This window comes from Phalaenopsis equestris, unplaced genomic scaffold, assembly GCF_001263595.1.
Source record: "Phalaenopsis equestris unplaced genomic scaffold, ASM126359v1 Scaffold000002, whole genome shotgun sequence".
In the NCBI taxonomy this organism is placed as follows: Eukaryota; Viridiplantae; Streptophyta; class Magnoliopsida; order Asparagales; family Orchidaceae; genus Phalaenopsis; species Phalaenopsis equestris.
Window position 1 is genome coordinate 74,938,255 of NW_018164444.1, and position 60,294 is coordinate 74,998,548.

General features: G+C 35.9%; 4 protein-coding genes across 8 annotated transcripts in view; 2 read left to right on the plus strand and 2 right to left on the minus strand.

Annotated features, from left to right (window-relative positions):
* Positions 1 to 8,426, minus strand: part of LOC110035675 (heparan-alpha-glucosaminide N-acetyltransferase) — a 49,922-nt gene extending 41,496 nt beyond the window's left edge. Inside the window, exons 1-3 of the mRNA XM_020739952.1 lie at positions 8,160 to 8,426; positions 7,939 to 8,076; positions 7,736 to 7,817 (exon numbers count right to left, since the gene is read on the minus strand). Coding sequence (XP_020595611.1) covers positions 7,736 to 7,817; positions 7,939 to 8,076; positions 8,160 to 8,330 — 391 coding nt within the window. The 5' untranslated portion in view covers positions 8,331 to 8,426. The remainder of the gene's footprint in view (positions 1 to 7,735; positions 7,818 to 7,938; positions 8,077 to 8,159) is intronic.
* Positions 8,427 to 20,615: 12,189 nt separating this feature from the next.
* Positions 20,616 to 41,939, minus strand: LOC110026925 (F-actin-capping protein subunit alpha). 4 transcript variants are annotated; one of them, XM_020728141.1, is made up of 11 exons: positions 41,860 to 41,939; positions 41,510 to 41,688; positions 41,322 to 41,437; positions 36,822 to 36,911; positions 35,166 to 35,230; positions 34,748 to 34,918; positions 32,917 to 32,995; positions 32,702 to 32,779; positions 22,252 to 22,326; positions 21,889 to 21,924; positions 20,616 to 20,977 (listed from the first exon to the last, which is right to left on the minus strand). In XM_020728141.1, exons 2-11 carry the CDS (start codon positions 41,625 to 41,627, stop codon positions 20,870 to 20,872), a joined length of 936 nt encoding a protein of 311 aa, XP_020583800.1. In that variant the 5' UTR covers positions 41,628 to 41,688; positions 41,860 to 41,939; the 3' UTR covers positions 20,616 to 20,869. The 4 variants fall into 4 exon arrangements, with proteins under 4 accessions (XP_020583800.1, XP_020583809.1, XP_020583819.1 ...); XM_020728150.1 differs by lacking the exon at positions 41,860 to 41,939 and having other exon boundaries at positions 34,748 to 34,909; positions 41,510 to 41,853; XM_020728170.1 differs by lacking the exon at positions 41,860 to 41,939 and having other exon boundaries at positions 20,925 to 20,977; positions 32,725 to 32,779; positions 41,510 to 41,853.
* A 556-nt stretch (positions 41,940 to 42,495) lies between these two features.
* Positions 42,496 to 44,532, plus strand: LOC110032831 (pentatricopeptide repeat-containing protein At3g05340). Its single transcript, XM_020736596.1, has one exon. The coding sequence runs from the start codon at positions 42,548 to 42,550 to the stop codon at positions 44,441 to 44,443; it is 1,896 nt and encodes a 631-aa protein (XP_020592255.1). The 5' UTR covers positions 42,496 to 42,547; the 3' UTR covers positions 44,444 to 44,532.
* A 6,686-nt stretch (positions 44,533 to 51,218) lies between these two features.
* Positions 51,219 to 54,234, plus strand: LOC110032838 (pentatricopeptide repeat-containing protein At3g62890-like). Of its 2 annotated transcripts, none has more exons than XM_020736608.1 (2): positions 51,219 to 52,579; positions 53,697 to 54,234. In XM_020736608.1, exons 1-2 carry the CDS (start codon positions 51,428 to 51,430, stop codon positions 54,108 to 54,110), a joined length of 1,566 nt encoding a protein of 521 aa, XP_020592267.1. In that variant the 5' UTR covers positions 51,219 to 51,427; the 3' UTR covers positions 54,111 to 54,234. The 2 variants fall into 2 exon arrangements, with proteins under 2 accessions (XP_020592267.1, XP_020592275.1); XM_020736616.1 differs by lacking the exon at positions 53,697 to 54,234 and adding an exon at positions 53,052 to 53,124 and having other exon boundaries at positions 51,219 to 53,012.
* The last annotated feature ends 6,060 nt before the right edge of the window (positions 54,235 to 60,294 follow it).

Sequence of the window (60,294 nt, forward strand, 5' to 3'; positions counted from 1 at the left end):
TATATATATATAATTTGAATTTGAAAATGTCCTGGAAGCATACCCAAGGAATAGAGCGTCATAGAGAGAGAAGGGAAAGATAAAGACATTAATGAATAGTAAGAGCGTGTAACCATTAATAAAAAATTGACACCTATTTATAGACATAGGGTATGAGTTTTAGAATTACAAGTATGTCCTCTAATTATTAGTCTCTGAGAGTTTTTTTTTAGTACATTACATGTGTTAGATATATTAAATGGCAAGTGGACGTATCTGATCGATGTGTGTCCCGACGATCGATGGGTGCGTAGCCGATTGTTTTCCCTTAATCCACCGCGTCGGCTTTTAGTATATCATCAAGTCTTGGTTCGACCGGTTAGCCTAAGCCGATCATTAGGCTTTTTAGTGGCTCAATACTTAGGCTTGGCTTCAAGAGGCTCTTCTTGCTCCAGAGTTGTTGGTCGGTCAGCTGATTCCTCAACTCATTCATCATTTGACTTGACCGTTGAATTGCCTCGAGATTCATGTTGACATATTTTTCGTATATATATTTAGTTCACTGATTCCCTTACTTCTTGAAGGTCATGAGAGAGTAGCGGTTGTGCATGATCCTCCCTTCCTCTTGCACGATTTTTTCCTTCTTCTTGAGCCTGTGGTGAAGTCTGGTGAAGGAGCCTCTGTTGTTGATAGGGATGCGCTTTTCAGGGCCCTCGGCGATAGGCGAACTAGGGCCTGAAAGGTGGAAGTGAAGAGAAAGTCGGCGAAGGAAACACCTGTGAGGAAATAAGCAAGAAAAGAGTAATGAAGAAATCCAAAGTCAATAACCAAGGAAATCAGATAGGTCCTCTGACTCTCTTGTGGGTTTGAAGTAGAAGAGACTTTGTGACCAAACCGAGGGACGACCGGTCGACCCTCTGACAAGGCCAATTGTTTCTATAGATGACCATGCTTATATGGTGAAGCCATTTACTTAGCCTATCTCTGAGCCATCAAACCCTCAGGTTGTGGAGATCAAACAAGTGGTTGGAGGCGACCTCCCATTCAATTCATCAGGAGACGAATAATATCTGAGTTCTCTGTTTATAATACTTTTTGATGCATTCATAGAGATCCTGACGTAGATCTTGCGGATGATGTTGATGTCGTGGACCAGAAGTTGGGAGAAGGTGACCAGCCCCGCTATGCGAGATAAGGGTCGGAGCGCAAAGGCACCCCTAGTGCGGTTAGGAAGGAGGAGACCGAGGGACTCCAGTTGTCTTTTGATTCCTTTGCACACTGTCTTACAGAGATTGAGGAACATTTTTTTCGGGCTATCGGGCGGGAGATGATGACCAAGGAGTGGCAGAATTCATGATGAGAATGAACCGGATGGAAGGGGAGATTTCTGCCTTGCGTGAGGAGTTTTTCAGTTTTCCGGAGTGAGATGACTATTGTTCAGGAGGAGATGGCACGCCTATATTTGGAATTGATGGCCGCTAGGGGAACCACCTCAATTCAATTAGGGATCGGTCGAGCCGGGTGTTTTAGGCTAGAGGGTAAGTTCTTGTATGAGAGACTGTTCACCGATGATTTCTTTTGGGTGAAGCCGCGGACGATCGCCTAGTGCGGTTCTTTCTCTCGGAATACCTTTCCGAGGGATTTTATGTAATCGACATTCGAAAGTGAATAAATAAAAAAATTAATTTTCAATCATGATTAATTTTTTACCACGAGTATTGTGTTGATTTTTCACATCACATTACAACGTTCTATCAGTGGCGCTTCGTATTTCTTCCCTATATAAATAGACGGGTCATTGTCCCCTAATTACCTTTTCTCCTTTTCTTCTCCGAGATCCTTCGTCTCCTCTCCTCTTTCATCCTTACATGATGGCGAGAAAGTTTTTGCAGTAAACCTTGGCTCGATCCCTGCCGCGAAAATAACAGTTTTATCCGCGGCGGGGGTAATGAAGATCCATGATCTCTATGTTCTTAGCCCTTTGATCCAGCTTTGACCGACAACCAATCACGAACGAGCTACACAGATCAGTTTGGCGCGGAATTGGTCTTCAACAAAAACCAAAACAGGGTCTTCAATTGCCACTGTGGAGAGCTACAGTCGATTTTCAACCGATACGACATCATTCTGGCATAGGTTCTCCTGAATTTATTGACTGGGATTATGACTTTCATCCTTTTCTGCCGGAGGATGAAGATTCCATGGAAAATCAAGCTATTCAATCACTTCGTCTCATTCAAGATTGGTCGGGATGGTTACATCTAGTTCGCTGCAGGTTCCAAGGTTCAGTTGTTGAGACTCGAGAACAAAATAAATGATTGGAAGACTAAATTCCTTATTGCTTCCTGTACGAGTGATTGGGGGATTCAAGCTCTTCCAATGGAGCGCAACGTAAAAAAAGACCAAAATTTTGCCCGGACACCTCCGAACTTACGGATCACTGATCGTGGGCCATCACCTCTCTTTGTTCCAGTACCTCGATCCCAAGATTATCAGTCATATGATCTAATCGGATGGTGATGAAACTATGACTGAGGGATTGAGGGTTGCTTCTGACAGCCGCGAGGTGGTTCGAGAGAACGTTGCTGCAAAGTGAGTGTCTTTGAAGAAACCCCGGGGGAAGAGTGTCCTTTCTCAATTTGGAAGGGGCAAAGGACATTCGGGTTCACATGGATCCACCAAGGGGGATGCTAAAGGTAAGTAGCATTTTCCTTGTTCTCCCGTTAATTATTTGTTAGTCTTAGTTACTGATTTAGAAATAGTTCGCGGTGTTGTATTCAAGTTTCTTGAAGTGGATTGAGGAGGATCTTCTTCGGACTCCCAATATCCTGGCCTCTGGTGATATGGGGGGAGATCTAGCAGTCTGCGGAGTACGGTCTGCGACCTCTGGTTGACTTTCTTTATAGGCCCCCAAGAACAAGGGGAAGATAATCGCGTCTCCTACCCCATTTCAATCGGAATGGTCGGAGGGAGAGCATGGAGAGGACACTGCGGGAGCAGGGGAATCTCCCGTTGGGAAGGAAAGACTCCCACCCCGGACAGAGGTTTACGCTCTCTTCCTTCTCCCTCAAAGAAAGGGAAATGCGAACGAGCGACCACTACGCTTTTATTGACAAAAAGACGGAGTGGTTTCTCGGTACTCTCCTGTATGGGGATAATTCGTCTACCTTTTATCGGATCACTAACAGTACGGAGGGAAGCGCATCAATCCATTTTTCATTGGCTCCTTCTATCGATCGGCTAGATGATCCATCAGTGAACAACGTCCATGTATACCGGTCGGTTGCCAACTCCTTCACACCATCCATTGGTTCGAAGAAATTCCTCAAGAAGTCTGCAATGACTTACGCCTTAATCACTATTAGAAAAACGTGGGAGATGTCGAATTCACTGAGCTATACCGACCATTTAAGTAACCGACTGAAATGCTCTGGGTGAGTGAGAACGGATTTCAACGGATGGTCGGTAATGACTCAGATTGGGTGTACCTGAACATATGGTCGGAGCCTACGTATTGAAACGATCAATAAAAACGTTAGTTTTTTCATTATCGAGTACCTGAGTTCAACATCTCTAAGGATCAATCTGGTGTTGTATACCGGGTATTGTTTCTCGAGTTCCTCTATGACTAAGATTGAATTGACTGCCTCTGGTCCCACCTCTAGGTATAGAGAAAGTTTTTCCTTCGATTTTGGACTTTGAAGTAGAGGGGGAGAGGTGGGACATCGTTTGAGGCTTGCAAAGGCTTCTTCGCACCTGGGGTCCACTAAAAAAATTTGGCTTTTCTTAGTACATTGAAGAAAGCTTCACATTTATCCCCTGATTTAGATATGAACTGGCAGAGTCCAGTTATCTAACCCGTTAGTTCTTTAATTTCTTTAGTACTCTGGGGGGATGACATGTCAAATGAATGTCTGGATTTTTCGGTCAGAATATATCCCAGGAATTTGTCTGTCGAGGCTCAGAATGTGCATTTTAAAAAGTTTTACCTCATGTTAAATTTTTTAGGTAAAACTTTTTAAGTGTTTGAAAGTTTCCTTTAAATTTACTATATGTTGTATGGCTAACTGACTCTTAACTAACACATCATTAGCATACACTTCAATATTTTTCTCCTTTTGATTCGCAAAAATTACATCTACAAGATGTTGATAAGTGCCCCCAACATTCTTCAGCCCACAAGGCATTATATTATAATAATAAAATTCCCCACTAGTAATAAAAAAAAATTACCAGGTTTGTGGGGTACATCTTAATCAAGTGGTATCCGAAAAATGAATCCAAGAAGCTCAGGATTGAGTAACCGACCGTTGAATCTACTAGTGCATCAATCCTCAACAACGGGTACCATCCTTCGGGGACGCTGAATTTAACTAGGTGAAATAAACACATACCACCATCTGTCGTTAGATTTTTGTACCATCACGACATTGAAGATCCACAAGGGAAACTGTACCTCCAAAATATAGTCGGCATCTTTCAGTTTTTGTACCACTTCTCGGATAGGCCTTATCAACGTTGTTGTTGAGGTTCTGGTTTTTTTTCTTCAATGGTCGGGTGGGTGGATCAAAATTCAACCGATGATACGTCGCGTCGATCAATACGCAAGACACTTTTATCACTGACCAGGCAAAAACGTCTCGAATCCCCCGGAGAGTCTGGATCATCAACTCTCTATATCGTGCATAAAAAATCTCACTAACTAGGAAACATTTACCCAATTCTCCTTCGATGAAAAGGATCTCTAGGGTGCTCTCATTGGTCTTAAGACACCCTCCTCTCAAAATCTGGATATCAAGGGGGTCGTGTTCCACATTGCTGATGGCTTGAATATAACAAACTCGTGATTGTTCTAAGTTTCTTTTTATTTTAATGATTTGTCCATCTCATGGGAATTTCACTGCAAAAAGATAGGTAGAAGCTACAACCCTGAAGCTACTCAAGGGTGGGCAGCCAAAGTTGGCATTGTACATTGGGGGAGAATCAAAGACAACAAAATCCATCGTTGATGTGAAATATTTTTCCTTTTCTCCCTAGCTGACTGCATGTCCGATCATTCTGAGTGCTTTCCTCTCGCCTGAAAAACCATATAACTGATCGACCGACATGGTCATCCAGTCTACTGACAAGCTTAGCTTGTCAAACGCTGGTTTGAACAACACGTTGACAAAGCTCCCAGTGTCAATCAGAATGCTCCCAACCTGATAGTTATTAATTACGGTTGTCACCATAAGAGAATTATTGTACGGGTTTCCTCTCGGCGGCAGTCCTCGTCTGTGGAGAAAATGAGTGAATGGCTTTTAGTCTTTGAGGCAAAAGTAGCGACGCAAAGTTCCCCAGTTTATTGCCTCTTCCGGTTGGCTCGTCGGGATGATTTTGTTCCCTTACAGATGGCGGGTACTATCTCAACTATATGAATGACGCTGGTGCGGACTAGCCATCTAATACTTCTACAATTGGGGCTTTTCCTTGCCTCTGGGTCGCAGCTCCTAAAGTCACGAACTCCTTCAACTTTCTGGCCTTGATTAACTCTTTAACCAGACTTTGAAGATGTCTACACTCGTCTATGTCATGGTCATGATCTCTGTGGTATTTACAATAGTTCTTGGTGTCTCGAAGAAAAGCTCTGACCATCATCGACAGCGCTTTCCTGAAAATGTCCTTGTCCTGGATGGTGTCTACTATTTCTACCATTGATACCTTAAGAAGGGTCGTCTGAGGGCCTTCAAGATCGTATCGTGGTCGTTAAAGGTGTTGGGCTGGTCTTTCATGATATTGAATCATTCACTGTTTTGGGTTCTTATCCAACCCCTTTAGCCGTTGTGAAGGTCGGCTGCATTGTTGTTGTGCGGATGATTTTTGTAATGCGGGCGAACTGGTGGTTGCGCTTTCTCCTTCGGACTTTGCCCGCCACTCTGTAGTGGCCTCTTTTGGAGCCTTTGGTCTAAGAGCTTGGGCTTTAGAATGCTCTCATAAGAGTTGATGTACTTGTTGGTCATCTCCAGTAGTATGACAAAACTCTTGGGTTCTGCAAGGTTTAGGTCAAAGCAGAACCTCGCGAACTTTAATCATTGGGTCAGCGCTAGTTGGGTCGTATCAAGTTTCAAGTCTTTTACCTCCAACATTTCTCTCTGAAATAGTGCAACAAACGAGCGTAAACTCTCATTAGGTCCCTGCTTAAGTTGCCACAGGGATTGGGCACTCCTCTTAGGCCTTTAGGCACTAAAGAACTGTGCCAGAAAAAGTCTTCTGAATTTCGCGAAGCAGGCAATTATCCCAACCAGTTGTGCGTTGAATCATCTCAGAGCTTATGACCTCAACGTAGTGAAGAATTGTCAGCATTTGAATGCATCAGAGATCTTCAGCACACACATCGACGATTCGAAAGATGTTAGGCGATCGTTGGGATTCGGTCGTCCCTTATAGGAATTTAAAACTGGGAGTTTGAATTTCACTGAGGGTTCAGCTTCCGAGACTTGAAGGGAGAAGACATTCTCTGGTTGTCGCAACACCTTAGCTCGCCCAAATCATTGTCTCTCCGCCATCAGTACGGATTTGACATTGTCCTAGTACAACGCATCTTCAGCTCCCTCTGGGGCATGGTCGGTCTACTCCCATTGTGCGTCGATGCACCCTCTCAAGGAGGGTTTTGTGCTTCTTGCTGAACACATTCTCCTCCCAAAGCCATGACTGCTCCTAAAATTGTGACCGCTCTGAGGACCTCTTCATAATGTCCTGACATCTGGTTCGAGATTTGAGTTCTCAAATCCTACAGTCCTCATTGCACGAACTCTTCTACAAAGTCCCTCGTGCATCCTGGTTCTACTATGTTTCTCAGGATGGTTTCCTCATGTTGTTGTTATGCTCTTCTTATTGACGACATTGTTTCATATTCACCGCACCTAAAAGGATGTTGAATCCAAAAATACCCAGAAAGCACACCCAATGAATAGAGCATTACAGAGAGAAGAGAAAGAGAAAGACAGTAATGAACAGTAAGAACATGTAAATTTTATTGAAAAATTGACCCCCTATTTATAGAGATAGTGGTATGAATTGTAGAATTATAAGTATGTCCTCTAATCATTAAAATCTGAGAGGTTTCTTTTAGTACATTATATGTGTCAGTATATTAAATGACAAGTGAGCTTATTCGATCGGTGTGGGTCCAAACGATCTGTGGGTGTGCAATAAATTGTTTTCCCTTGACGTCGGTTTTTAGTCGAGTACCACACCTTGGTTCGACCAGCTAGTCTTAGGCGGATCGACGAACCTTTAGTGGCTTGATCCTTATGCTTGACTTGAAGATGCTCTTCTTGCTTCAAAGTTGTCGATCAGTTGGCAAATTCCTCTGTTTGTTCGTTCTTTGACTTGACCGATTCATTGCCTCAAGATTTGTGCTGACATACTTTTCATATATAATATACATGAATACAAGTATTTATTTATCTTTTCTGAATTAATATATACGCATAGAAATATGAATGATCGGATCAAATGATTTTGAGCCAATTTTGCGCTAAGGTAGAATCAGCCCAAGATTAGATCTTCCAGCCTCAATATATATTGCCAACACATTCGATTGATCTAAAACGACGCTGAATAAAATAATTGTTGTAGATAAGTCATTAGTATACCTAATAATTGTTGCAGACGCATTCAACTGACTAGAAGTTCACCGAATCATTCAATTCTTTACTCCAACCAAAACGATTTGATAATATAAAATCAATGCATTAGATCATTAGATCCAAACCTTGCAAGATGAGGCCCCAGAAGATGAGCTTAATCGTTCTGACAAGGACCCTCTTCATAGCGAGAACCCGGCTGGGCATCCTCTGCACCCAAATGTAGATGCCACCTCAGAAATTTAAAAAAATAAAAAGCTTCAACAATAGATTCCACCGCATCAATCAGCAAAAAGGGTACCAAAATTTCAATTAACAACCAGAATCAAACCTTTAGGGACAGAGGAATGGCCATCCCTACGATGAACAAGAAGAAAGGCATCACAAAGTCCGCTAGGTTACAGCCATTCCAGGGGGCGTGCCCTATCACTGGCCATTCGCCGCCAGCCCCGTCCACCAGGATCATCAGCTGCCATGGTAGCAAGAAGGCCACAGGTTTACCACCAAACAAAAGAAAGAGAGAGATATAGGGCTGGATGGAGAGAGCAGTACGGCAACGGTGAGTCCCCGGAAGATGTCGAGCGCAGCGACGCGCTTGGCCCTTCGAGGCTTCTCCTCCTGTAACTCCACCTCTTCCTCTTCCCTGTTGAGAGGAAGTCGAAGCTTTGCCGGATCCACTGCGGAAGCTGTCGCCCGGAGGATAGGATGCTGCGCAGTGGCCATTCTATCTGTAATGCATGCGAAAGAGAGCTACAAAGAGGATGGAAGACGAAAGAGGAAGTAGAGAAGGAGAGTGGCCGTGTGGGCTTCAAGTTCCTTTGAATGGGGGGATTATTGCGTGCGGACACCGCATGCATCTCTGCATGCGGTGTTCGATCCTGGCCGTAGATCACGGTGATCCACGGTCAGGATTATTTCTTTTAAACATCTAATATGTAAATTTTGGGGTTTTTACAAACACCACTAGGCACGAGGGAGTTCAGGCTTAGTTCATATAAGATTCATCAAAAAATATTACTGTTCGTATTCGACTCGTTTACCCACAAATATTTATATATTTAAACATCTAATATGTAAATTTTGGGGTTTTTACGAACACCACCAGGCACGAGGGAGTTCAGGCTTAGCTCATATAAGATTCATCAAAAAATATTACTGTTTGTATTCGACTGGTTTATGCTCGTTTACATTTCAAACACAAAAATATATGTTTGTGTTCCACTCGTTTACTTGACAAGCCTAACACGGATTTTTCACGAACAAAGTGTCATTTTGACAACCCTACAACAGTAAGATGTTAAGGATTGAGACAATATTTAAATCCTATTATTTATATAAAAATTTTATTTAAATATATTTTATTCTATTTTTTAATTAATAATTTTAATTGTTTAGCTTTGGAGTCAATTGATTTTTTTTTAAAAAAAAACTAGTCATATATATATAATTGATAAGTAGTATTTCTATAATCAAAACGAGTCATTTGTTCATGTTTGACTCGTTTATATATCGAGCACAAACAACAAGAGCTTCTTGATGAGCTGAACACAAGTTATTTGCGAACAACGAACCGTTTTGATAGCCCTAGACACAGCAATAATAAAATTTATAGCATATCCAATTTTTAATATTTACATATAAACTATATGAATATACAAAAATTACACTGCGTCGCCCTCCGTTAACATTTACCTGAAGGACGACTACTCGTAGCGCTGGCACAACCTCCTTGATGGCTATAGCGAATTCATGTGGCGGCTAACTCCTAATCTTAAATAATCATCTCTTTTTGGCTAACGGAAAAACACAGCTGTAAATATACAAAGAATTTTGTGATATTTAAGTAAATTTTTCTTATTCATACTATATATATATATATATATATATATCCAAATTTTTTAATGCAAAGATACACGACGCCTTCAATTGTTATATTATCATTATTTTTATGCGTGCTAATTTTTATACCATGTAGAAACGTTAAATTATTATGCGTGAATTTTATGGCACGGAGCAATCATATTTGATGAATTTTCAACATTATAAGACATATAATGTATGTTTTTTCATGATTATATATATATATATATATATATATATAATAACCAGAGGTTATCATATTAGTCTACGATCACATATAATGTGTCTAACAATTAAAGTACCTCATCCTTAAGGCTAACTGTGTCAAAGGAGAATCAAACCCCCGATCAGATGGGTCTTATATCGTGGATGTTAATCATCAGTCCGACGACATATATATATATATATATAAAAGATATAAAGAACAAAAAGGAAAAAAATACGACAAATGAAGGTCTGCCGGCAAAAAACTTGGAGACTCACTTATCTGATCAGATGCAGTCATCCAAGCTAAAGTCGAAGGCGACCTAGCCTGAAGAAGGACAAAAGAATGATTGATCATCTAAATTCAAACTAAGAGAACTAAAATAACATCAATAATCATCAGAGCAAACTACTATGAAAGAGCTGTTCAAATGCAGTAACATACCTTCCTTTAGATGCGATTTGAGGAAAGACCCAATTCTTCAGTATCAACAGCAGTCCCACGAATGCCCTCAAAGCTCCTCATCAGTGATCAAGAATCGATAATACAACGTCTTATAGTAATCTCATAGTTTTCCTTGTTGAGAAATGAGCTACATATCGGGTTACATTGATTCACCATCTGTTTAATTATTTAGTCTCGCTTCGTTGATAGGAACTCATCGTCCAAAGACCGAGGGTCGACACCCAGACTAGATCAACCAATCGACAAAGCCTAGACAATTTAATCTGTCTTGTCGATTCGAAGCCAATCAAGTTTACTCGATCGACAATGCCGACTCAACTTAGCCAATCGGTAGCGTTGAATCAGTGTAGCCAACCAGACCAACCTCACCGAATGAAAGCCATGCAATCTCATTAGACCAGCGACATCTCACCAAGCCAAAGCAACACTAGCTCAGCCGGCCAAGATAAAGAACACCCAAGCGATAGACTCCTGCATGTAAAATACTTAGAAAATCCTATATAACTTCCATTAAAGTAGGGGCACAACTCTCGGTGCCCTTTTGGTAAGAAAATTTTCCAAATTCAAATTTAAAATCAACCAAATTTCTATTTCATCAAATTTATAATCAAACTAAGCATCTCAGAAAAAAAAATCAAGGACTCTAAAATTTGTTCAATCTGAGTCTAATCAAGCCCATATAAAGTTGTTAAAGCATAAGTAGGCCTTTTGACAATCCATTGAATTGTCAAATGAAGTCAAACATTGACATATTTATAGTTGAATCAAGCTTCTCAACGAGAGAAATCTAGCAAGTCTAAGATCACTCAATTCTAAGGTCATTAACATACCTAAATTCTTTAAAAATCACATGTGATCAAGGGGGGCAGCATGGACTATTTGATCATAACAATTAAGGAAGTTATGTACCAAAAGACTAAAATTTCCCTCCCTACAAAGCTATAAATAGGCCATTATCTTCACTTGAAGGGAGGAGAATAAGAGAATGAGAAGTGAAATTCCAGAACCTATTCTGGAGAGAAGACTCAATGAGTAACCGTTTACCTCCATAGCAACCGACCACCATCAATCACGACCCACTGTCTCCACCTACCGCCACTGACCACCGCCTATTGGCAACTACTGTTTATAACTGTTGTAGTCTGGCTACGAATGTTTTTGAATTTTCTAAAACTTATATTCTTTGTAGTTTTCAATGTAAGATTGTAACCTCATTCTCCTAGTCATGAGAGAAGTGTGTAACCCTGTACTTATAAACACCTAGTTAATTACTTCGATTGAGACAGACCCATGATTTTTTTCCTTTTCGGGGGCTTTCCATGTGAAAAATCTTTGTTTCCCTTCTCGCTACTTTGTCTTCATTTGTGTGTGTGATGAATTTCGGTGCAATGCTAAGACGTTAAATTATTACTCCACCGTTGCAAATTTTCTTGCACATAAAAATTCTAATCAAATAAATTTAATAAGCATGAAATAAATTAAAAGAAACTTAACATAATAAGAATGAAGAATACTAAAATTTAAGAATGAAAAAAATATCATATTATTTATAGATTAATATAATATGTAAAGAAAAAAAAATAAATTATGAAAAAATATTAAATATAGTAAAATAAATTAAGGAAATGTTACCATCAATAGCTTTTTAAAATTCTTCATATAAAAATAAATATAAATAATCAAAATAATAATTTTATTAAATATGTTGATACATTTTATTAAATTTAAATTTTACTTTAGATATTAGCGTGTCGAAATTTTTATTTTTTTTAACATGAACATATGTCAAAACTACATAACTATTTATTATGTAGTATGAATACATCATGGCTACTTTTGGAATTTTCATCATTAGTCTTATATACCAATAAATGGACATCATGTGTGGTAAGAAAATGTGCTGGCAGACCCAACTGGGCTAGATAACATGTACCGACTATCAGGTTGACCAGCTAGATCAATGTAACAAACTGACCAATCAAGTACCAACTATTATGTATTAAATGTCGAGTGGACTAGCCAAGTTGACCTACCAAGTACCAAATGTACCAACTACCAGGTTAATTTATCGGATTAACCCTCTGAATTGATCTGACAAGTACTTGATATGTCTTTTTATGCTTAATTTCATGTACATTTATCACACGTTTTTGAATGAAATTGCACTTTTAAGAAATATTATTTTCATGTTTATTTTGTAGGTATAACACTTGAAGCAGATTTGAGCTACAAAGCGAAATAGAGGCAAACGAGAGCAAATGAGGGTGCTGCCAGCAAGATGGTGCTTATGCGCAAGACTCCGTCCATAAAACAGAGAAGACGACGCCGCAGACTGGCGCCTAGGAGCGCGAACTGTCCAGGGGCAGTTTCTACACGCCCCAAGGAGTTATTAGACGGATCTAGCCATTTGGAAAAAATATTTTTTGACATTTCTAAGTCCTTGAATCTTCTAGGAAAGCCGAGAGATCGTAGATAGGAGTAGGAAATGTAGATTTTTACCTTTTATGGAGAAATTAGTGAGGGGATTTTGAGATATATCTATAAGGGATTGTATTGACATTATATGGATCAACACGAGTCTTTTTTGGAGGGATTTTTATCTTTCTTTCAGAGGAAAAAAAAAAACAAAGTATTGTGTTCTTTGTTATCTTGTACTTGTTGTAAACACTTACCTAGTGAATTTATTTTGATTTAATGAAGCTTTCTGTTGTGTGTGCACCTACACTGTGAAGTAGAATTCTTGTACTTTTCTTTTGCAGTGAACTGGATGAATGTTTAAGATATTAGAATGCATGTTAGAATATGTTTTTCATATCATAGTGATAGTTCTTACTTCATGCTACATTTACTAATCAATCTAACCAATTAGTATGTTAAAATTTGTTGCAAATCCATAAGTTTCGGGAGGACTATGACTTTAACAACTAGGAAGAACTACATTGAACTTATGGGTGAAGGAAAAGAAGTCCTAAGATTCAATGCAATGTTAGAGAGATATTCGTTGATGGGTAAAAATTAGTGTTTTTAGGGTGACAGACTATATTTCTAACCAATTTAATCTAGGGCTTTGTATCTTAAATCTAAGATTAGGCCAATTAGAGGGCTATTAGGAGAATGAGACTCTAGGGTGATAAGCTAGAAGTTTTGTCATGATAATCTAGTTATTTTAAGGAATCGACCATAGGTTAACCGAGCTATGTTATACACTCGAAAGAGAGTAACCTAGATTTTTGTTTCTATTGCCACTGACTACATTAGATTCTAAGCATCCCATTCCTACAAATTATCTAGGTCACCACTAGAGAAAAGTAGTTTTTTACACCTCAAAATTCACCAAACTAATTTATCTAGTTATGTTTAACTTTAGATTTAGGTTTTTATTTAGGAGTAGTTGTTTAAAAAACACCCTTAATCGACATTCCAAACTAATACCTGATAGTAGTAGATTAGAACATAGCCTAAGGGATTTCTTACCTCGCTTCCCTGTGGGATCGATAATCGAGACTCCATTAGAGCCCTATATTACTTGAACGATACATATACTTGCTTAGAACCCCTAGTGTGTAAACTATAAGTCAAACTCTAAACTCTATAACATATCCATTTTGCACACTAACCGCCTAAAGAAACTGGATCAAGTTTTTGGTCAGGAAACTAAATAACCACGTAACTATGGACCGGGTCAAGTTTTTGGCACTGTTAAACCACGTAACTATGGACCGGGTCAAGTTTTTGGCATTGTTACCGGGGAAGCTACGGTAAGAACTTTAAGAGAATTTTAATTGAACCTGGAAGATTTAGATTTGGAAATTATAGTATAAATTATAGTGTTATCATCTAATGTGTCTTTTATTATGACTATATTTAAAAAAAAACCAAAAATACCAAAAATATTTTTTAGTGCTTGAAGTACTGAATATCTGTCCTATTAATTAAGTTTTTACAGCTGAATGTGTGGTTCATGTACTGCAGACCTTGAACTATATGACTCAGAACTAGAGAAAACAATTAGGAGGATTAGAAATCCTTAAGAATAAAAGTGGCGAGCAAGTGAAATATGTATAACCTTGTGATTCGTCAGGCTGACGACGTTAAACCAAATGTTTCATGGGAGGCAACCCATAGATTATCTGTTTTAGTGTATTTGTAAGTTGTAATTGTTTGAGGTGTGATGTGTTTGTTTTAGTGTGGACTGATCAGTTTGATTGATGTTGGTGGATGTTTGGATTATTAGTGGATTGATTTGATATTTGTGTTTCATGAGAGAGGTTGTTCCTTAACTTCTCGTTGTGAATAGACTTATACTTGTTTTATGGTAGTAGTGGGATTAACGAGTATATTACGACTCAGTTCTAAATCAGACTTGAGGATTAACTGGAGACATGACAAGTTTGAACATAGAACAAATCCATCTAAATTCTATTACTTCCTTTATCCGACCTTATTTTCTTCAATATGGTTCAATAAATCAGTTGAAGAATAACCCGAGGATGATCTTACACTACCCATATAACAGTTAGAGGTGCATACTTAAAGGGATAAGGTCATGTCTGAGGTTGGTGATCACAGACCAATATATCAGGGATAATCGTGTCCATGGGACTAGACCCTATGAAAGCATTTAAAGGTACCCAATTGATCACTGAAGTGATTCCGTTAGAAATGGAAGGAGAGGAGGTGAGATGAGATGGAGGAAAAATTGATTTCATTTATGTATTGATGGTTGTGTATGTATTACAACAATATAGAGGACGTGAGGAACATTAAAATATATATATTCCTATGTTGATACATATTGTGATAATTAGACATTTCCTTAGTTTAATTTCATTCAACATGTTTTAGTTTAGATTTACTTTCAACACATTATTCTGTCCTGATGAATACTTATAGATGTTTCTGATAGGCATTTGCAGTAGATAGAATTTCAGAGCTATTTTTCTTCACGCTTATATTTTTTATATTGAATGCTATACATGTTCAAAATCATGTTTTTTTGGGGGGGGGGGGGGGGGATTAGCTTTATTTGTCCTCAGTGTCTTGTATTTAATTTGATATTATTTTTTAAAATGACTTGTGATATGTGGTGTTATCTTTAGGTTATTTTAATTTTGATTTTAGGAATGTTAGAAAAACTTAGTTGGGATCCTATGTGAAGAAAATTGTTCTAGTAAGAAACATTAGTAAAATGATTTTACTATTTACGGTAGAAAGGAGTTGAATATTTGAAACTTTATAATTCTTAGATTTACACTTTATGATTAATGAGAATTGAGCCTTTATTAATACCTTCTTCAATATAAAACTTACACTTTTAAAAAGTTAGGGAAAGTTTTGAGTTCTTAACTTTAGAAAGAGGATAGTGAAATTCAAAACTATTAAAGATCTATCTAGATATAATAATCCTCACATGAAAATAAAAAAGAATTGAAAAAAAAGACCCTAAAAAAAGTAAAAAGAAATGAAAAGTGAGGAAAAACTTGAGGAGAAGCCTAATAAAAAATTAATTTATCTTGAATCTTTTTAAAAAAGAAGATTTAGAAACAATCCTAAACTTATTTTTTATAAAAAAAAAACATTGGTCAAATTGGCATTGATAAATTTTTTTTTAAACTTTCTAAGAGTCTTTAGTTTGACAAATTTCAATAACTTTTGAAGTAAATAAAAAATTAGGATTCCTAAGTTGAATATGAGATATTCTTACAGTCTACTCCTAGGTTGATTTGCTAGAATTTCTCCTAAGTTATAGTATAACATTTCTGAGACAAAATTATAGGAAACTCTACTAAAACCTACAACCTCAAATCAACAAATTTAGTTTTTAAAGTTATAGTGTTACTTGAGGATAAATGACGTTTAAATTTGAGAGATTTTGAGGTCTTTTTTTATGATTAATTTCCTTTACGTTTATCATATGTTTCTGAATGAAAATACATTTTAAAGAATATTATTTTTATATTTATCTTGTATGTATAACATTTGGAGCAGATTGGAGCTGAAACAGGGCAAAATAGAGACAAATAGGAGCAAATGGGCGTGTTGCCGGCAGGGTGGCACCTAGACGACAGTCCCCGCCCAGAAAACATAGAAGACGACACAACAAACGACGCCTAAGCACGCGAACTGTATAGGGGTGTTTTTTTCACACCCCAAGGAGTTATTTGACGGATCTAGACATTTGAAAAAAAAACACTTTTTGACATTTATAAGTCCTGAAATTCTCCAGAAAAGCCGAGAGGTTGTAGATAAAAGTAGAAAATGTAGATTTTTATCTTTTCTAGAGAGATAGGTGAGAAAATTTTGAGAGATACTTGTAAGAAATTGTATTAGCATTGCATGGATCACCGAGAGCCTTTGCTGGAGGTAATTTCTTATTTCTTTCAAAGAGAAAAAAAACTAAATATTGTATTCTTCATTGTCTTGTACTTGTTGTAAACACTTACATAGTGAATTTGCTTTGATTTAATGATGTTTTATGTTGTGTCTGACACTTGCTTTGTAAAGTAGAATTCTTATAATTTTCTTTTGCAATGATTGAATGAATGTTTAGAATGTTAGGATGCATGTTAGAAGATAAATGACGTTTAAATTTGAGAGATTTTGAGGTCCTTTTTATGATTAATTTCCTTTACGTTTATCACATGTTTCTGAATGAAAATACACTTTAAAGAATATTATTTTTATATTTATCTTGTAGGTATAACATTTGGAGCAGATTGGAGCTGAAACAGGGCAAAATAGAGACAAATAGGAGCAAATGGGCGTGTTGCCGGCAGGGTGGCACCTAGACGACAGTCCCCGCCCAGAAAACATAGAAGACGACACAACAAACGACGCCTAAGCACGCGAACTGTATAGGGGTGTTTTTTTCACACCCCAAGGAGTTATTTGACGGATCTAGACATTTGAAAAAAAAACACTTTTTGACATTTATAAGTCCTGAAATTCTCCAGAAAAGCCGAGAGGTTGTAGATAAAAGTAGAAAATGTAGATTTTTATCTTTTCTAGAGAGATAGGTGAGAAAATTTTGAGAGATACTTGTAAGAAATTGTATTAGCATTGCATGGATCACCGAGAGCCTTTGCTGGAGGTAATTTCTTATTTCTTTCAAAGAGAAAAAAACTAAATATTGTATTCTTCATTGTCTTGTACTTGTTGTAAACACTTACATAGTGAATTTGCTTTGATTTAATGATGTTTTATGTTGTGTCTGACACTTGCTTTGTAAAGTAGAATTCTTATAATTTTCTTTTGCAATGATTGAATGAATGTTTAGAATGTTAGGATGCATGTTAGAATAAGTTTTTCATATCATAGTGATGATTCTTACTTCATGCTTCATTTACTAATTAATCTGACCAATTGGTATGTTAAAATTTGTTGTAAACTCATAAGTTCTGAGAGAGTGAGAGTTATGACTTTAACAACTAGGAGGAACCACATTGAACTTATGGGTGAAGGAAAAGTAGTCCTAAGATTCAATGCAATGTTAGGGAGATATTCGTTGATAGGTGCAAATTGGTGTTTCTAGGGTGATAGCCTAGATTCATAACCAATTTGATCTAGAGCTTCATATCTTAAATCTAAGATTAAGCTAATTAGAGGGTTTATTAGGAGAAGGAGACTTTAGGATGACATGCTAGAAGTTTTGTCGTGATAATCTAGTTATTTTAAGGAATCAACCTAAAGTTAACTGAGCTATGTTATACACTTGAAAGAGGGTAATTAAGATTTTTGCTCCAATTGTCACTGGCCACATTAGATTCTAAGCATCCCATTCCCACACATTATTTAGGTCACCACAAGAGAAATGTAATTTTTTACACCTCAAAATTCACCAAACCAATTTATCTAGTTAGGTTTAACTTTAGGTTTAGATTTGTGTTTAGGAGAAGTTGTTACAAAAATATCCTTAATCAAAATTCCAAATTAAGATCTGATAGTAGTAGACTAGAACTTAGCTTAGAGGATTTCTTACCTCGCTTCCCTGTGTGATCAATAATCGGGACACCATTAGAGCTCTATATTACTTGAACGATATGTATACTTGCGTAGAACCTCTAGTCTATAATCTATAAATCAAATTCTAAACTATATAACATATCAATTTTGCAGACTAGCTGGCTAAAGAAATCGAGTCAATTTTTTGGCCAAGAAAGTAAATAACTGCGTAACTACGAATATGTTCAGTACTCATTATCAGGTACCAATTGTAGAGTATTATCTATTAATGGAGAAAGAAAGTATGTCTACATCTAATTACGGGTCACCCATTCTCTACGACATATTAATCTGAAATCATTAGAATGTATGGACAAACATTGTACTTGTGTACCAATAAATGTTCGTCATGGGCCAAGAAAAGGTGTTAACAGGCTTCAAGGGCCTATATAACCTTTTTTTTTCAAAGAATGTACCAACTATAGAGTTGATTAGTCAGGTTGACCTTTTGAAATGACGTATTGAGAACTAGTCGACATGTACTGGCTATCGAGTTGACTAGCCATGTTGAACTGCCAAACCGCTCCGTCGAGTACTAGCTAACATGCACCAGCTACCATGTTGAAATGCCACACTGATTTGTTGAGTACTAGCTACAATGTACCATCTATCAGGTTGACATGTTGAATTGATCTGATAATTACTCACTACTGAGTACCAATTAGAGAATATTTGCTATTAATAGGGGAAAATGTATGTCTACATGTAATTATGGGCCACTTACCATTCACTATCACATGAGTATGACCTTGTTAAGCTACATACATCTTGCTGTACTAAAATCATTTATTATTATTTCTTTATAGTCTAACAAATAAGAGATGTCACCTATAACCCTATATATTGGGATGATCTTCCACCACCATCACAAAGATTCTGACTTGGACTCTCTCTTTCAGACTCTTTCTCTCACCTCCTTCTCTAGAAAAAAAAAAAGTGCATTCTATTTTCTTTATTGGCTCATCTATATTGTATGAGCCCATGAACATGTTGGGAATGAGAATTAAATAATAGAAACCGATTCGAGAGATTCGAAGTATAATTTTGAACAGAAGTATACAAACAAAAAAAACACATGATTTAACGTAAAAAAAAAAAACCTGAAAATAAGACAAAATCATAGAACCACACCCCACCAATAAACTCGCTATGAAAAAAAAAAAAAGACATTCGTACAAATACCACCAATCAAGCTTCTCTACACACTTAGAGTCTGTTTGGGGCAAATTGTGCATTTAAGATAAGCTGCTTATCCTAAAACGTGGCCCGCGGGCCGACCACTGGGTACGACCTGCGGTCTGCTTTTAGTATAAAAACCCATACGTAGTCTTAGATAAACTGATGAAATGCGTGAACCAAACGGTAAGGCAGTGTTTACGACGGCATTTTAAAAACGCCTCCCGCACTTATAAGCTGTCCCAAACGAACCCTAAACACATGAGGGCACTCACAATCAACTCATTGCTCAGGTGAATTCAAAATTCCATACTCCATTTGTAAAATTAAGACTTTAATTAAAATAGACCCGAACCAGGATGACGCGATAGTGGCGGTTCAAAGCTGCATCGGAGCAATACAATGTAGTGCTCTCAAATTTGAACTTAGATTGGGCACTACGACGCAATGTACTAAAACAAAAAAAAATCGGAGGCAGCACCCCCAAACCCAAACAGAAGGGACCCCCTTTCCATACCCCACCACCAACTACCGTCATGCTTGATCATTAAAATTGAGAGCTCTAAGTTAGCAATTGATTTGTACAATCAAACCACATGTAATAGATGGGCAGTTCAAGATTCAACAGATCTCTCATTTTTAGAAATTTGTTTCAATCAAACCACATTAGTAGAAATTCAGAAAATTGTTTCTCACGACAAGAAAAACATCCCAAAAGGTAGGAGTTTTTTAAAAATAATTTCATTTTCCTTTTTTTTTAACTATTATTTTTAAAACATAGTTATTTAATATATTTTTAAACCATAGTCATAAATTTAAAAATTAAAGTTTACGTGTTTAATATTTAAATGCTCCTTTTAATAAGCATGCTAATCTTTGCATTACATTAAAACATGTACCTGACTAATTTCGTAAAATGGATTATGCATCTTTTTTTATAGATATTGATGTGAAAAAACTGAAATATTGTATAAACATAACCTAAATAGAGAAAAATTATAAGCTGGGCATGTAAATCCGTCAGAAAAGCATCATCAACCAAGGCGAAACAGCAGATCACATGATATGACAATGGAGTTCTTCGTTAGGGGGACTTCCATTTAGGTTATGAACTCAAGAAACATCAACCAAGGCAGTTGACTGCATGTGTCAACGAGAGGCTGGCTGTTGGCATTCCATTTTCATCCAACAAAACACAGGAGTTTTTTAAACCCATGTACTTGATTTATTTTACAACTCTAATGCAGCAAACCAAACAAAGCCTAAAGCAATTTTAAGGCAGTAGACATGAACTCAAGATAGAGGGGGAAAAAAGATGTGGAAAAATCAAGCGTATCGGCAAACAAAAATATTCCTTTACAAAGAAAAATAAAAAATAAAAAATAAAAAACTAGTTTAATATGATAATGCAAGGCGCAAAAGAGGAGATGGAAGGGTGAACATATTTACTGCTAAAAAGAGAGTAACAATCATATAGCAATATAAGGCAATGACAAAGGAGGGTAAGAAGCAGAGGCATAAAAAGAATTTCCAACCATACGGCCGAGTCACAACTTCACTTTCCAATTCCAAGTTCTCTTGAGATGTCTCTGGTTAAGCTGAACTGCAAAGTATTCTGCCATGGGAATAGTGTCCGAGTAACAGGAAGCTTCCTCCTAAGGTCCTGCAGCCACCATGGTATCATTCGATAAAAATGAGCATTGATGTAAAGTTTACAAAAGAGTATTAGCAAAAGATAAAAATGAGTAGTGTCATGGTGTCATTTTAGTCCCAAAGTTTACAAAACGATAAGTCCTAATTTTTTTTTAATTGGAGCTTAAATATTCAAGAGGTTGCGGACTAAATTGACATTTTATAAACTCTAGAACGATCAACTGGAAAAAGTGAGAACTTTGACACTTTTCTCGATTAAAAACAAATAGAGTGAATAGGCCGATAGATAATAGCTTCTGCTCTAGGATAATTAAAAAGAAAACTGTAATAATCCCATTTGCCAAAAATCGCCACACAAGGGTGCAAGGTCCAAATTTGGCACTTCTGGTGGCGCAATTTGCAAAGAATGGCTCAAAAAAGAAAAGCAAGAATATATAGCATGTCAGAAATGAAGTATAAATCCAAGCACCAACACAAGGACATCAAACCCCACCACAGAAAAAAAAAGCTTGTTATATGTAGTTGGCTTGATAATTAGGTCAAGCTTGACTTGATGAACCTAACACGAGCAAGTGCTTGCTCAATTGTGCTCAGCTCAGTAATAGCTTGATTATTTTTATGTGCTTATAAAAATTTGAAATACACATATATATATGCACGTGTACATGTCAACTTACATGTGCTTATGTGTATATGCAAGCACATACATTTATAGATTGTGTATATTCATATTGACATAATTATAATTACATGGATAGATTTTAATATTAGTGACCACATGCAAATTCTATAATTTATACATGACTTTCAAGTAGAGCTTATGCTTATGAACATTTTTCATTTGGTTTGATAAGCTGAGCAAGATTAAAGGCAGTTAATAAACAAACTAATTCCATAACACGAAAAAAAAAGAAAAAATACCTTGAAAGTTGTGTCCGGCAAATGCAAATAAGATTCCTGTGAATATTTGAAGAAACAAGCTTAGAATCTCTGGATGACACATACGCCATGAGACAAAGTAAAAAACAAATAGAAGATTTACCCACAAACCACTCAATTCATATGTATTTATATATCTAACACCTAAACTTCAATTTTAACATACACACCATTTTACCCATGCATGAAAAAATGTATCACTTTTTAAAAGTTAAAATGGTGGTATTTTTTATGTGTTATGAAAGATTTGGGCGGTATTAATATAAAAAGTAAAATTTAGATGTTAGATATGTAACAACATAGGAATTGAGTGGTATGGATGTAATACTCCAAATAAATATTAACCTCAAGAGATGCCATATTCTCTGCTTCGTGGTGGCGAATTATGTTTGATATTGATACAGCACAATCTTCTGGTGACTAAGAAAATCAATTGTGGAAGTAGGTTCGTTAAAAAGGTGGTTTAGTTAATTAAAATTTTAAAAGTTAATCTTAACCGATATACAATGTAAAAAAAAGTAGTTACAACAAAAGAATCCCTTTCAAGGTATTAAAATATAAATGGTATTTACCATAAACCTCAGTAAAATCACAAAAATCGCTCCTTGCAAAAGCTGTAACCTTAAGATTTCTTCAATTTTCATCTCATAAAATTACTTAGTTGACAGTGAATCACCTCTCTCTCCTAGTTGACAGTGCAAGGTCTCCTCACTTTTTTTTCCGAGAAAAAGGTGATTTGAATAAAAAAGAAGATTTCTGATCTCTTATATAAACAGTTCCTGTAATATCCACATTTACCTAGAGACGTCAAATTCTTCAGGCTTTTCTATTGAAGGACAAATAATTAAAGAAAGGTCTACATGCCTTGAGTTAATCGTAAAATGTTGGATTCATGTCATAAGTTGAAACTGATGAAATTCTAAAGGATATGTATAAAAAATTCAACATTTCTAGGCAGTCGACATTTAATGTGATCAAACACCACCATAAATTCATCCTTAAATCCATCATTAAACGACGACCGCCTAAAAATATAGCATGTTAGAAATGAGGTATAAATCCATCCTTAAACCCTACATTTTTAATATAAGTAGAATCTAACACATCTACTCTCCTAACCGGATCATCAGGTAGCCTACATTTAATGCGAGCAAACCATGTAAGGCGGCTCTCTGTAATCTTGTCTGCCACTGGAGCTACACTAACCTTTTCACGGATACATTTATTTAGCATTTTTCATCTAAGCATCCTCATCTCGGTAACAATTAACTTGGTCTATATGCTTCTCTTTTAAAGGCCAAATTCTGCACCATAAAGCATTGCAGGTTTCACCACCATCTTATCAAATTTTCCTTTAAGTCTAAGCAATACATTTCTATCACACAATATGTCCAAAGCATACCTCCACCTCAACCCTCCAACTTGAATTCTACTAATAACATTTCCATCTATAGCACCATCACTTTCAACAATAGACCCCAAGTATCTAAAACGTTCACACCTTTTAATGATTTGATCACTCATTGATACAACTCTACCACTAGATCTACTATTAGTGAAACTACAATCCATATATGTAGTTTTAAATCTACTCAAACGAAGGCCGTTAGGCTCTAATGTAGATCTCCATATTTCAAGTTTTTCCTAACTCTTTCTCTAGTCTTATCCACAAGAAAGATATCATCAACGAAAAACATCCACCAAGTTACATCCTCTTGCAAATGTCCAGTAAGAGCATCCAAAACTAAAGCAAAGAGATATGGGCTTAAAGCCGATCCCTAATGTAATCCAACTGAAAGAGGAAAATACTTGGTCAATCCTCCTCCTATCAGAACACAAGTAACAACTCTTAGTATACATATCTTTAATGACTTGAATATAAGTCACATCAACACCTTTCTTTTCTAGAACTCTCCAAAAAACTTTTCTTGGAACCTTATTGAAAGCTTTTCCTAAATCAATAAAAATCATATGTAGATTCTCCTTACACTCTCAATACTTCTCCATTTGACCTCTCAATAAATTCATAGCTTCCAAAGTAGACTTGTCTAGCATAAATCCAAATTGATTATGAGAAATCTTTGTAACACGTTTAAACTTATGTTCAATTACTCTCTCCCATAATTTTAACGTATGACACATTAACTTAATTCATCCATAGTTTGTACACTTTTATGCATCCCCTTTATTCTTAAAACTGAGAACCAAATGCTCTTTCTCCACTCCTCAAACATTATTTTAGTTTTTAAAATAATATTAAAAAAAATTAGTAAGCCAAGGAACTCCTAAATCTCCTAAATATTTTCACGCTATGGGATATTATCAGGTCCTGCTGATTTTTCACCCATCGTTTTCTTTAAAGTCATTTCAACATTTTTTTTACTAATGCGATAAGTTTTTTTTATTATTAATGATATTAAGATCATTAAAATCGATTGTATTCTCAACATCTGCATTGAAAAGATAATGAAAATATTTCGCCAACCTATGTTGAATATCTTCTTCTAAGAAAAACATTTTTTTAATTTTCATCTTTAATACGTTTTACTTGAATTAAATCTTTACTTTTTTTATTATTACTTGGCTAGTTTAAATATATATTTCACCATTTTTAGTATTCAATTTTTTATAAAGATCACTAAAAGTAGAAGTCTTAGCATCGCAATATGTTTTCTTAGACTCTGTACAAATCACCTTATATTTTTCTCAGTTCTCTAAGCTTTTATATTTAAACCAATTTTTATAATAAAACTTCATATAATTTATCTTTTCTTGCACATTATTCTTCCACCATCAACTAATTTTATTTATAATTTTTTTTCCCTTTTAATTCTTCAAGTACATATTTCAACACTTGTTTAATAGTGCTTGTTATTTTTTTTCCCTTTTAATTCTTCAAGTACATATTTCGACACTTGTTTAATAGTGCTTGTTATTTTATCTCACATAGAATTAACTTCTTTATGAATATCAAAAATATTGAAATCTTGAAGTTTATTGATAAAAATAATTTTATTTGTATATTTTAGATGCTCCATTTAATTATATGACAATATTTTATTGCATTTTTTATCTTCCAACTCATTATAATAAAATTCAAAACTAATAATCGATGTTGATTACTTAAACTTTCACTTAGAATGACCTTATAATCTTTACATTCTCAACAATCTCTTTTTCTCATAAAAAAATAATTAATTAATGTTTTATTAGACACATTCATTTAAGTAATAATATGCTCATCTTTTTTCCTTAAATAAAATATTAATAATAACAAAATCATATGCTAAAGCAAAATCTAATATGATTATATCTAATTATCCTTCTATTATAAATTCAAAGAAAGCTTAATTCAAATGCTATAAAATTTAATCGTGATAAATTATGCACTTTTAATTTGACAAGATTTATAAAGTTTTAAATTCCATATTTCCTTTAAAACAATCATTATTAAAAAAAAGGAGCATTTAAATATATACCACAAAATTTTTATGAATTTACAGATACCTAAACTTTCATGTTTATATTCATAACACTTAAGTGTTGAATATCACATCAAAAATATCACTATGACTAACTTTTTAAAAGTGAAAAGCATCTCTTCATGCATAGATTTAAGACAAGAAAGTGTTATAAAAGAAAATATCAAAGTTTAGGTGTTAGCCATGTAAATCTATAACAACTGTGTGGTATGCATTTAAGCCCCCCTAAAAAATTTAGAAATATTAACATAACTTAACTCTCCACAAAATAGCATTCTTTTTATGAATTAGTTTATCAATAAACTAAAAATCAAATACAAACTCAACATGAGTTTGATCACTCATCATAGGATTAAAATCAATAGATAATTTATCAAAACTTACATGTTTAGTGTGCTCGATTAGATCATCAATAATATTAAAAAGGATTAGTTCAATTTAACATGCAATCATACTTTCAATCTCTATCAGAAAGGATTAGTTCAATTACAGATACCTAAACTTTCATATTTATATTGCCAGCCCTCTGCTGTCCTCCCAGCTGCAGATTACTGCAGTCTTGCAGCGTACCTGCCGTCTGCCTACCACAAAACTGTTCCCTGCCCTCCTACAACACGCCACACCAGCTCCTTGCTACAGCCAACAAGTCCCCGCTTCTGCTGGCTTGTGATTCCAGTTGTTGTCCTCGTCTTCCAGCAGACCAAAGATCTTTGGTTTGCCTTCGAGAGAGCTGTCGCCCTTCCTTCCAGCAAACCGGCAACTTCCTAGTTGCTGCCACCTTCCATCCGGCGATTCCAGCGCTGCAGACAGCCTTTCTGCAGTCCACTGCCTCTCAGCCTCCGCTCCTCGGCTTCTGCGGCCTTACTTCCTCCCAGTCCCGTGCCCCCGTAGACCACATCTTCCCTGCCCCCCACAGGCATCGTGCGCCAGCCTGGCCCCGCAGGCCGCATCTTCCCCGATTCCTGCAGGTCACCAGCTGCTGCCGCTCTGGATTCCAGCCTTCGACAATGCCTCTAACCTCTTCTAGTTGTGGCTCGACGCCACTTTGCTGTACTACTCCCTCACCGGCCTTCACTACAGCCTCCGACCTAGCACCACCGCTCTGGACTTCCTCGTTAGCTTGTTGTGTCTTCTTTGTTGAGTACATATTTGTGGTCATTTATTTTACAGTTTTGTTTTATTTGATGTCCTATCTTTATTTTTGAGTCTTCATTATAATCTTGTTTTGAGTTACTAATAAAATTTGTGTATTGCGTTGTAGTTTGGGTTAACTCTAGCATCAGTTTTATGCATAAACATGGACTATAGTAGATGAATGTTCAAATTCGATAACATCAAATATATGTTGCGAATGGAAACCAGTCCACTGTTCAAATTGACATTTTCTCATGTTTGACAGCAAAATGGATTTGATACTTGAAATTAATTGCTAAATTAATTGCTTTTAATTTCTTCTATGATTTGTTGCAAAAGATAAAAGAAAATAATTAATGGGCTTTATTAATTATTTGATTAATTCCTTAATGGGTTTAATGATATGATGAAATTAATAAATAGGCAGGCTAGCTCCCCTTATTATCTCTCTAGAGATTTGGTTTCCGAGGCTTTTTCTTCGGCTGTTGCTCTCAAGAGGAGAGAGGAGAGAGAGAAATATTGTTCTTTCTTGTAATCGTTAATGCGATCGACGGGTGTAATCCTCAAGTTAATGAAATCCTTTGCAGCTCCGTGGACGTAAGCAATTTGTCTAACCACGTAAATCTGTGTTTCTGCTGTTCTTTTCTATTTTCTGATTTTTTCTCGATCTGACTGATTTTTTTCTCGATCTAATTTTTTGTTTTATTGTCGTTATTTTTCACAACAACTGATATCAGAGCTCAGGTTCAGATATGAGGGAAAGCGATGATCGGAGATGATGTGATGACATCGGAGATCGAGAAGTTTAATGACATATTTTAATTACTAGAGGATGCAGATAGAGGAAGAGAGAGAGAGAGAGTTTTTCTTGTAAGGTGTAATTCCTCAAGCTAGTAACATCCTCTGCAACTCCGTGGACGTAAGCAATTTGTCGCACCACGTAAATATGTTTGTTTCCGCTATGCTTTTCTGTTTGCGAATTTTTCTTGATTCGGTTTTTCGCTTTATTGCCGTCGTTTTTCACAAAAACTGGTATCAGAACTCAGGTTCGGATCTGAGGGAAAGCGATGGCCGGAGATGATATGATAGCATCGGGGATCAATAAGTTTATAGACAGATTTTGGTTACGAGATGGTATAGATAGAGGACTACCTCTATGGGAAGAAGCTTCATCTTTCATTACTGGGAAAACAACGGGAAAAGATAGATTCTCTACCAGGGAATCAGACTTGGGAGCTAACATAACTTCCACCAGGGAGTGTATGTACCGGGTGAAGACTGCGCTTGATATCAATAAGAGGTACAAGACTAAACTTGTTGAAAAGTGCTTTCAGCATAGGTAGATTATTGCCCATACAGTGGGAGGTGTAAGCAAAAACATGAGTAACCCAACAAAAAGCTTGGAGGTACAAGACTATGTTGACGCTGACATGTCGACTAAGGGTGTTACTCTTGAGAAGATGAAGTTGTGTTCGACTTCAACTGGTCTTCTGGCATGAAGATCGGGGCTTTGAGTTGCAGAGATAGAGGATATCACGTTTGAAGAAAAGAGCAACGCAGCTAGTGGATGATGAGACCAATGTACCAGTCTCTAAGTGGGAGATTTGTTGTGAATATGCAAGCTAGTCCACTATTCAAATTGACATTTTCTCATCTTTGACAGCAAATTGGATTTGATACTTGAAATTAATTGCTAAAATAAATGCTCTTAATTCATTCTATGATTTAGTGCAGAAAAGAAAATGAAATAATTAATGTATTTAATTAATTATTTGATTAATTATTTGATTAATTCCTTGATTAATTCCTTAATGAGCCTAATAACATGATGAAATTAATAAATAGACATGTTAGCTCCCCTTGCTATCTCTCTTGGGATTTGGTTTCCCCCCAACGTTTCTTCTTCTTGATGATGGCTCTCGAGTAGAGAGAGAGAGAAAGAGAGGAGAGAGGAGAGAAGAGAGAGAGAGGAGAGAAGAGAAAGAGGAAGAGGGAGTCTTTCTTGTAAACATCGAGGCGTTCTACGGTATAATTCCTCAAGCTAATAAAATCCTCTGCAATTCAATCCTCTGCAATTCCGTGGACCGTGGACGTAGGCAATTTGCTAAACCACGTAAATCTGTGTGTTTCCGTTGTGATTTTCTGTTTGCGAATTTTTCTTGATCCTATTTTTCGTTTTATTGTCGTCATTTTTTACAACAATATAGACTCATATTGTATCTAAAAATTGTACTTTTGCATCTAATACATCCTTAAAAGACTTTATAAACTACAATTTTTTCAATTGGATCAACTTAAATCATATATGACTCCTGCTGGTGAATTTGACCGGCTTTAGAGGATATGGTATTTATTTTTTAAAGGAATGGTAAATGCAATTGCGATAATACTAACAAAATGATTATAATATTCCTTAAAATCAAAAGATCTGCATAAAACCTCATGCAGTTTTTCTAGAATTGCAACTCAATTCGTCTTGAAATTCAACTGACAAATTCTAATGAAACAAATAATCATATCATAATACCGAGATAAATAATATTTAATTGTAAGCCCTATATGCCTCACATATTATTCATACAGACAATAATTATTTATTTTACAATCCTTATGTTGATCATGCAGTTAATCATAAAATTGCTAAATAATAAATGCAACTATTTAAGCTTAGTTTAATATTAGTCAATGCAGACTAAATAACAATGCCCCGTCAAAATGATTGACCATGTCCTAGTAATCTTGATTTAGTAGATTTAATTCTTTGAAAACTGTACATATTATGATATTCAAATAAATTTTCCAAGTTATATTATAAATTTGACCTCATGCTAGTCATATTATAGATGTCTAATATCAAAACCCATTCAATTTTGTCTACATTACACCATTTATTATTTTTTATCGAGCCCATTATAAGTCCCACTACTATTGACATGCTAATGCGACATTAACTTAAGATGCCAATTTGATGTACGATATGTTACAATCTTGGGATCCTAAAGCAACGAAATGATACATATGATGAAATTCAAGAAACATCACAGATTAAAAAAAAAAATGCTTCGTTTGACGCAAAATGAAGAATAAGAAAAATCCATACCAAACAACAACTTTCAACACCGCCAAAAAACACAAAAAAATTAGAATTAACAATGCAATAAATAAAACCACAAACGGAGCCAGTTTGACTAAAATCAATCACATACAAAACAAATACTTAATTAAGTAGAATAAGATAAACAATCACCAAGCACAAAAAATCAAAGCCTCACGTCAGTACAAGAACATGAATTCTTCTAAAAAATTAGTAGTTGGCTTCACACTATATGGGTTCCGAAAATTCACACCCCAGCCTCTGTTGAAAAATGAAAGAAAATTTTGGGAAAAACTTTTGAAAGACATGAGATTATAGATAAGACACTACCTAGAGATTTTGCCCTCATTTTATGAGAAATTTAAGATCTGAAGCTCGAGCTTTCCTATAGTCGCAAGCCCCTCTCAATAATGGGAGAATACTTCCGATTAAAACTGATTATTAGAGCGTGGATTGCTTAGCATATAATAATGACGCATTTAGATCATAAAATTTATCATTATTGAGCCTAAAGTGAATCGTGGAAGAAATGATAACAAACCTGATCAATATCCCATAACTCTATCATCTTAGACTTCCATGGTCCTTGGTCTACTTATGTCACACCCCACAACAACTCCCTTCACCAGTCCAGACAGGTCGTAATAATGATGGGTGTAATTTAGCAAACTGAATAGACTTCCAACACCCATTATGGTATCGTACTCACCAAGTTAGAGTGAGAGAAACACTTAATCACCGAAATTTACTTGAATTACACGTAACACATTACACCATTTTACATAATTCCAGTTGATGTGCATGAAATTTGAGATACATTTGCTCGTGTTTTCCTGTAGTATTTCCGCTATTTATATCATACTAATGCTTTTCTAAGAATTTTTTATGTAATTTGCAGGTTACAGGCTTTAAAAGAATAAAGGAGTGCCTTACCATACAACTGGCATATCTATACTATTTGTGGTATGACTATGCTTCATCCCATACACCAAACTAAGAGGCAGGCACCTATGCGCCAGCTAATGGGCGTAGGTGTGTCTAGCCTAGCGGTGTAGCTATGCCCCAAAGTTGGTGTAGCTACCCCGCTCTACACCAAGTTTATCAAGCCCAACACATCTTGGCGCCGCTATGGCACATAGACGCCACCTACAAATGTGAAGAATTGGAGAAACAGAGAGATCAAGGCTTCGCCGCTCTAATGAAAAACTTCAGCACCAGTGAACCAACTCAGGGAGTTAAGACAGTTCGAGTTGACATGGAGAGATTGCGCGATGATTCATCACTATAGATGGAAATTCAAAGTAAATAGTGCTTCTCTCCATAGTTTTCCAACACTCGACCCTTGCATTGACATCGAGAGGAAAAATATAGAGACTGGAAGTAGTTGCTGGAGAATTATTACAGCCGTAAATCATGCTTCCTCGAAGGTACTCTTGGAAGAGTGTGAGAGTTCTCCAAAGAGAGAATAAGTGTGAAATTATTGTACTCAACGTGGTGGAAAACTAGGAATTTTGTCATAATTTCTTCTTAATCAGTGGAGAACATCGATAAGATTGTTCTAAACTTTGCTTACTTTGATTTTTGAAATGAAATTTGTGATATTTTTATCATAATGAGTAAGAATTAAACTTCTCTCTCATTTGCATTGAATTATATACAAATTATAATAATTTTTTATGGGATTGTGTGTAATTTGAAATTTAAGTTGATAGTTAAAACTTTAGCATTTAATTTACTAATAAATTGATCACTTATGATATAAAATGGGTTGTGATCTAGTACTACAGAAATAGGCTAATGGAACCATAATGTTAACCTATACTACTCAAAAAATAAAAATACTATTGTTAGGATGGTACAATCATATAAAAAATTTTGCAAACAATGAGATTTTTTTATTTAATTTTCTGAAGTGTGAAAAGGTGGACGGGATAGGGTTATATGTGTGTGTGCATATGCACGTTTTTATTATTTCTCATGCCTTCTTGTATCTTGCTTTACATTTTACATTTGTATCGGATCGAAGTAATATTTTGTCCATCCAAGATAATGTTCAAGTTTCATAAGCATTAATGCAATACATTTAGCAAACGGGCCTCGTATGATTCATTTCGAAAGTGATCAAGATAATTAGGCTCAACTTGGATATTATCACGCATGTAGTCTGCCGTTTTCCTCAAGTTCAATCGAACTGGCTATGAAATGTCTCTTCTTTCATAGTTTTGACATTTCGAAATGGACACATTCTGCCTCAAGAGAAATTGACATTTGAGCGGTTTTGACTATAGTCGAGTCAATTTTGGAGCAACTAAAGAGGTCAACACACCACACAAAGAAATCAGTATTCAGCCAAGCATAGAAGATTGAATAAGTACGAGAACTTTATAAATCAAATATCTTTATATATATATTCATTCAATTTTTAGTCGGTTATACAAAAATATTCAATTGAAAACCACAGGGATTATGCAAATTACATGTGAATTGGTACTACGGCATGAACAATCCACAAAAAAGGAAACGAATTGCAGGCAAACAATATAGGAATGCAATCTAGCTTGCTCTGATTAGCTGCTGCAGGGAACCACAATTGTAAACGAACTCTACAAAATGCTTAGTAGTTAATAACTGCACTATAAGAACCAAACAGTAGGTCTCATGAACAATCATACAAGCAAGAAAAAACAGTCCATAGGGGCAGCACATTGTCGATGGGGATGAGATTAAACATACACAGGGACAGCTTTTTCGGATAAGGTTCACATCAAAAGTTTTCATGGTGGAAATAAAGTAAATTTTTGGCATGATGTAGACCATATGAAACAAATTCATACCAACCGATACATATAGAGTAAGTATTCCTATATTAAGTTGTTTTTGCACTCATTTTACATCAAATCAAGTATACTTTTAGTGATAGAGATTCTACTTCTAAGCATTGATCTTTGGTATTAATATTCACGTTTCAATAGTTTGTTGACGGAATTTATCAATTATATATTCATTCAAAGACTTGCATAAAGTTATAATTGTTTAAATAGTTCCATGCTTGGATTATATTGATCCTCTTCAAAAAAGTGCAGACCTGAAACAGGGTGGAATCCCTACATTCATTTTTAGCATCCAGCTGCACATTTCCTTCCTCAAAATAGTGTGCAACAACCTGAAATAAATATTTGACGTCAAATTAATCAGAAAAATGCAATAAAAACATTAAAAGTTTAATCAAAGTAAATTCATTAAAAGTTAATGTCTGCACAAACTTTAAGCAAGTTCATCAGCATGGAATCAGAAAATTACCTGCATCTTTCCTTTTACTTCAACAACTTGCAAATCATCCTTGAATTCGAGAGTCCATATTGAACGCCAGCTTCCATTGCTGCAAAATACAAGTCAAACAACTGTATAGTAAAAAGATCCATTTGACTTGATATTTACATATTAATGAGTAGAAGTCTGTTGTGAAGACAAAATTAACTTTTCAAGAAGAGCTATAAATAACCGTGACAAGTTCTAATATACCAACAATTAAGGTGCAGTGTAATACAAGTTAGGAGAGAATCACGCAAAGGGATGTTTAGCTAAAAGCATAAATAAGAAAGACATTGGGAAAAAAATAAAAGGAATAAGAAAGTAGAAGGATATGTAATGAAAGAAAAAAAAAAGTTAAAACCAAAACATTTACGATTGCACACAAACAATGCCCGATGAAGAAGAAAAAAAGGGGCTTTCAATTAAAGCAAGGTGATTAATGAAAGGTCTGCTTAACGTACAAAATACAAAAACAAATAATACAGAAAATGAGAATGCACGTTTTATTGAAACTAGACAATAATATAACTTAAAATTAATTTGGAAGAAAATAGGCCAGAACAGGGCCAGATAAAAAACAAAATCCCTTGTAAAGTGCCTTCAAAAACATAATTTTGAAATTCATCTAATGCAACAAACCTGAACTCAAAATCTAATGATGATGCTTGAGGAAAATAAGGACCACAGAGGCAAGAAATTCTAGCTTATATGACTATGCTTGACATACCTATAGTTGTTATACCCAAATAGAAGTACATGCATACACTCAGGAAGTGAATAGTGTATATGAGAATAAAATGTGGGGTAGGTTTGAATAGGGCTGGTATGCTTGATGTTCCATGCTCTTAAAATGGATTAAATTTAAATCTGCTCAAAGTTGGTTTAAGTAGATCCAAGATGGCTTTTTTGATATTAATTCCGATGTTATCAAATCTAAGACTTTATTTTTACTTCAAAGTGCAAGGAATAGAATGCAAAGGCCCTTTTATTAACTAAAGTGCTAATTGATTATATAAAACTATTAATGTATAAATCCATTCATTAACGATTATAAAATATAAAGTATGATTTAAAAGTTGATATAAAATAGAAAAAAATATGGTGCAATACCTAACTTAAAGGGAAAAAAATCATGTATACATAACTAGCTTCAAATACACTTAAATATACTATTACAACTTTTGCAAGTGCAAATATAAATATACATAAATTATATATATATATAAGAGAGAGAGAGACACACACACACTATTATCAGTCTTTTTCCGCAATAAAAAATTTGCCCTTTCTCCCGCCCTACCTCTCAACTCACACTTACCAAACCACAAAAGGTAGGTTGAAGAGGAACGTCAGTCAGCACACAAGTACAATATCTTATGACTAAATCATATGGCAGAATGTTCATGCATTAGAAGCTCAAAAAAGGTTACAAATAACCTGAGAACTTAAACCTTAAGAGTAAAAGTGTCAAAAAGAACATTAAGGTAAAAATACAATGTTGTGGTGGCCAAATAATAACTTTAAGAATTTCAGAGTAATTAACAAAAAATATAGCATCTACATCTAACTAAAAAAGGATTGACAGCCCATCTCAATCATATATTACAATGTGTTCAATAAATAATAGTACAAAACTCTCATCAGTTCATCACAGTCTTTCAGGTGACAGCATAGAATCTTGATTAAAAAAAAACACCTATGTGAGAAAGCAGTACAAGTAGCTTAAGCAAAGTTGACTAACAAGTTTAAAATAGAGCGAAATGATCAATGTCTACAGCACAAAATAATATTTCAAGCGAACTATTTAGTACTTACACACCAGAAATTTTGTGGGCTAGTCCGTGAAGCAGAAATCACAACAGCAAAATCAAAGCCAACACCTGGACCATCCACATCTTTTCCTCTAGTGCAATAAACTGCACAAGTTCCTTTTGGATAGGTATCAGCAACATATTTGCAGAGTTCAGCATCCAGAGTAAACCTACCAATGCTAACGAGATTAAACAAGCAAAAGAACCACAAAAAGTTTGAATAAACATGAAGAAAAGGTGAAATTATCCAAACCATGGATTTAATGATTATTTTGATATCAATGAAATTATCCAAACCATTTTGCTTACAACAGTGTAAACTCATTTGACTTTTCTCAAGTTCAAAAAAATTCAGCTGTTATTGATTAACAAATATTGAACTTTACAATGCGCTACAAATATTTATTGTTAATGAGAGCAACATACCGAAACTCCTCAACATAGGCTGATGGAAGCTCTTCATCACTAGCAGGTCGTACCTTTGTGCAAACCTGATAAATAAATGAAGTGAAATAGCACACAAAATGACTAAAATAAAATATATATTTGCAAGTTAAAGATGATAACACATATGGCCATGCAACTAGAGATGTAAACGAGTCAAGCTTGAGCAAGCCTAAACATATTCATGTTCGGCTTGTTCGAAAATTCTTTTGTTTGCAATGGGCTCGTGTTCGAAATGGCTCGTGAATAATATGTTCATGTTCGGTTTGATTCTAATTCCCTTGTGTAAATTAGCTCATGTTCGGCTCGAATTTAACCAAATAATTTTAAATAAGGCTACAAATGAACCCAACCGAGCCAAGTAGGACCTTGTTCAATCTTAAACTTGATTTGAGCTCAACTCTAGTAGGATTAATCAAATAGCTTGTTCATCTTTTTATCAAGCCGAGCCATGCCTAGCCTTGCCTTGTCTTGAGCACTCATTCAATTTTTATCTAAGATTATTAAAAATGCAATACACTTAATGAGAGTTTAATAAATTAAACTATCATTAATAAGTTTAGAAAACTAACTACTTCTTACGAATATATCAATAATAAGACAAACAATATCACCTACTTTCCACGAGCTTTTGAAGCTTTTAAATTGGCATGCTTTTGTTTTTGCTTTTAAATAGCATCTAATACAAAAATTCTCGATATGGGACTAATACTTAAACGGTACTTGAAGATTGTCAACGAATAATTCCACGCATCCCACCCGACCAATTAATTCAAGGGCAAGGCAAAGAACCAGAAAGAGGGAATTCTTACAAAATGCTATCAACCTACATGCACTCATTTATTTGCTGTGCATATGTTGTATTTGAGTGTGAAATCAACTAAATTTGTTATTGTTTTTAAACCATTGTTGCTCTCTTTTAAACTTCAGTTTTTTCCTCCTTTTTATTAATTCATAGCTATATTTTTTTGAAACATTTGAATGAAATTAATCATTTTTTATTAATAATACAAAAGAGAATTATTTTAAAAAATATAAATATTTAGTATTTTTTAAATACATTATAAGAAATAAATAAAATGTATATCAATAAATATTATTATTTAATTATTTACATATTTTGACTCAAAGTAAGCCAAACACAAATGAACAAAGTTTTGTCGTGTTTGGCTCATTTATAAATCAAGCTCAAAAAAATTATTCGTGTTCAACTTCCTTGCATAATAAACGAATTAAATACAAGCTACTTAACGAGTTAAACATAAGCTGTTCGCAAATGATAAAACAATATTCTCTAAAAAGTTTCAAACACACTTACTCTAGTTCAACTTTGAGCCATGGCTGATTGAAACCGAACAATATTTAACTCAACCCAAAATAAATGCATCAATTCAAGTTATTCATTCTTTAATTAAAGCATACTATCGCTGAAATATCTCTTTTTTTCCTTTATTCCATAATTGCCTACAATTTTAAAAAATACACATTAACTGCCAGCTGATGGAAATCATGCCTTAGAAATCCAAAACCTTGAAAGTCAGAGAAGAGATAACTGCTGCAGGCCAGCTTATTTTCCAAAAAACCTGCCACAAATGAGATGAAAGAGGGGTTGGACAAAATATTAAGCCTTGAAATTACCTGTTTCATATGATCCACTGTGGCAACCTGAGCAGTCCTAGGATCAAAGAAGTTATCCTTACCAATTTCACCAAAAGATGATATTATTACCTGAAAGTGGCATACATAAATACGCTAATAAGAACCATTAGTGTATGGATATATAATGACTAGGAATGCTTTCAGCTGTTGTCAGCTTGCTGTAAAAAATTAGAAAACCAGTTCAGGACATTGTTGCATAGGTAAGATGAAGAATAACTGTTAGAAGTTATGAGGATTGAATTTATTTTTTTGGATTGGATTTATTTCTTTTTTTTTATTTTATGCTTTTTAATTTTATGTTATTTCATTTATCTCCAAGTGACTAATAGGAATTAATTAATTGGAGAGAGTTAGATATTTTTTTTTCCTGATATTTCTTTTTTCTTGTATTTCCTATTGTAAGTTTCATGTGAGGTGTATTTATACCCTTTTTATATCAATAAAATGATTCCACAGAATTCTCAAAAACTAACATGGTTTCAGAGCCTTGAAACAAACCCTAGAGTCTCTAAAGAAGGATAAGAAGATCTCCTACCCCCGAAAACTTCCTCTCCCTGCAAGACCTAGCCGCCTAAACTCCTTGCAGGAACTAGCCATCAGAACCCTCTCCTTGCAGGCCCTAAACATCGGAAACTTCCTCTCCTTGCAGGGCTTAGCCGTCGGAACTCCACCCTGCAAGAAATAGCATTCGAAACCCTCTCCCTGCAAGCCCCAGACCTTGGAAACTTCCCCTCCCTGCAGACCCTAGCTGCCAGAACTCCTTCCTACAAGCCCTAGTTGGCAAAACTCCCTCCCTGCAGGTCCCTAGCAGCTGGAAATCTGCTTCACCGGTGGAAAACTTCCTACAGACTGCGAATTCCTATAGGTTTCCTTAGTGGAGATGCATTTTCTTGCAGTTTTTCCACTGCATCCAGATCTCCTTTCTGTTGGCGCTAAAATTCTTGTAAGCAGCCAAAACTTCTACTTAACACTCCACCCACAAGAAATCAGACATTTTTGGTTCATAGTTTGAGTCGTTGCAGGAATCGTTGGAGGGAAGCTAAGGGCAAGGTGTATTACAGAGAGGTTGCAATTTGATCAAGCAGATGCATTCAACACACCTACTTCAGGATGTCTTCTATCCTGGAGCCAACGAGGCTTAGTTTTTTTCCCGGCAATGACCAAGATCATTGGAATGCTTGGGCCTCAGTCTGTATTTGCTAAGGTGATATCAATCTGCCTGAAAGTTGGAATGTCTATGGCGCGATTTGACTTTTCTTAGGGAGACGTGGATTACCACCAGGATCTTTGGAAAACCTCAAGACGACTGTGAAAAGCACCAAAAAAATTGTGCGCTGTAATGTTGGACACTATTGGACCTGAGCTACAGGTTGTTAATAAAAGTGGAAATGCCATTTCATTGGAAGAAGAAGCAACCGTAGTTCCTACTCCTGACCAAAACAAAGAAGCCTTCTCTGACCTATTGCCAATTAATTTACTAGGCTAGCTAACACAGTTATATCAGGAGACACAATATTTATTGGTCAATACTTATTCACTGAAAGCGAGACAACTTATGTTTTGTTGGAGGTAATTGAGACACAAGATGATGATGTTGTCTGTGCAATAGAACTCTGCTACTCTAGCAGAGTCTCTATTCACTTTGCACATTTCTCAAGTTCACATTGATTTGCCCACACTTTATGAAGCTTACAAGGTCATCAGTACTTGGAGAGCTAGAAAAAAATTGATTTCCTGTCACTTTTTTATAGAAGGCATGCAGAGAATGTCCACCATGCTCGTGAATTCCTATCAAAGTTGGGTGAGCTACAACAAACTCAAACTTTTACAAAAATTGAAACATTGAGGGATTGGCCCACTTTGATGAACTTCTTCAAGAAGCAGATGACATCATTCTTTCACATGGATATCTCAGAATTGATCTTCCATTGGAAAAGGTGTTCATTCTTTTTTCCTTATAGTCCATACTCTGCAGCTTTCCCTGCAAGTGTCCTTTCTTTTTACCAGCAAGCCATAGCCTACAACGTTCCCTGAAGGTGTTCTTTCTTCCTGCAGCACATACCTTGCAACATTCCCTGCAGGTGTCTTTTTTAACTGCAAAACTATACTTTGCAGTTTTCCCTGCAGGTGTTCTTTCTTTTTTCCTGCAGACCATACCCTGCAGCTTTCCCTGCAGGCGCTCTTCTTTTTTACCTGTAGGCATACCCTGTAGCATTCCCTGTAGGTGTTCTTTTTTTTCTGCAGGCGATAACCTGCAGCATTCCCTGCATGTATTCTTCCTTTTTACCTGCAGGACCATACCCAGAAGCTTTCCCTGCAGGTGTTTTTCTTTTTTACCTGCAAGCCAACCCTTGCAGCTTTCCCTGTAGGTTATATACTTCCCTGCAGCATTACATGTAGAAAATGTCCACCTATCTTCAGACACTGCAAAAATTGCAGTTTAAGACAATTGCAGTCAACTAAAAGAATCTCTAAATGCTCTTAGGGTTGATTACTAAGTACGAAATGAAGACTTTAAATTCTACCTCACAAAGGATCATCCTCGTCTGTTGTTTGATGATCTCAAATCCAAGTTGAACATGATTGGACATCTATGTTTCAACTTGAGGGGGAGCGGTGAAGTTATGAGAAGTAGAATTTTTTCTTTCCTATTTTATGTTGTCTCCAAGTAATTATTAGGAATTAATTAATTAGAAATATAGGTGTTATATCTTTTATTTCATGTTATTTACTTTTTCTTGCTTTCCTATTATAGGATTCATGTGAAGCGTATTTATACAAACTTTTTATATTGATAAAATAATTACGCTGAATTCTAAAAGTTAAGAAAAGAACACTGAAAACTTATAAGAAAAGTAGACCTTAGAAGATGAAAGACACCATGGCCACCTAAAATTAAAGTTACTTAAATTGTGGGTCCTTGTTTAAAATTGCGAAATATGAGGTGTACCTTGAGGCCCGTCTCAGCACTTTTTACAAAAAAATCGCATTAAGGCTTGCACCTCATTTTCCCAAGGTGAGGTGTATGCCTCACCTGGGCTGAGGCAAGCCTCAAGGCACACCTTATCTCAAAAACCAACTCAAATTTTTTAGTATATCCATATTTTTTTTAAACAAGACAAAAAGTAATATCAATATACCTCACATATTAACCCCCCACATCTCATACATTAAAGAATAAGAAATAAAAAAAAATCATAAAAATTTATGTAGTTGAAGTTCTAAAAATCAGAAAAGTTATTATTTTAATTAATATTTTTATAGATGATTATTCTTTATAAAATAAAAAATAATCGGGATTAAAAATAATAAGGAATGAGAGAATATATATATAACTAAGAACAAGACGCGAGATAAATCATTCAATATGTCGATAATTCTGAATAAAATCAATTGGGTGGTAAGAATAATAGAAACTTTTAACTTAAAAATTCAAATATTAATTATTTGTTATATTAAATGAGTGGGTATTGTATAATAAATGAGCTTAATTTACTAGAACTAAATTAAAATATGACACTAAATAGGACGCATTGGAGAAAAAGGATTCATGTAGCCAACCCCACGTAGTGGGATTAAGGCTTTGTTGTTGTTGTTGTATTAAATGAGTGGGTAATATGAGTGAGAGAGAAAGATTAATGTCGAACTTATTTTGATTGTTTTATTTTGATGTTTTAATAAATTTTTTTAATATCTCAGATTACTTTTATGATATAATATTTGTATAACACATTTTATTTCATAATTTGATATTAGGATATTAACGTATTACTTCTAAATTTAAGCAATTTCTTATTTTTATTTTATTTATAATGTTGTTATATTACTTTTTAATGTGTTAGTAAATTAGAATATTAATATTTTATTTTCTTACTTCACACTTTATAGTTTATACAATATTTATTAAATTACACAATTTTTTAAATTTGACGCTTATGTCTTGAGGGTTATGCCTCATCTCACAAACAAAAAATGCCTTAGTAGCCACTTGTGCAATTTCCATTACACTGAGCTAATGGCAACTTTAGTAAGAAAGACAAGAATACAACCAAAAACAGTGAGAACCTTCAAAATACGGAGCAATTGGGCAAAAGGGTAACTGAGACTTCATTATCATATTTGTTATCAGATGAATAAAATGTAAAATGTAGTTTTAAGTACAATGCCACTGCTCATATTGAATCAAACCAAAGTCCCCAGTTCCCCCCAATTGGTGATTTTTACATGATTTTGTGGCTACTCTTAACTGTTTTTTCTGCGCTACATTATGTTCACCATGTTGCTTCTTCAATTGTTCAACAACATTAAAGGCATAATCTAGCCATCAATCGCTAATAATTCTCGTTGAAATCTATTTGGAGAGAAAATTATCCAGGATCTGAGAAGGCGAGCTGAAACATACTCGAATCACCATATACAGAGCACCAAAATCCCTACCACGACCACATACTAATAAAAGCAAGATATAAAAAAACTCACATCGCCGCTTCTATCGGGCATCTCAAGTGCAATAAGGTGGGCCTTGTTATAGAGAGGGAACGCCTCGGCCGCTGCCATATTGTACAATCTGTCGTCTTCAATGAGCAGCCGAACATCTGGAAGACCAAATAACGGTTAGGGCGTCGTTAATAAAGAAAGTGCACGGGGAGTTAGAAGGAAGAACAGACCCTTTGCAATGTACTGGATCTCGCCGGCAGGGGCATTAGTGAGGAACCATTTGGCGATCTCCTTCTTCTGTTTCTCAGTCAGCTCCGGGTTGCCTGAATCCTCTCCCCATTCCTCCATGAGAGGAGGCGAGGTGAAGGGCTGTTTCGTAACACGATTTGAGTGGAGTTTAACCTAAGAGCTGCCAAACAGCCACAATTACAACTTGATATCCTACGAAAGCTTAAATCCCGCCCTCCTTCGTTCTATCTTGAGTACCAGATTTCCTATATCCCAGCGGATTCAGGTACGTTGGCGAAAGAAAGCTTACTGAGGAAGAGGAAGACGAAAGAAAACCATGTAGACGACTTACATGAAAGCACGATTTGAGACTTCCTCGCTTATTTTTCCTCTCAGGGTTTTGGGGAAGTGATTGAAGACACGACACCAAAGTGATGCATAGGTGCCACCTATATAACCTTGGTCCCACCATGATGTGCACCTTTTTAATGGAGTATTGACGCACCAATATTCTAATATTTTTTTGACGGTAGGAGAGTAGTTTCAGGCCAGGGTATGAGAAGGGGAAGTGAAAGACTAGGAAGTAATAAGGATTAAGAATTTATTCATGTTCAAGTATGCATTTGAGACATTTACAAACATAGCACACAATTCTTATGTATTTACAAATCACTCACATAACTTTATTGCTTAAATGTAAAATACTAAAATACTATGTTAATATAAAAATTTAGACGTAACATAAGTAAATACATAATAATTACGCCCCGCTAGCATGAATAAATTTTCCTATACTTTTTTTGGCCAACACATACATAGCATAGCAAAAATTTTGATATTTTTTAAATTAGCATCTATTCCATTATTTTTTCAAATTCTGACCTAAACATAAAATTTTATCATAAAATCTACGCATACTTTATTTTTAAAGTGCTAATTTTGTAAATAATAAAAATTTAGTGTTATACATGTAATTATCTTATTTTTTTTGGGGTTTGGGGTTAGGCTTTCAAGGACTACCGACAACATGGCAACTAGCAATGAGAAATGCCACTTCCCATCTCTCAGGCTATGGTGAGCTGAGTTCCCTTCTCTCCATCTGTGGCAGAGAGAAACGCCATCGTTTTGGTTCCTCTGTGCACGCCGCCATCATCAAGAACACCAATCGCTTCGGCTTCAATAACCTCACCGATCCGAGAAATGTTTTCGTCGTGTGGAATTCTCTCATTGCGATGTACTCCAAGTGCGGCCGACTGCAGGAAGCAGCTAAGGTGTTTGACGATATGCCTCTTAAGGATACTATCTCCTGGAATTCGATAATTTCAGGCTGCTTCATTTGGGAGCAGTTCTCAAAGGGTTTCGAATACTTCAAAAGAATGCTTATTTTGAAAAAATGTTGGTATGATCAGGCGACGCTGACAAGTATTATTTCGATCTGTACCAACCCTGAACTTTTGTATGCTTGTTCTATGATCCATTCATTGATTATTTCAAGCGGATATGGGAGTGTAGTTCAGGTTGGAAATGCTCTGATCAGCGGTTACTTCCGATGCTGCAGTCCCCTCTCAGCAAAGAATGTTTTTGATTCCATGGTTGAAAGGAATGTGATAACATGGACGGCAATGGTATCAGGGCTTGCCCAGTGCCAGTTATTCAATGAAAGTTTACTTTTTTTTCGAGAAATTATGAGAATTGAAGATGCCAACTCTATGACTTACACAAGTTCTCTCTTTGCTTGTTCTGGGATGCGACTTCTCAGGGAAGGACAGCAGATTCATGGATGCGTTGAAAAGTCTGGTTTTATGTCGGATTTGCATGTTAAGAGCGCTCTAATGGACATGTACTCCAAGTGCGGCATGATAGAAGACACAATCCAGGTATTTCATTCCTGTGTTAACCCTGACGAGGTTTTCTCAACTGTGATGCTCGTCGGTTTCGCGCAGAATGGGATGGAAGAGAGAGCTTTCGAAATGTTTTCCGAATTGGTACGCAAAAGCTTTGAGATTGACGAAAACATGGTGTCGGCTGTTCTCGGAGGCTTTGGGTCTGCCTCTACGCCATTTGCGTTAGCTCTAGGGAAGCAAATCCATTCTTTAGTCATCAAAAAATGTTTTTTCTTCAACGTATATGTCTGCAATGGACTCATCAACATGTATTCGAAGTGTGGTGAGCTGAAAGACTCCATCGAACTGTTCAATCTAATGCCATATAAGAATTCAGTTTCCTGGAATTCAATGATAGCTGCGTTTGGCCGCCATGGCTATGGAACAGATGCACTCCAGCTTTATGAGGAAATGCTGTTAAACAGTATTGAGCCTACTGATGTCACTTTTCTTTCGTTGCTGCATGCTTGTAGTCACGTGGGATCTGTTGAGAAGGGTGTTGAGCTATTGCGTTCAATGATTTCACGCCATGGGATTACTCCACGGGTGGAGCATTATGTTTGTATTGTGGACATGTTAGGCCGTGCAGGGCAATTATATGAAGCAAGAAGTTTAATAGAGGAGTTAAATGTGGAGTCCAGTGGTCTTCTCTGGCAGGCTTTCATTGGTGCTTGTGGCATTCATGGTAATTTAGAAATGGGAAGATATGCGGCGGAGAAATTGGTCATGATTACACCAGACTGCACTTCGGCGTATGTGTTGTTGTCCAATATATATTCAGCAGAAGGTAGATGGGAAGATAGAGCTAGAATTATAAGGAAGATGAAGGAGAAGGGAGTGAAGAAGGAGATTGGTGTGAGCTGGATTGAATTGGGGAAGAAGTTTCATAGCTTTGTGGTTGATGATGATCTACATCCTCACTCAGAGAGCATCTATGGGGTACTGAGTGAGTTGATTGCACTCATAAGAGATGAAGAAAATATGCTAGATGAGAGGTTAATATTGAATGAATTGGAGATCCAAGGTAATAACACATTAATCCTTTCACATTGATGAAATGCACTTTGAGGTTGTTGGTTGAAGGCATTATGAGCGTGTTGCTTTATTTTTTCTGCACATCCCAACTTTTTTTTATGCTTTATTTGAAGAAAAAGAAATGCAGAATAAAATTTTGAAGAATTTGAAATATACAATAACTTTAGTTTTCCCTACACCTGGAAATCGTCTAAATTGGGTGATTTTCAAATCTCATGCTGCAGTTGCTTGCGTTTTTTGTCACCCATTATTGTCATCCGCCGCCACTACTCTCCATTGTCACCCACCATTGTCACCCTTGTTGCCCACCACTAGCATCATGTTGTTGCCGCCTATTGTATTTCTATGCATTTGAAAAATATTTGAATGCATGTGATTGGCATTCAATGAAGTAACTCATTTATTTCTAAAATGCACGAATTTCAATGCCTTTGAGTTTCCCTTTCCTTTCCCTCTTCAGTGAATTGTTAGGAATTACAGTCAAATTGTGTATGCTTCTCTCTTTGACCACTTCTCTCAATTCACATTCGAGTATCTAATTACTTAAGTTATTAGATGATAGATAATTTGGACAAGCCCATGTAGTGTTACCTAATAGGCTTCAAGATAGTATATATGTGAGACAAGACTAAAGGTGCTAGGGCTGAGGATCCTGGTCTGGCTTTTCATTCATCCAACAATGACAATACATCCTTTTGTTTTTACTTTAATGATAGGTGCTACATTCTTTAGATGATAGATAATTTGGACAAGCCCATGTAGTGATACCTAATAGGCTTCAAGATAGTATATATGTGAGCCAAGACTAAAGGTGCTCGGGCTGAGGATCCTGGTCTGGCTTTTCATTCATCCGACAATGACAATACATCCTTTTGTTTTTATTTTAATGATAGGTGCTACATTCCATGAGGTATGTTTGAATCAATAGGTTCATGACATGTTGGGGCTAAACCTCATTGTCAATGGCCCCATCATTAAGGGACTTTTATCTTCTATTTCAATTGTCGTCCTATTAAAGATGAAAGTATGCCAGCCACAAAGTTTATTGTGCAAAGCAAACCATCCTTTTCATGATCATATTCTCATTCACAAATATTAACAAAAGAAGTCATGTAACATTCACGCATTAACAAGGAAAGAACGATGATCATCATGCTAATACATATACAAACATAAACCATTAATATCATGTAACAAGCATTCAAAAAAAAGGAAACAATGATTCATCATATATATATGTATATATATATTTGATGAGTAGTATTTTTAAAAAATTTAAATGACTACAACGCTAATGGATAAATACATTAATGTTGAGTCTGAGACACCTTGATGATATATATATATATATATATATATATTATGAATGGTTCGTTAGTTTTGATTGTATGAGTTAATCAAAGAGCGGAAACCAGTGCTGTCGTTCGTTCCCAAACGTCCAAGAATTGCTTTTCAAAATGAAAAACGCTCAGAAAACTCCCCCAAACGCACTATCAGAAGGGTGGATTTGATATATTGGTAACATCTTTCTTATACACAATCTAAACCTATAATTCAAGAAAATAATAATAATAATAAAACTAATATGATGTCAATTGATTTAAAAAATTAAAATAAATTATTATGTAGATCATATCAAATATAGTACCATAAAGTTGAATGATCTATCATTTCATTATATTTGAATAACAAATGAATAAATAATGAATATAGTTAATTAAGATAAACAAAATTAAAAAAAATAGAAATGAATACAACTTATATATAGTTGTTTGATCAATTTGTTCAACTAATTTGGAAGTACTACGTCCAAAATTAAAACTAACATAATTTTAATCATAATGAAATAAATCGCTAAAATCAATCTTAAAGATATTATTACACACATTAGATCAAACAAATAACCACACAACAACATAACTAATTTTTTAGACTATTTCATAATATTTTTAGAATTTTTGGGTCGTTTTTTCTAAAGACTTTTGATTTGAGAGGAAGCAATAACAAACGAAGCAGGGTGCAAAATAGAAAATTTCAATGGATCGTACTTTACGTTCTAAAGAGTGCAAGTGGAAGATTTTCTTTATAAAAAACAAATTGTATTGCCACTGCAACGAATCACCTAAAATCCTGAAACTATGGCTCTAGAAGAATGAGAAGTGCTGGATCGAACGTCCGTACTTTGACCCATCTTTCACTTTTTTCATTTGTTACATTCAACAATATATTGAATGAAAACTAAATGGTTCTTCTGGCAACACTAACAAAGATTTATGAAAAATCTTCTACTTCAAATAAGATTTTTTAGATGAAAACATTATTTAACATGAAGATTGTGGAAGATAATTCAGTGGTTCAACACAAAAAAATTTAATATTGTAACTAGCTAATTGTGTTATGTGGGGATCAAATTTGATGATGAGGTTAGAGCACGATTGATTCTATCTTCATTATCAAACAACTATATTGGTCATGAAAAGAAGTAATTCTTATGGTAATATGAAGTTGAACTTTAATGACATTGTGGGATGATCCCGAAAATATAGTTATGCAAAATATATAAAGTTGACTCCGTTTTGCAACGATGACAAAAACTTGATGTGTTATTTTATGAATAAGAAATTTAAGCAATTTATGTAGTTCTACGCAAGTATGTTCTACGCAAGTATGCGTATCGTTATCAAGTAATACAAGACTTTCTGTTTAAGCCCCAAATATCAATCCCACAAGGAATGTTTAAATTGAAAATGATAAATTAACTAAGAAATTCACAGCAATAAAATAAAAATACTATCACTAATTACGAATATTTAAGGTACTATCAAAACTAAATTATTAACTACTAGCAAAACTGTAATGCAAAGTTTAAAACAGTGCTACCAAACTATATTTTTGTGATGAAGTTATCAAATATGAAAAATCATATTTCCCACTACAATGAGTTTTTGGTTAAATGAGATGAGATAAATGGTTTAAATCTGTATTGTGCTAAATAGGAAAATTTTTAATGCTTTACCCTGATTCAATGTTATAGATAATCATTGGCTAACGCTCGTTTTAGTTCTTAAACACTAAGACTAAATTGAGGATTTTAGTCTGTCACCCTAAAATCTCCAAATCTACACCCAACAAAGTATATTTCTTTATTTATTTGCACTTAATTCCATGAACGAAACACTCCTCCATGGAATTAAATGTGATTCTCACTATGTTGTAGAACTCACTCAATTTCCCGGATCATACGTTTCACAACAGATTTTAGCATTTCAATTGGTCAGATCGAAAAGTAAATTAAGAACGAAGTGAAAAAACCATCACAATTTATTTTATATTTTAAAATTGGCACATTCAAATTATCTCTTCATTTCGTCATATCTCAGAGTAGGGATAAAGATAAAGAAAACTACTTAGACTGCATGAGAAAGATATAACTAAACACAAATTTCATATATAAAAGAAAGTTCATCCAAGAATAATAAACAAACAACATTTATCTATAATTCTTTCTCAAAGAAAATCATTTGCAGCCTCTCTTGAACTCTTTCTCTCTTTACAAGACTCTTGATTCTCTCTTAGAAGATGTAAGGAAGAAGAAATGTATTACTTCTCTTCCTCTCTCACAACTCTTAGAAAAGAATTCACACTTAAACTCACCACAAAACTCAAAACTCTAAGGAACTAAATGACTGATGGGCTCAAAGTGGTTGGAAGGGGGGGAGAGAGATTTTTCTGATCAATTTTCACTCTAAATAGAGCCTAATATCTGTTTTCCAATAGGTGCATCCAAAAACTCTTAAAAAAACGTCCAAATTCGTCGAATCTTCTAGAAATTGGTCTTGCACCGACATTGATGTCGTCTGCACCAGTGGCCCGTGAATTAATTCATTGCTCTCTATCAAATGGCAGCGCCGTCGGCGCTAAGGAAATGTTGGACTCCATTCTGTAGGTTTGCGTAGTCGTCGTCCACCCTGGCGCCGTCGATACTGAGTATTTCTTCCAAACTTTATTTTGACTCCAGATTCATTCTTTTTGCTTACTTTTTTGCTTCAAGTCCTAAAGATCAGCAACCTGCAATAAAACATGAAAAATATTTTCCTTTAAAGCACAATAATAACCAAAAATGAATATAAAATATATGTCTAAAAATGCATATATTTTTTGTGCATCATGTGGTTAGTGTTAAATGAGGAAGTTCACAAAAAGACGGTGAATGATAAATCTTCAGGTTCTGTGTTGATTATTTAAAAGAGGGGAATGAATATGGACAAGAATACAGATGGAGACATTAAAGTATAGAAGATGAAAGTCCATGTTAGGTAGAGGAAATGCTGGAACTACAAAAAGAAATGACTTTCAAGAGAGACTGAAAAGATTCAAAGAATAAGGGTGGTACAAGAAAGAAATCACTCTACAAATGTCTCCATAGGTAAAATACAAGGCGACTCCCTGATTTTATCAACTTAACACTGAATCTTGGATAATAGATTCCAGTGTCTTTTCATGCATTTCACAACAAAGGGGTGTTTAAAAATTACACTCAAAGTGGTTTAGAGCATGTTTATTTGGAAGACTACGAGGCCTGCAGTATTGTGAGAAATGGTGATATGGATGCCAAGTTGTTAAATAGAACATACTAGAAGCTTACTGAAATTAGATATATTCTAAGTCTGAAGCGCAATTTGATATGAGTGAGCTAGCTGGCAAAGTCAGGGTATGTGACTACTTTCACAGGTGATTCATGAAGGATGACCAGAGGAGACAATGGTGATAACTTGGGGCAAATTTGAAGGCACTTTTTACACGATCAATGGGATGGCAAAACCCGTTGATGTGACTGGAACCAAGGTGGATGCATGTTTTTGGCATCGTAAGTTTAGTCATGTGAGCGATAAACATATGAAGTTCCTACTTTTTAAAAATAAATTTAAGGGTTTGAAATCAACAGATTTGGATTTTTGTGAAGATGATATATATGACAAACATAAGAAAGTTTTTTTCTTGAATGGTGGGTCAATGAAGTCAAAGAAATTGGAGTTAGTGCATACTAGCATATGGGGTCACACTCTAGTTTAGTCCATTATAGGTTCACACTAGTTTGTCACATTCATCAACGATCACACCATAAAGTAATGTGTTTACTTCTTAAAATAAAGATTTGTTATATTTGTAGTGTTAAGAAGTGGAAGACCATGATAGAAAATGAGACAAGCTTGAAGTTGAAGTATCTCAAATCAAATAATGGGGACGAGTATCGTAATCAGAGGTTCAAGAATTACTATGGTTAAGAGGTGATCATACATGAGTTAATTTTTCCAAGATCTCCACGGTATAGTAGAGTAGCTAAGAGAAAGAACATAACCAACATGAAACATGTCATGAGTATGAGGTTGCATGCAGACTTGCCAAGAGTTTTCACATTTTTTACTGTAGATATTGAATACATGATTTTATGACATAACTGGGCAAAAAGAAGGGGATTGGAAAGCTTCAATGTGACAGTACGAGTGTTATTTATATTATTAAGAACACTACTTTTCATTTTAGGATGAAACATACTTAGTTGAGGCATCACTTTATTCGCTCTTCTAAAAGATGGGCAATTATTCTTGGAGAAGATGCACACAACTAAAAATCCTGCAGACATGTTGACTAAGGTGGTGACTATCGAGGAATTGAAGCTTTACTTAGCTTCGGTTCGAGTTCATTTTCATATCAGTGGTGAATCATACTACAAAACGAGACTATGAAGATGGTGCAAAAATTGGTACATTTCTAGAGGATATGTGTTGTGTTATTAGTCTCGAAGTGAGAGATTGTTGAGTCATGAAGCCTGAGTAGCACCCGGAGCCACAAAGGAAGGAGCATTCCAATGGCCAGTCAAACCGCATACTTACGCCAAATCAGTATAACCACGCCGATCTGAAGTTACGAGGCAATGTAACTATGTTGTTGGGACGGTTTCTTTGATTATGTTCTTAAGGCTTTGAATCAAAGCAAAGGGTGCGTGAACAAAATATTTTGTGCAGAACTCTGGATGGAGCTTTGAGTGTTAAAGGTTTAGAGTTTAGATTTCATCTGTGATTTCTCTTATACAATCAAGAGAGGATTTGAACCGAAGTTTTGTAAGTTTCAATGATTACAAAGAGAAAATTTGAGTGGCTTAATTTCCATACTTCTATCTCGTCCATATTGAGATTTCAGTGTGGCGTGGCTTCGTGATTTTTTCCCATTTTTAAAATTTTCTACATAAATATTGGTGTGTTTTTTAGAAAATTACTTTGTTATGCATTTCAATTCAAATTTTCATTCGAAATTTCCTAAATCAGTGTGATCTTTTTTCCCGCAACGTAATTTTGATTGCTAATTGATTGAAGCTCCAGCAATGTAATCCATCCCAACACTCTCACTAATCTTATTTGCTATATTCTGACATGAACTTAAAAACAATATTATCTCTATTGCATTATCTTCAGATGACACTGCATTTCTCCTTCAATCATTTGTGCAATTCATCATATCACATCACTCGACTTATCTGGCCCAAACTTGAAGTTCACCATAAGGCCGACTCATTCTTCAATCATTTGTGCAATTCATCATATCACATCACATCACTCGACTTATCTGACCCAAACTTGAAGTTCACCATAAGGCCGACTCATTCTTAGAGCCAGTAGACTCTTATCCAACAGAGCGATTAGGATGACAAGATGATCCGAGGCGAGATTGATTGCTAAATCTATCCCTAATCTACCTTGTGGGAGGACATTCATCAAATAACCTGCACTTTGATGGTGCATGTGTGGTTACCCCAGTTCCTCCATTTGTACTTGGCAGATCATACTAAAAACTTTCATCGATGGCATTGGCTTAACATAATCATTTTATTTGAAATAAAAAATGAAAAATTATGTGGCATGTTTGTAAATCTTTCAAAATAATCATCGTCATAATAATGGAATGCAACTTTAGCATAGCACCTGGAAGTGCAACATTGTGTTCATGGTGATGGGGTCCACCCACCCAAGCCTTCACCTCTGCCATCCAACCCCAGACATCTTCACCTGGAACTCTCTCCTCCGCTCCCACCCCAACCCCATCTCCCTCTACCCTCGCATCCTCCGCCATTGCACTCGCCCCGACTCCTTCACCTTCCCCCTCCTACTCTCCTCCCTCTCCCTAACCTCTCCCCATCTTCTCCCCTCCCTCCTCCCCCAACTCCACTCCCACATCCTCCACCATGGCCTCTTCCACCATCCCCACGTCCTCTCCTCTCTCATTTCCTCCTACTCCTCCCTCCCCTCTCACCTCCCCCTCTTTCTCTCCCTCCCTCTCCCCCTCCACGACCTCCCCACCTCCAACTCCCTCCTCTCCTCCCTCCTACGCGCCCGCCACCTCCTCCTTGCCCGCAACCTGTTCCACCAAATGCCCCGCCGAAACGTCATCTCCTGGTCCTCCATCATCCACGGCCATGCCAATCTCGGCCATCCCCTCGTCGCCCTCTCTCTGTTTAACGACATGCTCGCCGATCCCCGTGCCCCTTCTCCAAACCATTTCACCCTCTCCTCCGTTCTCGCCGCCTGCGCTCGCTTAGGCGCCCTCCACCACGGCCTTTGGGCGCACGCGTTCATCTCCCGTTGCGGCCTCGCCATCAACGCCATCCTCGCGACCTCCCTCATCGACATGTACGCCAAATGTGGCCACCTCCAACGCGCGCGCAAGGTGTTCGACGATTTGCCCCATCAACTTCGCGACGCCACTGCATGGACTGCTATGATATCAGGTCTCGCCGTGCACGGTCTTGCCGAAGATGCCCTCTCCATGTTTCGCGACATGGTACGAAGCCCCAGCTTGAAACCAAATTCCGTCACATTGCTCGCCGTTCTCCAGGCATGCGTCCATGGCGGGCGGGTCCAAGAGGGCGAGCAGTATTTCGCCGCGATGAGCCCAGATTTCGGCATCGCTCCATCGATTGAACACTTCGGGTGCATGATTGACCTCTACGCTCGCGTCGGGTTGATCGGCCGCGCGTTGTCGACAGTACAATCGATGCCGATGCGTCCCGATGCGCTCATCTGGGGAGCTCTGCTTGGGGGTTCGAAAACCCATGGCGATATTCTAGCATGTGAAGCTGCCATCAAAGGGCTTATCGAGATCGAACCGGGGAATAGCGCCGCGTACCTGCTGCTCTCCAATGTGTACGCCAAGATGGGAAGATGGGAGGAGTTTTATTCAACTAGGAGGCTCATGGAACGCAATGGCGTGAAGAAAACGCCTGGATGCAGCTCCATTGAGGTCGATGGTCGGATCCATGAGTTCTTCTCCGGTTACGTTTCGGATCCGGAGGATGAAGCGTTGTGTCTGATGGTGGAGGAGATGATGGGGAGGCTGAGGGGTGTGGGAACCAGGGAGGTGTTGTTGGATTTGGAAGGGGGAGGAGGAAGGGAAGGAGATGGCGCTATCGGTGCACGGCGAGAAGCTGGCGGTGGCTTTCGGTCTGATGAAGACGAAACAGGGGACGGAGATTATAGTGGTGAAGAACCTGAGGATCTGTGTGGACTGTCATGAGGCGATCAGACTGGTTTCGAGGGTTTACAAAAGATTTTTCTGCGAGGGATTGTAATCGTCTTCATCAGTTCAGGGATCCCATGGCAGCCCTGGCCGCACAGATGTTGTGAATACAAATTTTACATTGTTTCAATTTGCAACGTTAAACAAAGAACATATTTTGAAATTGATTTTCTTTAAATTTTTCATTTTTTTATTTTATTTTCAAAATGAAGAAAACTAGATCTTAATTATCCAATTAATTCAGTATTTGATCTAATTTAATGTTAATTAATAAAAAAAATTAATTTTAAAAATTACTCTTTTTATTTAGAAAAAATTTGAAATTTGATTTTAAATATTAATTGATAAAAAAAACACACGCCTGTAAATGTAATAAAAGCTCAAACCTAAATATAAAAATGTTATGTTTTTTTTTAAGTTGCTCATCAGCTACGCAAAGTGGGATCTCATTGGTCGTCTGCTACGTAAGACGGGGATGACTTTCTTATTGGCCACAACACGAAAGATGATCTTGTTGCTCGTATGATACGCAAGACGATGACTACTTTCTTCTTGGCTGCAACGTGAAGAAAATTCTCGTCGTTTGCCTGCTATGCAAAACAGAGATAACTTTCCTCTTGTCCGCAACGTGAAAGATTATATCGTTGCTCGTATGCTACGCAAAACGTAAACGACTTTCTTCTTCTGAGGGCTTATCGAGATCGAACCGGGGAATAGCGCCGCGTACCTGCTGCTCTCCAATGTGTACGCCAAGATGGGTAGGTGGGAGGAGGTTTACTCAACTAGGAGGCTCATGGAACGCAATGGTGTGAAGAAAACGCCTGGATGCAGCTCCATTGAGGTCGATGGTCGGATCCATGAGTTCTTCTCCGGTTACGTTTCGGATCCGGAGGATGAAGCGTTGTGTCTGATGGTGGAGGAGATGATGGGGAGGCTGAGGGGTGTGGGAACCAGGGAGGTGTTGTTGGATTTGGAAGGGGGAGGAGGAAGGGAAGGAGATGGCGCTATCGGTGCACGGCGAGAAGCTGGCGGTGGCTTTCGGTCTGATGAAGACGAAACAGGGGACGGAGATTATAGTGGTGAAGAACCTGAGGATCTGTGTGGACTGTCATGAGGCGATCAGACTGGTTTCGAGGGTTTACAAAAGATTTTTCTGCGAGGGATTGTAATCGTCTTCATCAGTTCAGGGATCCCATGGCAGCCCTGGCCGCACAGATGTTGTGAATACAAATTTTACATTGTTTCAATTTGCAACGTTAAACAAAGAACATATTTTGAAATTGATTTTCTTTAAATTTTTCATTTTTTTATTTTATTTTCAAAATGAAGAAAACTAGATCTTAATTATCCAATTAATTCAGTATTTGATCTAATTTAATGTTAATTAATAGAAAGAATTAATTTTAAAAATTACTCTTTTTATTTAGAAAAAAAATTGAAATTTGATTTTAAATATTAATTGATAAAAAAAAACACGCCTAACCTGTAAATGTAATAAAAGCTCAAACCTAAATATAAAAATGTTATGTTTTTTTTAAGTTGCTCCTCAGCAAAAATGAAGAATACTTTCATTTTTGCCGCAACGTGAAAGAAAATCTCATTGGTCGTCTGCTATGTAAGACGGGATGACTTTCTTATTGGCCACAACACGAAAGAAGATCTCGTTGCTCGTATGTTACGCAGGGAGTGACGACTTTCTTCTTGGCTGCAATGCGAAAAAAGTTCTCGTTGTTCGCTGTTACGCAAAACAAAGATAACTTTTCTCTTGTCTGCAATGTGAAAGATTATATCGTTGCTCGTCTGCTACGCAAAACGTAAACGACTTTCTTCTTCTAGAAAATCTCACTAGTGGAAGGTTCTACTCTTCATTCTTCTTATTTTTTCTATTTTCTATTTCTCCTCACTTGTGATTCTTAGAGGATGTCTAGCACTAAAGGCACTTATTAAAAAAAAAATTTAAATCTACATTCATATTAAAATGAGGATTGAAAAATCATTAGGCTTATAATCATTTCTCGATACATATTAAAACAATTTTAACAAATACTCAAAATAGTCAATTTTAAAATCAACAAATTTCACCATGAACAGGTTTTGAACTCAATTAAAAAAAAAATAACTTTTTATAAAATTCTAAAATCAATATACATGGAAAATACCAAATAATTACTTTATATTTAAAGTATTTATTTTTTTGAAAAAATAAAATATCATTTGAAATTATTTACAATATTTGATACGAAAGTTATTATAAAAGGAACTAATTTTGAATTTCTTCTTGTTCCATTAGGTTCACTTGATTTTTTAAATTTTATATGATAAGTTGCATGATATTTCAACATAGGTAGGGTCATTACCATTATTAGCGGTGGCGTGTGTGTACTCACAATGCGTGTGTGCATGGGTATGCAAAGGCAAATCAACAAGTGTATTGGCAAAAGTGCTTGGTTATGTACATGTGGGTGCTCTAGACTAATGACATGCAGGGTTGCGTACATACAAAGTCGAGCATGCATGGACGGAACATGCATAAGCTGTTGAATGATTGTGTGCAGTTGTGCACATGCCTATGGTGCGGCTCGCACTCTAATAGTAAGCACAAGTGTAGCAGGTGTTTGTGAACGACAAGCTATGCAAGAGCTATGCATGAGCAATGGCACAAGCACGTATGTTCATAATGCGATGCGCTTGAAACATAGTATCAGATCACGAACAGCCGTACCCGCCAACATGTGTGCATGAACGCACACGCACTCACACGCCGATGTGCATGCAACACAACCCAAGCAATTGTTGTAGTATCAAATTTTATCAACTATAAATACCCCCTTAAGAAGGGAGGGGTGAGATTCACCATTCTATTCTATCTCTAAGCTTCAATTTCTCTCTTAGATATGTTCTTCACAATCTTGTATAGGCGGTCTGTAATTCTCTTTCACAGGCTCCCATCTTCCTCTATATAATGGCTGGATAATGTCATAGGTAGACAATGTGCATAATCCTTTCAAGCTCCAATGCTTCTTCAATAAGAGCAATAAAATATCTTGTATTAAAATTTTTTATATCATTATCCATAATTGATTATCTTTCATTGATATTTTAATATTGACACAATTTTGATAGATTCTTGTACTAGATTTCAACATATATATATATATATATATCTCCCATATGTGTAAAAAATATATGGCATTATCATCATTCTCTTAATAGGCTCCAACTTCTTCTTTTGAAAGATGTAACATTGTCCTATTTAGGTGGAATGAAGTTCCCAATTATACCAGAAGCACAGGGTTATCTTTCATATGTGTTTGAAGGATATATAAACACATAATTCAAAATAATAATGTTTTAATTATATATTGAAAGAGATGTTGATATTCTCCATTGACGAATCCAAATAAAAGGTGATTAAAACTCATAGTTGATATTAGTGGCATTGGCATTGATCCCATTATGGGCAAATTATAATGTAGACGAATGTAATATACTTGTGATGTTCATGATGTTGATAATTCATGGACCCTCAATTATTATTCTTAGAAACTTGCCCATCTGAGAAGACTAAGTCATTGTATATCCTTAAAAACACAAGTCTTCATTAGAAATCAATATATTAGGATTGAGAAAGTATCCCCCTATGCGAGCACAGTGGCTTCCAACTCTTTCAAGGCTTGTGCTCTTTAAAAATTTTCGATCAATAAAAAAAAAATATACAACCAAAGTTAATACATATCCTACGTATAAAGAAAGATTATGTATCTTTTGAGCTATATGTCTAATGAAATTTTTTACTGTACTTATACCCATACCATCTGAAACTTTTAGACTTCTCAGAGTTTTTATGTAATTGTATCTTCTAATTTTTTTTTATATATGTAAATGTACCTGCTGAGACGTTGTCTTATGAGGATTTTGTATGTAATTGTATATTTTAAGGTTTTAGCCTTCTGAGATTCTTATATATATGCGAGGCTTTTAAACATACATAAAATTGTTTTATGTACATGTACATATACCCCAAGGCGATAACATTATGAAATTTTTGATGTACTTACGACTTTTGAGATTGTATGTCTCCTATGAAGCTTCTAGTTTTTTTTATGAGATTTTTAGCTTACTAAAATTTTTGAGTTGAGACCCATCAATCACTTACCCTTTTAGAAACTTTTTTTTGTGAGGACCATGTCGACTAATAACTTCTCATTATAGCTTTTTCATGGTTGTGCTTCGAGGGATATGGGTGTAAATTATATCTGTCACTTGCACTTTTAGGATTTTTTTATTGAAGAACATGTTGATTACTAACTTTTCATGAAGATTTTTCATATGCGAGAGTGGTATTATAAGTAATATTTTTAAGAAAATATAAAAATATATAATTGAAAGAAAAATCTAGATAGTTGCCCCCACTAGAGCTTTAATGCCTTGTGTCACGACATGTTGTGGTTTGAGCTTTACAGTGCTGCAAGTTGTGCTGCTAAATTCAACTATTGTGAGAAGCATGCAGCCGTCGAGCACTACAAGTCAAACTGCTTGCTACTATGTTTCGCAATGCTATGCTCTCCATCACCACAATTGCATGCTTTGCCACTCCAACATGTGCTATTGCTCAAACTATGGATGTTGCACGTAGGGTTGTGAATTTAGTTTGAAGATGGTTAATCACTCAAAAATTGATTTGAATTTAGACAGATCAAGATCAAATCAAAATAAAATAGCGGAGCTATAAATCAAAATTTTGGATCAAATTTTTTTTAACCGATTTTGAGCCGACCCCAGCTCCACTCGAAATCAGACCATTGAGAGCCCTAATGATGTTAGAACTATGAATTTACTGAGTATAGCTCGCATTTCATTAACAGCCCAAAAATTGATATGAATTTTGGCTTGGATCGAATTAAACAGGCAAAGCTCCGATTCAAAATTTTGGATCGAATTTTTTCAAGCAGAGCTCAAAATCGGATCATTAATAGCCCTACTCTCACAAGCCCAACACTCACATACATGTTCATGTACATTTAGGAGAAAGGGAGAGAGAGACTGACGGACGAAAGAAAAATAAGACTAAAAAGCCTTGAGGTTGGCACTAATGTCGACTGTTCTAGCTCTAACATTTATCATGAGCTTATTTAAGTTCAACTTAGACTTAATTTAAAGTATGCTATAAAGATTAATTTTGATATTATTCGCCAGAAGCTTGTTTGAAGTTGAATTAAGCGCGGCTCGAGCTTGTGTATACTGTAATTAACAAACTTTATGAACAACTTATTTGAAAAAAAAAATAAATTAGTCTTATTAACTTGAGTTTATCAAGCTTGGCAAATTAAATTTTAATTGAATAAATTTAATAATTGAGTGTTATCTTAATGAGCCAAGTTTATGAATGCACCGCTTCTCTAATGGGTGCCCTCAAGCATCAAGCCTTAATGAAATTTTAAATTGAGCTTCAAAATGAGCGAGTTCGTAAGCTTTAAAAATTGTCGCATTTTTTTCATTAATTAATTAAATGAACCTCTAATTAGCTCTGACTGAGCCCAGCCACAGCTGACATGTTGAATGCTCGGCTCATTTGCAACCCTATCTCAAGCCTAAGATACCATTCAAAAGAGAGAAAAAAAAAACACGAAAAAATAAAGTATTTTAAAGTAGATCTTAGTCCTTATAGATTTATGAATGTTGTTTTAATGTTTCTATGTAAGCCATATTAAAGTATTGACAGATAGCTTAATTTTCCAGTCAAAATATATTTGAGCTCAAAATCTTATATATGCAGTGTGCCTATATTTATGGTTAAATTGACCTAAATTACCAAAAAAATGTTTATGATTGTTTATATTTAAATATTTCATGGCAAAGTCCCATTTATTCCTTTTGAAAAGTGATGAATTATATATAATTAAACCAAATAATATCAGAAATAGACTTGCTAATCCCTTCAAAAAATTAATTTGTTCAAGCATAATTTTGAGATCTCAAATTAAGCAGTTCAAAAAAATTTGAAGCTAATATCTATCTATTTGTCACCAAACTAGCAAGATATATAAATCAAAACAAACTTTCTTACAATTACATAACATAAAAGGCTAAACTCCTGCTGTTGATTTCTTAACACCTATCATGAAAATAGACTTGCTAATCCCTTCAAAAAATTAATTTGCTCAAGCATAATTTTCAGATCTCAAATTAAGCAGTTCAATAAAATTTGAAACTAATATCTATCTATCTGTCACCAAACTAACCAGATAAATAAATCACAAACAAACTTTCTTACAATTACATAACATAGAAGGCTGAAGTCTTGCTGTTGATTTCTTAACACCTATCATGGTTCAACTATGGTTAGTTGAGGTTTAGATTAAATCATGCGACACAATGGCAAATAAATCTTACCCTTGTGCCATGAAATCATGTGTAATTTGGTTTATGAGATTTAAGGGCTTTATTATAACTAAAGCTACATGCAAGGGAACATACTAAAAACATCAGATGGAGCGTTTAGAATATTTGTAGAAATGCTAAGAATCCTGCCTCCAGAAATATTTTGATAGGTATTATGTCTATATTTAAGAAGCATTCTATAAATAGAGGAATTTGAGATTCATAGTGAATTTTAGAGCTTTATCAACAATGTTTGGTGTCAACCATTAGCCAACATGTTCACCTTTCATCGCTTGATGTCGGTCATTCAACCATTATTGATGCTTACCATCACCAATACAAGATTTAGCCATCAACAACTTTCAGCACTCATTGTTGCCATTGCCCGACATTGATAGTTGAATGACATTGTATGTTTATCAGCCACTAATAACCAGCATACACCTTGGATTGATTTCCCCTCCTATAAGAAGAATGATCCAGTTAACCTAACTTCCAACATATTCCTCATTGATTATCATTTGACACCGACCAAGTATCAATGTCCTACATATGTTAGCCATCGACGTATAAGGGCCATATTCACAATCATCTGGTCTACTTACCTATTAGGAGAATAACCAAACCAATGACTAACCTTTGCAATGACAATTTTTTTAAAATTATCAATTTCAATACATTTTGAGTACCCAAACATCAAAAACTCTAAGAAACCTCTCTCTCTCTCTCTCTCTCTCTCTCTCTCTCTCTCTCTCTCACTTGTCATTGAGTTACATCTCAGAAATCATGAGTTCTCTCGAGTAATGCCCAAACATTACCAAACTTTTCGTGAGTCATGAACTTCAGGTTTAACGACAAAAGATACACAACTCTTTCTCAAATATGTTACAGTCATTATATATATATATATATATATA

Excerpts from the sequence above, each read along its gene's own strand:
- LOC110026925 (XM_020728141.1), bottom strand. The coding sequence starts at position 41,627 with ATGGAGGAATGGGGAGAGGATTCAGGCAACCCGGAGCTGACTGAGAAA. Across the intron at positions 34,919-35,165 it reads GCCTATGTTGAGGAGTTTCG|CATTGGTAGGTTTACTCTGG; the intron begins GTATGTTGCTCT and ends TAATCTCGTTAG. Across the intron at positions 32,996-34,747 it reads ACTAGCCCACAAAATTTCTG|CAATGGAAGCTGGCGTTCAA; the intron begins GTGTGTAAGTAC and ends TGTATTTTGCAG.
- LOC110032831 (XM_020736596.1), top strand. The coding sequence starts at position 42,548 with ATGAGAAATGCCACTTCCCATCTCTCAGGCTATGGTGAGCTGAGTTCC.
- LOC110032838 (XM_020736608.1), top strand. The coding sequence starts at position 51,428 with ATGGTGATGGGGTCCACCCACCCAAGCCTTCACCTCTGCCATCCAACC. Across the intron at positions 52,580-53,696 it reads CCATCAAAGGGCTTATCGAG|ATCGAACCGGGGAATAGCGC; the intron begins ATCGAACCGGGG and ends GGGCTTATCGAG.